Source organism: Crocodylus siamensis, chromosome 2 (genome assembly GCF_052110815.1).
Source record: "Crocodylus siamensis isolate JL-2025a chromosome 2, ASM5211081v1, whole genome shotgun sequence".
Taxonomy (NCBI): domain Eukaryota; kingdom Metazoa; phylum Chordata; order Crocodylia; family Crocodylidae; genus Crocodylus; species Crocodylus siamensis.
Genome location: NC_143396.1, coordinates 68,489,093 through 68,559,716, shown reverse-complemented (window position 1 = coordinate 68,559,716; position 70,624 = coordinate 68,489,093). Strand labels below are relative to the sequence as shown.

The 70,624-nt window shown below is 46.2% G+C and overlaps 3 protein-coding genes across 4 annotated transcripts; 1 reads left to right on the top strand and 2 right to left on the bottom strand.

Moving 5' to 3' along the window:
* The first annotated feature begins 10,442 nt into the window (after positions 1-10,442).
* On the top strand, positions 10,443-19,278 carry ING2 (inhibitor of growth family member 2). Of its 2 annotated transcripts, XM_090036130.1 has the most exons (3): positions 10,853-11,043; positions 13,562-13,568; positions 17,954-19,278. In XM_090036130.1, exons 1-3 carry the CDS (start codon positions 10,978-10,980, stop codon positions 18,619-18,621), a joined length of 741 nt encoding a protein of 246 aa, XP_089892256.1. In that variant the 5' UTR covers positions 10,853-10,977; the 3' UTR covers positions 18,622-19,278. The 2 variants fall into 2 exon arrangements, with proteins under 2 accessions (XP_089892255.1, XP_089892256.1); XM_090036129.1 differs by lacking the exon at positions 13,562-13,568 and having other exon boundaries at positions 10,443-11,051.
* An 8,352-nt stretch (positions 19,279-27,630) lies between these two features.
* LOC149870379 (uncharacterized) lies at positions 27,631-48,528 on the bottom strand. Its single transcript, XM_090036128.1, has 8 exons — positions 48,337-48,528; positions 47,768-47,898; positions 46,343-46,518; positions 44,675-44,829; positions 43,086-43,292; positions 41,732-41,826; positions 31,917-32,041; positions 27,631-30,022 (listed from the first exon to the last, which is right to left on the bottom strand). Exons 1-8 carry the CDS (start codon positions 48,403-48,405, stop codon positions 29,784-29,786), a joined length of 1,197 nt encoding a protein of 398 aa, XP_089892254.1. The 5' UTR covers positions 48,406-48,528; the 3' UTR covers positions 27,631-29,783.
* A 1,442-nt stretch (positions 48,529-49,970) lies between these two features.
* Positions 49,971-69,336, bottom strand: LOC149870378 (uncharacterized). The gene is made up of 5 exons (XM_090034508.1): positions 69,010-69,336; positions 66,185-66,321; positions 62,599-62,760; positions 62,165-62,412; positions 49,971-50,173 (listed from the first exon to the last, which is right to left on the bottom strand). The coding sequence occupies exons 1-5, from the start codon at positions 69,334-69,336 to the stop codon at positions 49,971-49,973; spliced, it is 1,077 nt and encodes a 358-aa protein (XP_089890634.1).
* Between the last annotated feature and the right edge of the window lie 1,288 nt (positions 69,337-70,624).

The window sequence follows — 70,624 nt, the reverse complement described above, 5'->3', positions numbered from 1 at the left end:
CTTCCAGTTCTTTCACCAGGGAGGGCTGACAGCTGCACTGTTTTAACAAGACTTATTGATAATGCATTTTTAATAATATTTCTAACAAGAAAGTGGCAAGGGGGAGGAAGCTGCAGTTGGCGCCAGGTCCCACTTCTTTCTCGTGTGCAGCAGCAGCTTCTGCCTGGCCCTAGGCAGAAGGGGGTCAAGGTCTCTGTAGCATTCACTCCAGACCTGGTTGCCCCAGATATGGTGAGCAGTAGCAGCAGCAGCTGGGCAGGAGCTGCTGCTGGGCACAGGAACTGGCAGTGGGCAGCTCCTGCAGCTCCTACCTGCTGCTGCTGCTGCACCACTGGAAGTGGGGCCTGGGGTGGCCAAGAGGCAGTATTGGTGGCAGGGAAGAGCCTCAGGGCAGCCCTGGCACAGGTTCCAGGCAGCAGGATTGAGAAAGGCTTGCCAGTGGCAAGGGGGAGGCAGCCATGTTTGCCACCAGGTCCCACTTTTTTCCTGTGTCCAGCAGCAGCTTATGCCTGGTCTCCACCACTCATCGTGGCTGATGCGGGTGGGTCCAAAGTAGGCATAGGAGGGGTATTGACCCCCTGCGTGGGGTGGGCTGGGTCTGTGCACTCAGCCCTAAGCTCGGGCTCTGCCTGCACAGATCCTGGCCAGTACAGTAGGGCTGTGCAAAGCTTCAGTCCCTGATTCAATTTGGTGGAGATTCGGCTCAATTTGGTGGCTGAATCTCTGAATCTGAATGGAATCAGAGAACCCTTTAATCTCTCTGAATCAAACTGGAACCCTCCAAATTGATTCAGACAGATTTGGAAAGATTCGGCAATTTAGACATGGACACAGCTTTAAATGTTTTTTCTACATACCTCAAGGTAGCAGGCAGCTTGTGAATGCTGCAATGCTGTGGTACATGTAGCGTCCCGCAGGAGCACAGGGGGCTCCCCAGCACACTTGGCAGCAGACCCAGAAGTGGTCCAGAAGCACTTCTGGTCCACTGGGGAGTGCGCTGGGCACCTCCCTGCTCACCCCTGGCTCAGTGGCTGGTGCCACCTGGATCTGGGGGGGCACCTGGGGTCCCTCTGCAGAAGTGCTTCTGGTCCACTTCCAGGTTCGCCACTGAGCATGTGGAAGTCCCTCTATACTCCTGTGGGATGCTGCATGTGCCCCAGCATCACAGCATTCATGAGCCGTGCTGGTACCTTGAGTTATGTAGAAAAAACATTCAAAGATGTGTCTATGTCTGAATCGCTGATTCTCTAAATCAATATTGAATCTTCAGATTTGGATTCAGCTGAATCAAATCAGGGACAGTGATCCAAATCTATGAATCGCATCACTGTCCCTGATTCAGGCCAAATCCAAATCAGAACTGAACAGGGGCTGCTTCGCACACACCTACTGGCCAGTCTCTGTGGGGCCGGGGTCAGCAGCAGTGGCAGCCAGAAGAAGCCACCCTAGTCCTGCTGCGTACCTGGAGGCAGCAGGATGCACCATGGACCAGATGGTGCCTGGGTCAGGCAGAACTCAGGGACGTGCTATAGACTGGACAAAGTCCCTTGATATTTAGCCCACCCCTGAGCTACATATAAGACAATGTGGGGCTGACTTTCAGTATGTCCAACTGAGCATTTTTTCCCTGAAGCAGTCTTCCCCCTCCAGAAAATGAACTGTTTAGTTTTGACATCTGAAACTAGAACCCATTAATTAAAGAATTGCCAATAAACATTAATGGTTTGGCTCCAGTAGACTGCAAAGCTACTTCTTTTTAATGCTATTGTCTGGGATGAATGTATTTGGAGAAAAAATAATTTTACCTAACCAGAAAAACAGATTTAACCACTCCTTGGCATTCCACCGCCTAAAACTTCCTGTATTTTTTTTACCTCTATAATGTTTTAAGAAACTTAATAGAGGTAGAGTTATTCACTGAAGTGCTGCCAATATTTTAACAATAGTCTTCCACAAGAAGGCTGTCCTTGGATTGTGATAAATGCCAGGACTTACCTATATATGTTTGCACAGAGAAGGAGTGAGGGGGCTGAGTAAACTATTTATATGTTGTTTAAACAAAAACATTTTCCCACAGTCAGAATCAAAGTGGTCATCAAAAATACTAATGTTGATCCATAAACGCAGGCAAATACTGAGCAGAGTACCTCAGGTGCCTGTACATGAATGCGCAGAGCTTGGGAAACAAGCATGAAGAACTGGAGGTCCTCACATAGCCACAAAACTACGATGTGATGGGAATAACAGAGACTTGGTGGGATAGCTCGCATGTCTGGAGCTCTGTCATGGATGGGTACAAACTGTTTAGGATGGACAGGCAGGGGAGAAGAGGAGGAGGAGTAGGATTTTTATGTAAAAGAGCTATATGACTGCTCAGAGCTCCAGTATGAAACTGGAGATAGGCCTTTTGAAAGTCTCTGGGTTAGGGTCAGAGAGGAAAGCAACAAGGGTGATGCTGTGGTGGGTGTGTGCTATAGACCACCAGACCAGGAGGATGAGGTGGATGAGGATTTCTTCAAACAGCTAGCAGAAGCTTCATGATCACAGGCCCTGGTTTTTATGGGGGACTTCAATCACCCTGACGTGCTGGGAGGTAGAGTCGGCCAATGTGATTGCAGAGCTGCCAGCCATTATTTTTGAAAACCTGTGGCACTTGGGAGAGGACTTGCATGATTGCATTGATTGATTGGAAAAGGGCAAATATAGTGCCCATGTTTAAGAAAGGGAAGAAGGAGGATCTGGGAAACTAACAACTGGTCAGCCTCACCTTAGCCCCTGGAAAATTCATGGACCAGGGCCTCTAGGAATCCATTTCTAAGCACTCGGAGGAGAACAAGGTGATTAGGAACAGTCAGCATGGATTCACCAATGGTAAGTCATGCCTGACCAACCTGATTACTAATGACCTACTCAAATCACAATTTCACAGATTTTGCAGAAATCGTGAAATCAGGCAACCTCCACAAAATCTATGGGAAAAAAAAACTTACTAAAAATAAAATACTGGCTTCCCAGTGGCACAGAGGACTGCCAGCATGAAACTGAGCAGGTAAGATGGCTGCCACCTCTACCCCTTGCTCTTGATTGGCTGAGGCTGCCTGTCACATAGTCCCCTCGGCAGCAAGGGGGCAAGGCTGTATAATGTACAGCCCTCTCAGCCAATCAGCAGCCCACGAAATCAGCTGGCTGCCACATTGAGTTGTGTAGGCCCCTACTGATTGTCTTTTGTGATGAGATGATTGGCTCTGTGGGTGCAGGGAGAGCAGTGGATGCAATATACCTTGACTTCAGCAAGGCTTTTGATTAGGGCTGTCAGTGAATTGCAATTAACTTATGCAATTAATGCAAAGACAAATTAATGCGCTATTTTTTTTAATTGCATTAATTGCGCAGATTGTTTTGACCAGTGAAGTGGACCAGCTAGAACCATATGCACAGCCCTGCCCCCAGCCCGCCTCATGCCTGCTCCAGACTCACCCACCCATCCTGAGCAGTGGCAGCGGTCAGGCAGAAGCTGGTACTTGGCACTGGGGAAAAGCAGTCCCTCTCCCTCACCACTGCTGGGCCCTTCTTGCTGCAGCCGCCCAGAGCCTATGCCTGCGCTGCCCCATGGCTCCTCTCCATTGCTGTCACCACCGCCTCTGGTCTGCTCAGCTGCAGTGGCAGTGTAGAGGAGCTGCAGGGCATCCTGGGCATGGGCTACAGGTGGCTGCAGCAAGAAGGGCCCAGCAGCAGTGAGGGGTGGGGGGTACTTTTTCTCTGTACTGAGCAGCAGCTTCTGCCTGGCCGCTGCTCAGTGTGGGGAGATGAGTCTGGAGCTGGCATGTGGTGGACCAGGGTCAGAGCTTTTTGCACAGGTTTCAGCTTGTCTGCTCTGGCCAGGGCGAGTTTGGAATGGGACGGGACAAGGCTATGCGCTCTTGGTGGTGGTGATGGGGAGTTGCAGGGCACCTGGGCTCTGTGCTGTTGCATGGGGGGGACTGACTGTTGTTTAACTGCAATTAAAATTGTGATTAATTGTGACTTTTTTTAAATCTCACAATTGATTGCTATTCTTTTTAAAAATCATTTGTCAACACTATTTTTGATATGGTCTCCTACAACATTCTTGCAAGCAAGATAAGGGAGTATGGGTTGGATGAATGGACTATAAGGTGGCTGGATCGCTGGGCTCAAAGAGTAGTAAGCATCAAAGGCTCAAGGTATAGCTGGCAGGCACTATGAAGCAGAGTGCCTCAGGGGTCAGCCCTGGGGCCGGTTTTGTTCAATGCCTTCATCAACGACCTGGAAGATGGGATGGAGTATACCATCAACAAGTTTGCAGATGATACCAAGCTGCGGGGAGTAGTAGATACACTGCAAGGTAGGGCTAGGATTCAGAGAGACCTCAACAAATCAGAGGATTGGATTAAAAGAAATCTCATGAGGTTCAATAAGGACAAGTGCAAAGTCCTGCATTTAGGAAGGCATGATCCCATGCACCAATAAAGGCTGAGGACTGACTGGCTATGCAGCAGCTGTGCAGAAATGGACCTGGAGACAATAAGCCATGGACAATGAATTGAATATGAGCCAACAGTGTGCCCTTGTTGCAAAGAAGTCTAATTGGTATACTGGGCTGCATTAGCAGGAATCTTGCCAGCAGATCAAAGGAAATTACTTTTCACCTCTTTTCAGCACTCGTGAGCCACATCTGGAGTGCTATCTTCAATTTTGCCTCCCCCCACCTCCCACAGAAAGGATATTGACAAATTGGTCCAGCAGAGGGCAATGAAAATGGTTAGGGGGCTGGGGCACATGATTTATGAGAAAAGGCTGAGGGAACTTGGTTTATTTAGTCTGGAGAAGAGAAGACTGAGAGGGATTTACTAGCCACTTTCAGCTACCTGAAGGGGGGTTCCAAAGAGGATGGAGCTGGGCTTTTCCCAGTGGTGGCAGATGAGATGTCACAATAAGGAACAATGGTCTCAAGTTGCAGCAAGGGAAGTTTAGGTTATAAAGTAGGAAAAACTTCTCACAAGAAGTGTAGTAAAGCACTGGAACAGGTTACCCAGAGAGGCTGTGCACTCTCCATCCTTGAAGGTTTTTAAGACCCCAGCAATCAAAGCCTTGGCTGAGAAGATGTAGTTGGTGATGGTGCTGCTTTGAGCAGGGGGTTGGACTAGATGACCTCCTGAAATCTCTTTCAACTCTATGATTCTAAGAAATAGGGAAACAGAACTACATCTGTAAGTGGCATGGGTGAGATCATTACTGGAAAACTAGCTCCTGTCCATATCACAAATATCATTACCATAACTAATCAGGACTCATGGTAGAGGTGATATCTTTTATTAGACCAACTAGATTTTTGCAAAATGATTTATTTAATTGCAAGCTTTCGGACACTTGCAATTAAAGATTTTTTTTGTGCAAAAATCTAGTTGGTCTAATAAAAATATATCACCTCTTCCACAAGTCCTGATTGCTTTTGCTCATAGACCAATACAGCTACAACCTGAATACCCATTGGCAGTGGGTATCCAGGTTGGTAGTGTCAGTTAAAAAGCCAAGAACAGAAATGTCATGGACATTGAGATGATAGTCACCCACAGAGGCATCCCTGCCAGACTAGGACTGAGGCCCTTGGGAAGAAGAGGAAATTTTAAGATGGTGCTCTGCATGCTATAGATAAAAATTGGACTTCAATCTCCTAGGTTGTGATGGCTGCTGAATATCTTTTTTTAAAGGTCATTAAAAATTATTATTTTAAGATAAGCAAATTGGATGCTTATCTTGCTGGGATCCTATGACCCTAGCTGACTTCCTGCCCTTTGGGTGGGGGGCTGGACTCGATGATCTTCCGAGGTTCCTTCCAGCCCTAATGTCTATGAAATCTATGACTGTCAGGGAGAATGATTCCATTATTTTCTTTCAGTTGTAATTTTGTGTGAGATTATAAGATTACTTCCAGTTTGGCTATGAGCAGACTCCAGGTCTGTATGAAGCAATTGTGGTTTCCAGCACCCAGGAATTAAATCCTGCTTCTGTATCACAGGCGAGGACAACTCCCAGTAGCTGGATCCTCAGCTGTCCAGCCCTAGCTAGCAGCAGCTAGATTAGGAGACCACTTTAATTTCTGCCATTGTTTTAAGATCCATATATACTGCTCCATTATACTCCTTCCCATGCCCAGAGTACCACCGGCATCCACCATTACAGAAGGGATGAAGCTGGATAGCACAGATGGTGGCAAAGGTGCTTTTCTCACCTTGCTGCCAAGTGACAATTTTCCTACACAAGGGAATTCTCCATTACCAATTTCTAGTAATTTAAAGCCAGCAGCAGCTAACAGTATCCAGGATTTCTTTGCTGCCTCTCTTCCCTTCCCCATTCAATGAAGCAGCCAACTGAGAAAAAATTTTTTCAAGCTATCCAAAAATATCAGTTTGATGTTAATGATATGTTCTTAAATGACACATTTTACATGTTTAGGTTACCGTTCAGCAAAAGAACGTGTAAAATCAAGATGGGAGAGTTTGTCACAGCTGTGTCCTAAATAGTGCTTGCCTTGCAATGCCACATAATTAGCAAATGTTTATCCTGATTAGTAAAATTACACAGAAGATACAACCTTCTATACATCATTTTCATGCTCCTTATGAATTATCTGGAACTGACTTTCCTGCATGTTACTGGTACTTTTCCAATAGTTCATTCTCAGCTTTATTGGTTTTCATAGTTTATGTACATTAATTCAATATATAAAATGCAACATAGAACAAACAGCATAGGTCTTCTTGCCTTTGTTGCAGGAATCAATGAGATTTCCTTCTGACACTTGAAAATATTACTAGTGTAGCAGAGATCACAAGTAAGTGGCTGTAAAGGGATTTATGGATGAAATCCAAGCCTTTTGGAAATTGAAATAGCTTAATATAATTCTCCCAAGTCTTTCACTACTAAGATGTACAAGCCTATGTTTCTTATTATCAGTGTCAGGTACAAGTTCTGCATCAGACCTTGGGGAGACAGGATGCTCTATCAAAACTAGAGGTTGTTGGCTTGCAAGTGGACTTTAAAAGACTACATTTCTTTGATGCTTTATGTAAAATTCACTGAAATTACTCTTGGGGGATAAAATGTCACTGAGCTTCCTTAAATAACAGTTTTCCATGAATCATTACATTGCTCTTCTTGAGGGATGAGTAGGATAACTCTTTTTGTGGGCTACAAAGGCCTAAGACAGAGCTACTCACAATTCAAAAGATATAAATTACTGAGGCATCTCACCATTTCAATTGCCACTGCAAGAAAAGTGTGCCTTCAGAGCATATTTTAGCATAATGGAGACTTATTGTGTCCTGAGTATAACCTGTAACTATTCTACTGATACAAACTTCTCCCAAACCTGAATATTGCTCATCATTTATATATATAGATATATATAGATAATAGATAGATAGATAGATAGATAACCAGCATAATGGATGGCAGTGTTTGGTGGTCAATGTATAAACCACTTGCAGATACCATTTATTACCGAAGATCCTGGTTTTCTCAGTTTAAAAATAGCAAATTCTCTGATAAACCCTCCCAAATCGACAATTAAAATATATAAAGAGAGATCAACTGAACACAATGCTTTATTGCTATATATAAACGTTTTTAAAAGGGCTTGCAGCGGCAAGGAGCTTCCCAGCCCGGCCCCACTCTGCCCTGCTGCACTGGGCCCTGCCTGCTGGGCCACGGAGGCCCTGGCGGGGAGGGCAACAGAGCAGGGAGCCCCGAGCTCGCAGCAGGCAGCCCACCCCATCCCGCACACAGATCTACATGGCAGAAGTCTGCCTGCCCCCACTGGAAGTGCACTCAGTACTGGGGAGCCAGGCCCCTACCCCCAGATGAGCCCTCCATGACCCCATTCTGTCCCCCTCCAGGGCCTTGCGGCCACACATTCTGGCCCTGGGCCCCAAGCCCCAAGCACTGCCTGGCTGAGCAACAGCCCCAGCCCTGCCCAACTCCCTCCCTCAATACCTGCCCCCGCCCTTCCAGACTTGACTTACCTGCAGGAGATGTTCCCCAGGCTGCCTCAAGGCAATGTGCATATACATGCACTTGGCACCCCCTTCCTGACTGCCCTCTTCCCACTCCCCCCAGCCCCTTGCAGGCTGGAACTCTGCCAACCTGCAGAGAGCTCTTTGCAAAAGTGGAAAATCCACGTTTCTCCATTAAAATGAGAAATCTGCATTATTCTCAGTTCAAAGGGAAAATCCACATTTGGTCACATTTTCTGTGGGAAATAGAAAACCCAGATCCCTGTTTATTATCTATATATGCATTAAAATAAAACTAAAACTTAATTGCTAGGATACAATGCATTTGGAAAGTAGCACTTCCAGAAATTAGGTTTCAGCCTTAGAGAATTATATCCTCAGCAGTACCAGGAAGGTGGGACCTTCGGCATGGCAGAGCAAAGGGACAGGACTGGTTGTCTTCAAGTGTAAAAGGGAAGTTGACATGAATATTTTTTACATCAAACCTTCTGGGTCCTTGATGGGCCTCTTTCTGTAGGTGTATGCAAGAGAAGAGAATGGTAGTGTAAGAGTGATATTGTAGCTCTGATAGTGCAGAAATGAATACAGAATTGCCATTTGTCAGGTCAAACCATAGATCCATTTTGCCCAGTCTTCTGTGTCACATGGTGGTACAGAGTGAATGCTGAAAAGGAGAGAACTGGGTATTACCAGGGTTTTTGTTTTCCACTGTTCCCAACTCACTTGCAGCCTCCTGCATTTAAGGACTAGGAAGTTCTAATTCAGAGGCTGTGTCCTAAGGTGATCTCACCCATCCCTAACTGGGTGAGACAGTCCTGAAATGCAAACATCAAGTCCTGCCCCAGGCTGAATGACTTTGTTTCTGGGACAGCATTTGTCCTGGATTCCCCTTGACACAGTCAAACCATCGGGCCAGTATCATGTGCAGGGATCCAAGTTTTCTGTTCGCTGCGGAAAAACAGATTTTCTTCTTAAACAGACAAAACAGTGGGAAACTGCTGGATTCCCCTTTCAGGCTGGCAGAGTTCCAACCTGCAAGGTGCTGCTTGGGGCTAGTGGAAGCAGGATGCAGGGCATGGGCGACTGGTGTCTCCTGAGTCAGGGGAGGCGCCAGTGAGCAACCCGGTGTGGGGGGCCCACGGCCAATCGCACCAACTGGGGTTGGGCGGGGGGGGAAGAGGTAACTGGCATTTCCATGTTGGCGTGATCAGCTGCGGGGGAAGGTCAGCGTGATCGGCCACAGGGAGACCACAGGGATTGCTTCTCCTGGCACCCCCACTTCCCAGTGCTCTTGCGTGCACTCCTACCGGTCACCTAAGCGGGGAATGCTGGCTGTCAGGGAGTGCACCAGTGCTCTCAGGGGGTGCATGTGCACCCGTGCACCTCCTACACATCGCCACTGATGCAGGGGTGTCTCAGTACCACCAGGCAGAGTGGAGAGCAGCTCCTCCACATGCCTATAGGTAAGTCTATACTGGGAAAGGGAGCATAGGGAACCTGGGAGGAGACAGATTGATGCCCCCATGATGAGGGAGGGAGTGGGGTGGGGTTGGCAGCTAGGGTCGGGAGGTAGTGTAAAGGGCGCAGGACTGAGGCAGGAATGTGATTATAAGATAATTACTGCTGAGGCAGTGTAAGGGGCTCAGGGTTGAGGCAGCTCCTGGCCAGGGACTAGGACAGAGCCATGGGCAGGTCGTCCAGGGGGCAGCAAAAAGGCACGCGTCCTGCTTTTGCATTTGGAAAAGATGCGTCACCCTATTGTGTCCCTAACTCCCATGCTCAACAGCTACAGATGCCCCTTTCCTCCAAGAACCTGTCCTATCCCTTTTCGAACCTGGCTAACCCGACAGCTTTCCACAACAAATCCAGCAACTGAATGAGACATCATGGGACAAAGACCTTCCTTGTGTTGCTTCTGAACTTCCTGCCTACAAGTTCAGTGTAGCGACCCCTAGTTCTTGTCTTGTGAGAGTCCATAATCAGTCCCCATTGACTGCCTTTGCCATCTAGCTTTTTGTAATCCCCTTATCGTGCCCTCCTCCTTCCACAAGGTAAGGCTTTCTTAGGCCCCCTCTACACCTTACATGTCCTACCCAACCACCTGGTTAACTGTGCAATTCATCTGCAGCAGGTACACGGAGAAATTCACTATCCTGCCTCAAAACCAACTCTCAACTGATGGCTGGCAAATGTGCAGTAACTTTGTAGCTGGTTTCTGTCCAGGTCTCCCCTGTGCGTGTGTGGGGGGGGGCGTAGTTTTTATGGGACCCACTGCACATGGCTGGGAGAGTCAGACAAAGCTGCAAGATGCTACCTCAGCTGTGCAGGCGTCACCCTTCCTCAGGGAAGGCAACACGACGTGCGTCACGTTTAGAGCAACTACGTCACGGGCTGGCAGCCTACAGCGGCCCATGAAGAGATGGAAGCCCCGGGCGCCCAGGAGCTCAGAGCTGCGCGTCCCCCACCCCGCTATCAGGCTCGTGCCCTTCGCTCCACAGCCCTGGGCACCTCGTGGCATCAGCATGACATCACTCCACCCCTCCCTCTACGGAAAGGCAAGCCCCAGGGGGCCGATCACGCTCCGGCTCCTTTAAGAGCGCTCCGCCTCTTTGCCACTTCCGGCCTCGTGCCCGGCCCGCCAGCCAATGCGAGAGGCCTGGGGGCGAAGGCGGGAGAATGCGAACCCCTCGCCGCGCCGCTTAGCCGCGCCTTATAAGGGCAGGCCCCCGCGCATGCGCAAAGCTTCACCGGCCAGGGGCGGGGGCTCGGAGGGGGTTTGCTTCGGCAGCGGCGGCGGCGGAGGCCGCGCGGGGGGAGGGGCGGGCCGGGGCTGGCCGGGGCGCGCGGCCATGATGCTGGGTGGGCCACAGCTGGCAGCGGGCCCGGCGGCGGGTGGCGGCGAGCGGAGCCGGCTGCTGGCGCTTTATGTGCAGGACTACCTGGAATGCGTGGAGTCGCTGCCGCTCGACATCCAACGCAACGTGTCTCTGCTGCGCGAGATGGACACGCAGTGCCGAGGTGAGCCTGGCGCGGCCCGGCCCGCGGGGCGCCCTTCCCCCACGCGCGACCCCGGGAGCCGGGGGGGGGAAAACCGAGCCAACGCGCATGCGCCCACGGGCGGGGCGGCCCCCACGCCGCGCGCACGTTCGAGGCAGCGCGTGGGGGGGCGGTGCCAGACCGACTCCCCCCCCCCGTGCTAGTGCCACCCCTCTTTGCCACTCCCGCCCCCCTCCCGCCAGTGCCTCAGTCCCGAGGCACCTGCCTGAAGCCCCTTGCTGATGTGCTGTCCCGGCCCCCCCAGTCCTGTCTCTCCTGAAACACCTCGGGGGCGGGGCGGCTGCCCAGGGTCACCCCCGTCCCCGGCTGGGCAGGGATGCGATGGCCCCCTGAACCACCCATCCCTGCTAGGTGAGCGAGCTGGCCCCAGGTCAGGAACTTCATATTAACCAAAGGCAGTGTTTTTCCCATAGCGGCTGGCTTGGGCATGGGCCCAGGAGCACTGGAGCTGATGTCCCACTAGGTCAGAGCAAGGCTGAGGCAAATCCTAGGAGGAAAGGGGCGCGGGTGTCTGAAGACCACAAGCGAGGGGCTCGGTCTCTGCATTGGAGCCTCCTTGCTCAACCTAGGAGGCTGCAAGTAGGAGAGGAGCAAGGGGGAAACCCCGGTCGGACCCAGCTTGCTCTCCCTTTCAGCCTCCCCTCCCTGCCACTATATGGCACGGGGCTAGACAAACTTGTGGTCTGACCCAGCCAACGGTAGCTCCTGTGCACGTACGTGCTCTTAAGTTGGTAGCAGAGGGGAATGGGATCAGAGGAAAGTCAGGCTGGGAGGAACCTTGGAAGGGCTAATCCAGTCCCTTGCTCCAGGCAGGAACATCCCTGGCCCAACCATCCTAATAGCTGTGGCCCATTTCTCATCTTGCTTTTAAGTTCACTCCTAAATCTGAATGGAGGAGAAGGAAGAAAACCATTTTCAGTGGTTCTCCACTCCCTAAAGGATGCTGGTAGTGCTTTCTCCTTTTACCCCTCTTCGCCTGAGCCTCCTAGGCTGTGCTGTCTCCCCGTAGCCTGGTTGATATGCCGCTAAATGGCCAGATGCATCCAGGCTGGGCTCTCCGAATGAAAAACTCACTTGGACAGTTTTCCATTAACAAAAGCTGTTTCTTTCCTTTGTATGAAGTAGGAATAATGTCAGTGTCAGCATGCCTGAAGATGCAGGTGGGATTCATCATTATACTGACAGCTGTGATCATGCTGCACTGTATATTTGATGACGTGTTGACTTAACATAGTACTTGTTCAGATGTCCAGAATGCCCTTTGTAATCAGCTAAATAACTGCTGTTATGTTCAGGCCATTTTTTCTACAAAATATGAGCTCCCTCTAAACCAGGGGTGTCAGACTCTCACCTGGGCTGGATTTGACCCACAGGGCTCTTTGCAGGCACATGGCACGCAGTGGTGGCAACAGCTCTGGCTCCTGTCGATATACCCCATGCTGGAGCCACTGCTGTGTGCACTGTGCTGTACTGGGAGCTCTGGTTCTGGCACAGGGTATATAGGAGCAACTCCAGCATGGCATGGGGGTAGGGCAGCAGTAGTGGTGATGGGCAAAGCAGCCAGAGGGGTACCAGGGCTGTATAAACTCTTGCTCACTTGCTCTCCTGCTGCCAATTGCCCAGTGTTCGCTGTGGTCCAAGGGCCCAGATTCTCTGGCAGGCCACTACCCTGGCCACTCCCCCAACTTCCAGTGGCCTCTCAGTCCAGATGGAGCAGTTCCCCAGGCCTTCCAAGTGAAATCCCTGCTTTAACTGATTGATTTGCTGTAACGAGTTGGATTCCCTCTGTACTTAAACCAGAGAAACCATTGTGTTTCTGCTAAACCAGCCTGTAGTACAACACTGCACTTAAATTTTTTCACTTGTTCTGGATTGCAATTTAGACCTGGATTTAAAAAAAAAATCTTTTAAGCTATTTAGCTCTAAAGCCTATCCTTTCTAGTTAAGCCTAGAAGTGACAGCTGTTAACTTCTTTCTCTCTTCCATCTTTCAGTCAATAATAGTGGTACACCGATGTATCAATCCAATATCGGATCGGTACAAATATAAAAAAAAAAATTGGATATCGGCCTTAAGTGGCTGATAATTGGGCTAATAAATGCCTGTGTTGCATGCAGCCTGTATGCAGTGAAGAGACAGCCTGCAGTGTGGAGAGCTGCCTCCAGCTGATAAGTCTGGGGGGAGAGGGAGGCAGGGGCAGGGGCAGGCGCTCCCCAGTTTGGGCAGGTGGGCAGAGAATGAAGCCTCAGCTTGTCTGGGGGGCGTGGGATAGAGCAGGGCTCGTCCATGGGGTGCAGAGCAGGCAGAGGCAACTCCTGCTGCTGCATGCAGCTCATACTCTGACTCCCGCTGCTGCTGCTGCTGTCACTTGTCCAGGAGGGCACAGCGGGCGGGAGGGGGGCAGGTGTCCCCAGATCTGCATGGGGCGGAGCAGGCTGGAGCTGTTCCCAGCAAAGCCTGGGCTGGATGAGGTGCGGGGTGGGTGGCAGTGCTGCTGGGAGTGGGGGCTGTGAGGGGGCTATGGTGAATTTTGGGGTTGTTGCAGCTCCCTCTGTAGCCCCCTCCCAGTGGTGCTGCCCCACACCCCGTGTAGCCCAGGCTCTGCTGGGAACAGGCCCCAGATCTGTGCAGGGCGAACTGGGGCTGGGGCAATTCCCAGTGGAGCCTGGGCTGGGTGGGGCAGGGGGTGGTGCTCCTGGAAGGGCGCTACAGGGGGGGCTGTAGCCACCCTGACATTTGCCATAACCCCCTTATAGCCCCTTGCTCCTAGCAGCATCACTACCCACCCCGCCCAGGCCCCATGGGGAACAGCCCTGGCCCCAGCCTGCCCCTACCCAGTGCAGATCTGGGGGTACATGCTCTTCCTCTTGCACCCCCCCTGCATGCCCTCCTGGATGAGTGACAGCAGCAGTGGCAGGAGCCACCTCCCCCTCCCCCTGCACCCCCTGGATGAATTCTGCTCCATCCCACACACCCCCAGATGAGCTGCGGCTTGGTCTCATTGCTGGCCTGCCCTCCCTGACTGTGCAGGGCATGCCCCTGCCTCCCTCCCTCGTGGTGGGGCCTTGATCTGACCTCCCTCCTCCTTCTCCTACCACACCAGACTTACCTGCTGCAGGTAGTGTATTGGATATCGGATCGGTATCAGCCAATATGCCTCCTTAAATACCGGCTATCGGTATCGGCTTCAAAAATCTCTATTGGTGCACCCCTAGTTGATAATATACCAGGCTATCACTAAGAGGGGAAGTATCAATCCTTATTCACAAGAAGCTACTCTACAGGATATTATATAGCTTTAGTTAACATAAGAATGGTTTAAATGGTCTTTAATTTTGGGATATTATTAAGGAATCAGACCTCAGCGGTAATGCCTTTTATTAGGCCAATTAGATATTTGCAAAAAATATATATATTTGCAAGCTTTCAGACAAACTAACCCTTCCTCAGGCATCAGAGAATGCAAGGATTGTAAAATTTCTCCTAGGTAGAACTGAAAATTCATATTTTACAGGAGAGCTGAAGGTGTTCTAAAGTCTTGTGGTTGAAATAGTTCAGTTTGTGCAAATTAGGTTCAGATAAAAGTTAGAACAGTCTTTTTACCTCTCTGTTGTCTGATGTCAAGCAGGATGTTGAATTACATTTCCTTCTTGTTATGATGTTTCATATTTCACAGGAGGATGATGTGATGGATGCTCTCCTGGGCAGGAAATTCTCTCCTGTTGGGGCGCTTTGAGCTGTGTGAACATGCAGATTGAGCTGGAACAATAGGCAGGAGCCAGGGTGTCAGCTTTCAGGTTGTTCCAAGGTGGTGAATTTGTTTCCTTGTAAAATTATCAAGTTTTATACTATTAAGGTATTAAGCAGGCATTCCCTTGAGATGCCCATTGTTGCTATTGCAAAAGTAAGTCTGTACATTATCTTTCTAACTGATAAGGAAGAGAGCATGAGAACAGGCTTTTATGTAAACTTTTTAAAGTTCTAGCAGTTTATAAAATGCTTACCTTTTTTGAGGGTAAGCACTTAGAAGAGGCCTAGCTACTTAAAAGAGGCTTACTAGGTCTTTACTGAACCTCTGTACAACTAAACAAACTAGTTCTACAAGCAACCAGTTTTTTTTGGACTCTTACCTTTTAATTTCTGATCTTGTTGCCAGGCATTAATATGCTGTTCTAGGCTGAAGGGTGGGTGGAGCATTAACTTAACTTATTTTAGTCTTAACTTATTTTAGATTACTTGTAAACAAAAGGGGTTTTTTAAAGCAATCTAACTAGATGGGGAAGCTGTTTCTTTAGGCTTTATCTGAGGTTAGTTTTCTAAACTTGGACCCCTGTTTATCCAAAGGTCTTATCTCTTCCCCACCCTTCAGGCATGTTTAGGAGGATGGGTGGAGAGGGTTACCTGTTTTGCTCATTCATGATGCGCTTGGTGGTGTGTATCTTCAGGCAAACGTGCAGCACCTTGTGTATGTACCTAGGGTACAAACCAAAATTCTGATCTTCAGTTTCCCCTTTTCATTTAGATTTTAATATTGGAGCAAGGAGTTGTTAGGCCTCTTTAGTTATACTGATACTTAGTGGAGAGACTAGAAGAAATACATTCCATCCCTTTAAATTGTAGAAATGAAGGTTTGTGTTTTCTGTAGCGTTGCACCCAGTATATTTCAAATCATAGGGCAGAAGCATCCAGACTTTTTTTTTTTTTAAGGCCCTAAGTTTCCAGCCTTTTCAGTCCAAGGCCTGCACTATTACTTTAACCAACCCCTCCCCACTTCCCCCTCCCCCCCGCTCCCAAAGGAAAAGGAGTCGTGGGATCCCTGTCAGTACTGTTGGGGACAATAGCTTGTTTGAATTGTGGTCTTTGTTCTTCTTGCTTCACCTGAATTAAAACAGAGGTTGCTTCTAGGTTTTGCTGTGCAGGGACTCCTGTGAAATTGAGGTAGCCAGTTGCAGGTAGTTCCTATACTTTTTAGTCCCATAAAGCAGAAAGACAAATTCTAAATCGGAGAGAGTATAGATAAAGCTCTGCTTATCAACTGTTAATATGATCCCCCTGAAATCTGCAGGCTATTTTAACCTGTGCCAGGCAAGGTGGAAAATCTAATAAGTGTATGCAACTGGTTTGTACCAGTGAGTTGATGGTTTAGCAATTGTTTTGGGATGTCAGAAATTTTGGGAGGACAATGGTGCTGCAGGTTTCTGCTTCGTATTAAGCTTGTCAATCACGGGCTAGATGCAGATCTCTTAAAATGGAAACTAGGTTGTGGCGCATAATTCTAGAGCAGATTCTATAAATGTTGAAGTAGTGCGCAATTCTGAAGCTCTGGGTTTAATTCAGTTGATTTAAACTGTTTGTATCAAGAAATCCTCTGTAGTTTGTCACTTCCCCCCTGCACTCAAACTTCAATAACGTGTGGTCTGGCAGTATAGCTATGTTGGCAGAACTCCTGGTGTGGGCTTACTTATGCTGTTGGAAATATTGTACTGGTCTAGCTTGTGATGTTTTGGGAGGTGGCAAGGCAGCAGAAAGACCCCTTCTGGCTTGCACTGCATCTCAACTAAGAGACAAGGCCAGCATGATGGGTAGCAGGGGTTCCCACTCGTGAACTGTGTCTAACAGTGCTGAGCTGTCATCAGATTCAGTAAACTCCTTGTCAGCATTTGATCCATTTAATGCTCTAGCAGGCCTTTGCCTTTTGTTTTGAGTGCAAAGGTTTTGGGCTCACCATTGGTCTGGGGAAGGACACTTGACACAGAAGAAGAGAATGGAGGCTCAGTGCAAGTTAAGCTCATATTTGAGTACAAAGTAAGAGCAGCTGGCTTCTAAACCTGGCATCCTTTCACCTTTTTACTTGAATAAAGTTGAACTTGTTTTCATAGGAAAAATCTTGCACTCAGGATTCTGTGCAGCTCATCTGAGAGAACAGGAGAGATGATAGTGCATGACTTGCAAAAAAAAAAAAATGCAAATGCTTCTAGAAACTCAACAGTGAACTGTATTAGTGAAGTTATTTTTGTATTGTGATTAAAAGTATCCTGTGATGATACACCAGAGACATGGCTCCTACCCTGAAAAGTTCAGTCTATAGCCTTTTCTAAATGAGGTGGTGGTGATAGAACTTGTGTTAAAATTTTAATGATAATTTTTAAAAAGGCCAACTGTAAACCAGTTCAAGTGGATCCCCAGAGGTATTTATATTTATCATACCATGTAGAACTAAGCCTGATTTCTTTTTAATAAAGGAAAGAAAAAAGATTATCTTTAGTACTAAGATTTTTTATGGAACAGGGGGGTGGTTGAATATTCTTAATATTCCTGTTATTCCTAGATGTTTAAGTGGCCACTTGTGTTGTGTCAACAAAAATATATAATGCAGCCATGTCAATGGTATAGAGCAGCACAGTACATTATTACTGTTCATTGCCAGAAATGAGCCATGTGCTACTTATAACTGGCTGGACCAAAATTCCTGGCTTGTCAGTTGAATCTTGGAGACTCAGATTATTGAAGCCTTCTAAGTACCAAGATTAATTTTTGTTAGCTGTGTACAGGGTTATACAGTGTTCTGAAAAGCCTTATTTTCTTCCTTAGAACTTGGAAGAATTATTTTGCAAGAGATTGTGATATATATTGGTCACTTGAAATTGGCATTCCATTTTTGAGTAACTTGTTTATCATTAGCACTAAGAATTGGTACTCTTCCTCTGGCACGTGCTTCTAACAGAAGATATTGTATCAAGCAAACTGGATTGCTGTTCAAAACATTTTGAGAAGTTCTGGGTTTTTTTTTTTTGTTTGGGGTTTTTTTTGATGCATAAGCCATTCCCAACTGAGAACTATTCTGTTTATTTCTTCTCTTGTAGAGGCATTAAAAGAAATAGATGATGTCTATGAGAAATACAAAGCTGAAAATGATCCTGTTCAGAAGAAACGTTTGCAACAGCATCTTCAGCGAGCGCTAATCAACAGCCAAGAGCTTGGAGATGAGAAGATTCAGATAGTTACTCAGATGCTTGAACAGGTAGAGAATAGGGCCCGGCAAATGGAGACCCATTCTCATTGTTTCCAAGATATGTCTGAAAATGAAAAACCTTTAGAAAAGGCAAAGGTGGAAACTTGCCAACCGGAGAGATCTTCACGTAGGCCTCGTCGCCAGCGAACCAGTGAAAGCCGTGACCTGTGCCATATAACAAATGGGATAGAAGACTGTGATGATCCACCTAAAGAGAAGAGATCCAAATCTTCCAAGAAGAAGAAGCGCTCCAAAGCCAAACAAGAAAGGGAAGTTTCACCTGTAGAATTTGCAATAGATCCCAATGAACCAACCTATTGCTTATGTAACCAAGTGTCTTATGGAGAAATGATAGGCTGTGACAATGAACAGTGCCCTATTGAGTGGTTTCATTTTTCATGTGTTGGACTTACCTATAAACCAAAGGGGAAATGGTATTGCCCCAAGTGCAGAGGAGATAATGAGAAAACCATGGACAAATGTACTGACAAATCAAAAAAGGATAGGAGATCGAGGTAGTGAATGCAATTCATGTTTTAAAGAGTTGCGTATTTTATATATAAAAAAAGTTTAATTTACAGAAAAATGTTTTAAGAAATGCATAAGACTATGCAATAATTTTTAATCTATAGTATTAATGGGGTATTCAAGGCTGTTGTACTTTGTTCTCTAACATTCTGCACTGAATAATTGAACAGGGTGGCTTCAGAACTGCACAAAGAGAATTACCAACTTTGGTGTTCTGGTTTCAGTTTAACTCCAGTAGCATTTTTAAGTCCCGCAGCCCCACCCCAACCCACCCCTAAAACAAAACAAAAACAACCCATAAAAGCCTGAAAGAGCAATTGAGGAAAATACTGAAGAATTAGCTGTGTTTTATTGGAAGTGGCATTTGACCTTTCTTACTTTTTGTTTAACATCCTCTGTTACTAAAATCTTGTCTGTTAATCGAGTTGTTCCATCTCCCATACCTTTAAAGTTTTCAGATGCCACCAGTTGTGTGATGTTACATAAACGAGGTTTTGAGAACTTTGCTGTAATTGTAAGATAGTCTTCCAAGCCAAAAGCAGCCTGTTTCCTCAGTGGCTTTATATGACCAGTGTTTGTTTCAAGGAAGAAAATTCCACTAATTTATGCCTTTTATGTCAATATTAAACTCTTGCCTTGGTGACTTTATATTTGGGAGTCAGTTTCTGGGTAGGGTAGTAATTTGTAATGGTTGCTGATTTGATTTATCTTCATATACTTACTGGGCTTGTTTCTGGCACAGAGGTTCTAATCGAGGATTATAATACAGGCTCTTCTGTGACTTGGTAAGTGTGTCATGTGGGTGGTTGCTTGTGTAAAGTTCTAATTTTACTTCAATCTAGAACTGTTTCAGAGATTTCACTCGATTATCACTATTCTTATCTTGCTGTTACCTATATAATTCTAGAATTGATACCAGGAAGCTAATATTGATAGTCTCTTGAGTTTCTTCATCTTGGATCTGACTCTCAGTAGACAGTATAGATATTCTAAATGTCATTGTATGTGGAATGGGCCTATATTTTAGCCTTTCTTTTAGTGGTGTTCGGAGAGATCAGTGGCCATTTCAACACTGGCTTGTTAATAAGTCCATGATTTCCAGGAGGTATAAGGAGACCAGAAGCAGACTGTTCCTTTTTAAGTGTAAAGGAGAAGGGTTCATGGAAGAAAATGGCAGAGGCACTCGGAGGGGTTTAAAGTCAGGGTCCATGAGGTGGGTAATGCTCAATGAAGCAGTTTCTCCAGGAGCCTCTTTCATGGTGATTTGTTCCCTGTCTTCCATGTAATGTCACCAAATTTGATAGTCAAGCAGCTGCATATGGCTGTTTTCTCTTTCAACTGGTAAGTACTTTTGTTAATAAGATCCTATATTAGGCAAAATCTACATTAAAAAGTTTTGCTGCTAGCTAGAAGTCGGCTATAGGTGCTATTTCACACACGACTGTGTTGGCAAAATCTTTAGTTTAAATGCAGCTGTGGTGAGAGAGAGCTTTTTGTTAGCTAAATTTTCCTCATTCAGGGAGATAGTGTAGCTATCCCAGCAGAAAAACTCTGGTCAGCATATTCTGTGTTTCTACTGGGGGCTTTGATGATAAGCTGTATTGGCATAGCTATAGTGCCAGAAGCTTCATAGTGTGGATGGAGCCCAAGTGTTTCAGGTGAGAGGCTTCAACATGACTCACTTGAAAAGAGATGGCAGAATAAATTAAATAACTGGGATGGTCCTGCTACTTATCCAGATGATTCTGGGTTAATCTGTGGTTTGGGGAAGCATGGGTGGATATGTGCATGCCTGTGTGCTCTTTTTTTGGAGGTTTGGGGTGTTTTTTCTTTTTAAATGTTGTTAGCTATATAAAATGGACATAGTTTAGAGAACCTGCTTGATTTCCTTTGAATGCTAAGAGTCCTGCCATTTGGATACTTCAGTTCAACTGCAAACAATTCAGATTTTCAAAGCTTTTTAACTCGGCATCAGGCACATAGGCCAAATCTGTCAAGGTAACTAAAACAATTGTTATACATGAAATTACTGCCTTATGGCATCCTTATGCTAACTTGTTTAATCCCACAGACTGTTATTTACCAGGTGAATTGATGCTGTGCCACAACGTAGAGTCCCCCAGTTCGTTCAAACCAAAATTCTGGAGACCTGGAAGCAAGTCTCAAAAGGCATTTTTAATATGCATCTCAAGTAGGTCCCAGTTCCTTGCCTGTTCAGAGCATGTGTAAATTGCTCAGTGATTAGTGCACAGGAAATGGAGAGGTTGATTCAAGGTCCTACTTCAATAAATACATTAATTATATAAATGGAGGAGTTTCAGCAGGAGTTTCTTCTGGGGTATATCTCAAATCAGCTGTCAGGTGGCTGGTTTACTCTCCTAGGAATTGAACCCAGTTTTCTCATAACCTATTCTGCTGATTTCCAAACAGACTTGAATCTGCATCCACTCTGTGCTTTAACAACCAGGCATTTGGCTATTTGGGAGATGGCTTTGTTTTTATGGCCAAGGATTAAGCCACTCCCTGCAGGAGGAGGCTTACAGAGCAGGACTGTGGGGAGTTTGCTGGCTGGTCTGGTCATAAACAAATGCCTGAGTCCCCTTTTGTGTTTCATGCCTGCATAGTTTAGCTTCCTGCTTAGCTGGTTTCTGAGGACTCTTTCCTTGAGTGCTTCAACTCTCCTTACACATTGTATATGGAGCTTGGTCATTACGCTTAAGTTGAGGATTCCACCTGGCATCAAGGTACCTCTTATGCAATGGGTAAATAGTAGCTAACTCTCAAGTGAGAAGGTGTTCAGTGTTCCTTCAGTTTTCTGAAGGCAAGGAAATTATTAGGGAAACTGCATGGAGCTCTGAAAAAGTGTAGTAGTTGTTCATGCTTTTGGTAATGGCATTTCAAAAAGGCAGTATAGGTGGAAGCATATATGGCTCATCTGATGGAAATCTCATGTTAAGGCTTTTGAGGAAGTAAGCTACACCTCTGTGCAGTCTTTCAGGTTAGTCTCCAATTTAGCATAGACAACAAAGAAAAAACATGAATCTTCCAAAGATGACTATGATCAGATTCTTAAAGGCAAGGACACCAAATTGGTTGGGTTACCTGACCTCTTGGCCACTCTTCTCTTTCTATCTCCTTCCTGGTGTGATTTATCACTGAACAAAGATCTTGTGATGCATCTCAAACATTTGTCTGCACAGTACACATCTTTAATTGGGTGCAGCATTTCCCACAGCCACGTCATCTAGGCTTGACAAATCCTGTGCAGTATTGTTTCCACTGGGATTAGGCAAATCTTTCCAGTAAACTTTGTTTTGAGTGTATTGCCTAGATGTAGCTTTCAGGTTCTGACTTCTACAATGCAGCTGCTATTGGCAACGCTACCAATTGCTTACATTGTGTTTGTATATTATTTTATGGGCACAAAACTGTGTTTTTTTGGGGGGGTTTCTTGTGGAAGTTGTTGGCTAGTGCTTTTTATAAATGGATTCCTTTTCAGCAGTGTGGATTCAGGTTCCCTAATCTGGTACTGGTGGGGCTTTAGAACATCACCCTACTGCTTTCCCAGCCACTGTTGCTGAAAGAGCCCTAAAACTGTGCTGTAGAAAGAGCAAGAACTAAGGTGAAGGTACAGAGTTCTGACTGATGCCCTGGTCATCTGTAAGGAGCCAAAGATTCCTCATGGCAAACAGCACTTGAAGGAATTCACTTTGTATGCATTGCAGCAAAGGGAGGCTGGCAAAAAGAGAATACCACAGGCTAGAACATAAGATTTTTCTTGCACTTTTGGGATTTTTTTCTCTTTAAAATGGGCTTCTAACACCATTTCTAAAGTGGTATCTTGCTTCCTGGTATCCTAAGGATGGTGTACACTTGGTAGTTCAGTAGGAAAGTACTTGTGAACATGGCTGCTTACAAGTGGAGACCTGTCCCTATTCTATTCTGGATGTAAAGACTTTCTGAGGTTTTCATGGGAGACTTGCTAACCCAGCATCACCAATAACTCACTGTTGGGGCACTCTCCTGGGACATGGCAGTGCCACATTTAAGGCATGGATTGCCCTAAACATGTTTGTCTTAATCAACTGGCATATGTAACTTGAAAAATTTCTGACCAGCTTAAATTAAAATTTATGGCTCTTCATTTCAGAAGCTAGTCACTTGGTCATAAAATACTCTGTGCTGGAATCTCAAACTTTAATATGAGTTTATAAGAGTGAGAGGTGATTTGTGCAATTCCCTCTCTACAACTGAGCAGGCTTTGAAGCTATGCACCTATCTCCATGTCGGAGTGAGCGTGACTGGGCATGTGCAGGGGTGTTCCCACTCACGGGGACATGTGCTCTGGCCCATGGCAAGTTGCCCTAGGTGGGATGGGGGGGCTGGGGTCATCACCTGGGTTGGCCCCAGTAGGCTTACTGGGCGGGGAGCGGGAAGGGCCTCCTTGGGTTCCAGCAGTGGCGATTCAGGTGCACGCAGCCTGGCCAGCAGCCAGAGCATAACTCTGGCCAGCTATGCTTTGGTTTTGGGTGGTGCATGTCCTGCTTTTCTTTAGTGCAGGTTTTTTTTGACACCAGGATCTCCCAGTGTCAAAAAACCCAGCTGTGCTGCAAATTAGCAACACAGCAAACGCCTGCATGTGTGGCACTGCAAACTGCACATGCAGGCTTGTCTGGATGCGCACACTAAGTGCACTGTGTCCTGCAGCTGAAGTTTATAATGTCAAACAGGGAAGCTGTGGACATACAGCTGGTCTAGACCCCACTCTTTTTGTATACAACTACCTTCATTTATCAAAAGGGAATCTTCTTTCTTGCACAGATATTCAAGTATTGGATGTTACAGATAAAAAACGCAAAGAAGAAAACTAAGATTGAGACTACCTCCCCACGCAACTTAAATTTCAGTATGCTGTTCCCAGCTCTATTCTTACATGGCATTTTTTATTCAGTGTATAAACCTGTATATAGGAAAATCATAGATTAGCTGAAATGGGATAATGATCCAACTGACAAAAAGTTAAGTTGTCTTTCAGTAGAAACAAAAAACAACATCCTTGGCCATAAGAACTTTTTACTAGGGGTGCACCAATAAAGATTTTTTGGGCCAATACTGATGGCTGATTACTGACCAGCCATATCAGCCAATACCAATCTGACTGCTGATGTGCAGCCTGGCAGCTTGGAAAGCAGTGTCTGGCCGGTAAGTTGGGGGGGGGGGGGGGGAGGGGAGGGAGAAGGGCAAGGGCAGGCACTGCTCAGTTGGGGCGGGAGGGGGGCACGGGATAGAGCTGCACGGGGGGGAGAGGAATGGGCATCTCCCACTGCTGTGCACACCCCTGGCCCTGTGCATGCAGCCTGACCTTGCCCCACGCACAAATCTGGGGGACACATGCTCTCCATGCCTCCCCCAGATGGAGCAGCTGATGCCCCCACACCCCTTGGATAAGCTGCCTGCAGCTCTGTCCCGTGCCTTGTCCTGCCCTGGCTGGGTAGCACCTGCCCCAGCCCTACTCCCTCTGTCACCATGGGGGCCTCGATCTGCCCCCCCCATGACCTTCTTCCACCCCCCACAGACTTACTGGCTGGATACTACTCTCCAAGCTGCCAAGCTACACTCTTGGCCATGTGAATGCTGCTGCTGAATGTATACACGCAGCATTTATCAGTGACAGTATTGGCCACATCAGCCAAAAAAACCTGATTCCCATTATGACAATCTTCCTTTTATCAGTACCAATACAATATGGACCGATACATTGGTGCACCTTTACTTCTTACTCATTCAAGCTATGCCTTTAGTCAAGTCACTTTACATGCTGTACAGTGCCTCAAAAGTAGATTAGAAAATCATGTTACTTCCACAGAGCAATTAACAGAATTGTAAGTGGGGATGTTCTGAAGTAAGAGTTGTAAATTATGCTTTTTAAAGGTACTTTACTACTTTTTCTAGCAGAATGTCAGAAGATGGATGACGGTTTACAACATTACTTTTATAACATTAATGCTTATACAGTTTCTAAACTGACTTAATTTTACTCATTGCTTTAAAAGGAAAATTATTTCTTGTACTAATTCTGTATCTCTAGTACATTACAGGGCTTGAAAAACAACTGCTGCTGTTCCTGGGGAGATGTCCATCTGATGCTACTTTTTTGTTTGCTGAAATACAGGAGCTAATTACATCTTTACTACAACTTCTTATGTGAACAGATGCTTTAAGATGGGACGGTAGCAATTTTGTAAACAGACAGACTTTGTTTGTAGTACTAGGTGTAAAGGTAGACACTGAAATCCTGGTTTGTTTGAAATAGAAGGGAATTTTTGCCACTGACTTCAATAGGGCCAGGATTTCAGGCAGTGCGGCTGCTGACAGACATGGAGGAAAAAACCCCCAAACAACACTTTACCTGAAGAGGAAACGGATCAGTTTGGCTCGGCTCCCTAGCATCTTTAACATTGTGCACTTCAGCAGGGATTTTTGGCACTTTTTTTTTAATCTAAAACTCGTTCAATCAGCTGTTTAGATAAGTACCAAAAAGCACTGCTGAAGTGTGCAATCAATACAGACATTGGGCAAGCTGGGTCAAACTAACATGATGCCTTTTCCAGGCATGCACTGTGCTTGGTGCAGGGGTGAGCTGAGCTGAAAGTAAAGCGCTAGGGGGGTTTCTTTTTTTTTCTTCTCAAGTTTGTAAGCGGCCTATATGTCTGTAGATAATTTAGCAACTAGAACTGGATGGATAAAAGGACGTGGGTACAAAAGGCTCTCTCTGAACATGCCTCAAAGAACCTCAGTCTTGAGGAGCCTAAGCAATGGGACAACTGAGGTCACACCTATGCATATAATCTATAGGTCTGCCTGCAAAGTACAGTCCAGTTAGCATGCAGCACAGCATCCCTCTTACCCAATCATATTTAGTTTCCCATAATTCCCTCCCCTTGCCTGAGTGGATTTGAATGCACATGTGCTAGTCACTAGGCTATAGGCTACTTTATGATGGGGCTCTTGGTAGCTGTTCCACTCAGTAGAGAGTTAATTATAGCCAGTGGTTGTATCACTAACTTGGAGAGGAGAGACCCTGGTTCTAGCTCCTACCCATTGAATGTTCAAGTATTTTAATTAGTCATCAATGTAGAACATCCATCTTCCCTGCTCCCAGCCCGTGTCAACTGATTACAGCCCAGTGGTTGCATCTACACCTGCAATTACTGTGCAGTAAAATACTGTGTAGTATGCTTTCCCTAACAGGGCCTCTGCAGGTGCTCTCATTAGGAGCAAATTTGTTCCCAAAGGGAGTAGTCCAGTGCAGGGCTACTCCAGCCTTGCTGTGCTCCCCCACAGCAGCCAGGGGAAGCTCCAGGCTCCCCCAGGTGCCAACCCTGGGCTGACAGTGGCACCAGAGTCAGGGCCTGGCCTCTGGGAGGTAAGGGAAGCTGTCTCCTAGCTCTGTGCCCAGTCTGCAGACAGGGACATGAGGCTGGGAAAATGTGCCCACCTGCAGCAGCTCTTTCCCAGCCTCGTGTCCCAATCAGCCAGTGGGACAGCTAGCAGTGAGCCCCCTGCTGGGCAGGGAATCCCCACTTAGCCAGGGGCTTGCTGCTAGCTGCCCTGCTGGTGGGACAGCTCCCATCCAGCCCCTGGCTGAGCAGGGAAAGAAGAGCTCCCCAGTCCTGGCACTGCTCATCCCCCTGGTCCTGTGGGCTCCCAGCCCTAGAGCACCGGGAGGAGGAGGTGGGGGGGGGCAGAGAGGGACCCAGTCCCCACACCGATCAGCTCCCAGCTCCTGGGAGGAGCTGCCTTGCTGGGAACGAGTCTCCTGCTGGTGTGGCTGGCCAGGAGCAACTTTGCTTCTGGTTATTGTCACAAGCCTTACTGTGCAGTATCTACTGTGCAGTTAGTTTTAGTACCTGTATTTACAGGTACTAGCTAACTGCGTAGTAGACTAATTTACTACACGGTAGTTTGAGCACAGTTACTTGGTGATACTTTATGGCACAGTAGATTAATCTGCTGCACAGTAAAGTGTCTTGTGTAGACCACTAAATCTCAGTCACTGCACATAAAGAGGAACACCATATTTACTCAGTTCTAAGATTCATAGATGTAGGGTTGGAAGGGACCTTGCAGATCTTCTAGTCTGACCCCCTGCTTTGAGAAGGAAACAAAATGGCTCAAATGACCCCAGCTAGGTAAATGTCAAGCCTCCTCTTAAAGACCCCCAAGGTAGGAGCCAGCACTACTTCCCTTGGAAGTTGGTTCCAGATCCTAGCCGCCCTGACTGTGAAGTAGTGCCTTCTAATGTCTAGTCTGAACCTACTCAAACAATTTACGGCTGTTATTCCTTGTTACTTTGGGAGGTGCTTGGGGGAACAAGGTCTCTCTCATTCTCCGCTGGTCCCCCCTAGTAAGTTTATAGATGGCCACCAGATCCCCTCTTGGGCTTCTCTTGTGAAGGCTGAACAGGTTCAGATTCTGTAGCCTCTCCTTGTAGGGTCTGCCATGATGAGGCTCCCTCCTCATTTAAAATGGGGAAGGAAGTCCCTTGTCTTAACGTAGAGTATGAGAGCAGTGGGAGGGACAAGCAGCTATTGTGGCTTGGGATGCTGAGGATGCTGCTTGCCCCCCCCATCCCGTCCTCTGGCACCCTGCAGCTTCTTCTCCCCTCTTTCCCTGCCCTCTTGGTCTGTGCTGGCAGGTTCTGAGTATGATGCAGCTTGTGGCACTGAGCATTAGGGCTTTGTGAAACGGCACTATTCTGCTCTGACTTCAGGTTCGAGGTCTGAATGGAACAGTGTTTTGTATCAAATATAGTTTTGAGTTGAAACAGCCTCACTGTTTCGCTTTGTCAAAACAGTAAGGCTGTTTTGACGCTGTTTCAACTCTCTTTTGCTGGACCACGGGGCTGGGAAACGGAACTCAACCCAGGTGGGCTGAGTTCCCAACCCCAGCTGGGGGCTAGATCATGGCGGGGGGGGGGGGGGGGTGAAGCAGCCCAGCTGGACTGACTTCCCATCCCTAGTGCTATGGTCGAAACATTTCGACTTTTGAAATGTTTTGACTAGCCTTGTTTTGTTTCAAGGCTATTTCGATGGCCTTTGTTTCATTTAGATTTTGCTGTTTCAACCACAAAATGAGTCAAAACGGTGTTGAAACTAAACGGCCATCGAAATTTTGCACAACCCTACTGAGCATGGCCCAGCTTTGCTCCATAGCAGCAGCGCGCAGCCTGCATGGCTGCTAGTGGGGCTGGCGTGGGGCTGTGCGCACTGCTCCAGGCTAGAATGGTAGAAATGAGATGGCAGAGCGGAGGCTGGGTGGGATTGGCAGGCAGGGGGCGGGCACAAGTTGCTTGACCTCCCCACACCACCTGCTTCCCCACCTGCAGCATTGAGAGGGATGAATTAAAGATGACCCTCTGATATTTAGAATCTATGCATGGAGAACTCTAAGGATGAGAGGACAGACTGAAGGAGCTAGGCATGTTCAGCTTGTGGAAAAGTTGTTTAAGAGGGGTCATGATGGCAGTCTTCAAGTACGTGAACGGCTGCCATAAAGAAGAGGAAAAGCACTTTCTCTCTTGCTGCAGAGAAGAGGATGTGGATGAATGGCTTGAAGTTGCAGCAAAATAAGCTCAGATTGGGTATCCAGAAAACTTCTGCACTGTTAGAATAGTGGGGCAGTGGAACAGACCGCCTAAGGAAGCTGTGGACTCTCCATCACAAGGTGTTCAAGAAGAGGTTGACAGCCACTGGTTGGGGATGATTTAGGCATGGCTATGCCTGTGTTCTATGGGTGGTTATTTCCCATGATATGGGTGAGTATTTCCCAAGCTTCTGGGCTTTGCTGGTTCCCCCCACTGCCCCTTTCTGTTACATGGGTCAGGGTATTTTTAAGCCCCCTTCAGAAGCATTGAGTGTTGGTTACAGCCAAGGCTGGGAACTTTGACTGGGGTGTGCCTATGTTCCTGCTGGGACCAAAGCCAGAGATTCCTGGCTAGAGGGTCTTCCCCTCTGCTCAAGGGCAGACTGATCACCATATCTGGGGTCAGGAGGGAATTTTACCTCATGGTCAGATTGGTATGGACTGTGGGGTTTTTGCCTTCCTCTGTAGCAGGGGGTGTGGCCCTCTGCCTGAGCTCTCTTGAGCATATATTGGCAACATTTCATAGAAGCAGGGCATTGGCTACTGTGGTTCTGCTTTATCTATGGCAGGTTAGGGTATTAGGTCTATATTGTGTCAGGGTTGATGGCGGTGTTATATAGAGTTTAGATTATGGTTTGTATGGGATGGTTGGGGTAGGGATGATCCTGCTTCAGGATCTAGGGACCTTTGGAGGTCCCTTCCAGCCCTACTTCTCTGATTCTATGATAAATTTTCCTTGCATAGTATCTCATTATTGGGTGTCATCTTAGATTTGAATAAATACAGTAGCTTTGAATATGACTGAGAATCCCAGCTCAGGATGGGCTAGCCTGGTGCTTTTGGCTGCCTTCCAAGACTTGAGATGTAGTTGAGGTTTTTTTTGTGGGATTTTTTTTTTTTTTTTGTTTCCAGGCAGACAATATAATCCAGGTCTGCCACATTCTGGCTGAATGAACTAACCCAGTAGTGCTCAATCTCTGGCCTACTGGGCTCCCCATGGATCTGGAAATTTGGCAGTGAGAGAACAGTGGCTGTAGAAGCTGTGGCCATCGCTCCTCCGACAGGTTCCCAGATCCAGGGGGAGCCCTATGAGTTGGATGATATGGCCCCATGCCACATCACCCCTGCGGACCAGCCACACTAGATTTAGCCCGTGGACTGACAGTGTGCCACTCATTCAACCTTGATTCTGGAAGCCTGAGCATCATCTATGTGGTAAACTACTAGACTAACTCCTGTGCACGAGGCACCTCCTGGATGCGGGATCTCACTCCAGGAGAAGGTTCAGTTGTGAATTCCAGTTGAAGATGAATGCCATGCTCTAAACTGCAGGGGTGTGCTTAAGTCCTTGTGAAATGCAGGACTTCAGGTTCATGCTCTCCTCAGCATTTCCTAGCAGCTCCCCACTTATCTTTTAGGGAACCTAAATCCTGCAACACTCCAACTTAAGTCCCTGTTGTGGATCCAGTCCTTAAGAGTGCATGCTTCAAAGTTTTCTGTTTGAACTTCTAGTTTTCTTCAGGTTCTTCTTCACTGCTAGTAGATTCTTCTCCAAATAAGTCTCTTTCAGTAGAACTAACAGGTGCTTTAGAACTGGATGTCTTCAAAGTGATAAGAGCAGGGCTGTTGCTCACCCCCAGAAGAATAGTTTTTCTGTCCAATGCTACTGTTAGGCAGGAGATTTTGCTGTCAGGTGTAAAGACTGACATTACTGTGCAACTGTGCAAGTCCCATAGGCTTACCTCACCTAAAAAATAAATAACACAATTACTCTGAAAGAACCATTTGTTTTTTGGAAAAAAATGGAAAATACTGTTCCTTTCATGACCAGCAGCTTTTAGTATTGTGACAGGACTCTTGAAAGACTCAAGTTTTCCCTAGAACTATTCTATTAAAACAATTCCACTAGCTCTGGCCAGAAACCAGGTTGGCTTTGTAAGGGGTTGCATTTTTCATTAACTGCAGTGATCAAAACATCCTATTTTCAGATTAAAATTAACAAAAGTCTTTGACCTTTTTTGTCAAAGTGCACTACTGGAATAGACCCTCCCCAAAACTTCTGGTTTGACAGAATTATTTATATATCCCATCTCTCCCTTCATAGGAATGGTAATTTAATTTTTAAATAGTGTTATAAAGGTTTGTTGGTTGGGTTTGGTTTTTCTTGGGGGGGGGATGGGGCTTAGAGGCTTTTTTGAGGCACACATTGCTGCAAATGGATAAACTATTTATTCTGTTTTATTCCTAATGCATCAGTAGTAGCTGAAGCATTACTACCCAAATAAGCCAGATCCTACAAAGAATAAATTTAAATTACTTGTATTTCTTCTCTTCAACATTATATCCCCTGAAATAAGGGATTAACACTTACTGGCTAAATTGAAATTGCAAGAGAATTAAAGGGTCTTTTAATGGTATATTTAGTTATTTATGCAATTTATATATTGTCCTTCCCGAAGAAATGTCCAAGGCAATTTACAGGAAGAGGACAGGACAACTTCAAAGAGCAACTAGAATTCAAAATAAAACAGAGACCCACTAAAAGATATTTCAGCTGAGTTTTTCAAATAAAATCTGGATTCTAAGTAATTACCCCTTCCATTTTTATTGGAAGAACATCATTTAGATAAGGTAAGTTAACCTCCTTGTGTGTTTAAGCCTGACCCTGCAGCACAGACTGGCACTACTTGAGCTATCGGACTAGCTGGCAACAGAATGCAGCTGTTTTTCCGAGAAGGAGAGCCCAGCCCAGCTTTCTCTAGTGTCATATATTGCATCACAGAAGGATGAGTGCCTGATAAGAGCCCATCTCATTTCTTGCCCCTTGTAGTATAAGCTTTTAAAATGGGCAATTGAAACTGTATGCTAGCTTCAGAGTCTGGCTCTCCTCTTTAATGATCAATCAGATGGAGATGAACAGAGAAACTTTTCTTTCTTTCTTTCTTTCTTGAAAGTAAAAGTGTAGAATAAATTAGACCAGCACTAAGCAAAGAACACCCAGATCTCTAACTCCTTGTTGAATATGTGGATATTCTGGTGCTGTTAGTTTCCTTGCCCTTCTTGTCATAGTCCCTTTTCTGATTTTTGATATGCCTTTTCTTTCTGCCTGAATGCAGATGATAAAAACAGGGTCTTGGAGCATGCTTTCTTTTTTGTGGTGAGACACTAGCATAATTTTCTGTGTTTTCCCTATTGAATTGTACATCCTCCATTGAATAAAAGTGAACCCTTAGAGTGGTCAGTAGGTGAAGCAAATTTAGATTACATCGACATGTACGTGAGACAGCATTGCCAACTACTGCTTAAAAAACATTTTACCATATAAAAATTACCAATAAACTGTCAGGAGTAAGCTAAGGCATTGCATGGAATTCATGCCAAGTTCTTTTTAAAATTAGTATTTCATTTGTACCAAAGCTCAAGGACAATAATTGCATATTTAAATTGCTGCACTCCCCTTTTGCTGTACAAGTTCTCAGCTTTATTACCTCCAATTTAGTACAAAGAGTGCAGTTAAAAGTAGGTAGAGTGTGTATCTGGTTTTCATATTTATCACTCAGTCCCAGTTGTAGTTTTTTGGGGAAGGATGGGGAGGGTAGTATTGGGCAGTGTAACAGGAGGCTAATGCAAGTTTCACATACCTGCAAGCAGGACTGCTTTTGCACCTCCTTCCAACACTTGCAGTTTGCTGTTCACAGTGAGATGAAGGCTTTCATAACCTGAAATAGCCTTGTGCCCATGTTCAAATGGATCCCAAACTTTAATCCTAGAAGGAGTCAACAAAAACATGCTCAGTCACTTCTATAAAAACAAGACACTTAAAGGTAAGTAGCACCTTACTAGTAACAATAGTAAGGGATGGCAATACTTCTAGCTCCTGGTAAAGTCAGTGATTTACCAGAGTTAGCTATCATCACAGTTCAGCTATAGATACAAATTAATCCTCTTACTAATGGCTTGTGGGGCATCTCTGAAAATCTGAAAAACTGAAATGTTGATTTAGTTGCATTTCAAACAATTTAGGATATTTATCTGTAGAAAAGTCTTTGTGATCAGTAAAGAGCGATAAATAGTAAATAATACTTTAAAAAATGTGTAAGAGTGACTCACAATCTATTGAGGACATGCTGGAGCAGAGGCGTTCAGTTCCACTTATTAGATGCTTAAGTACACTCCACTCCTATACCAATTTACTCAAGTCATGATCTTTATTGTAATCATCTTTATTTTAGGACTAAGTTGGATGAAGCAGTGAGGAGGAGAAAGACCTACTCAACTTGTAATCAGGGGTGACGTGTAGGGGGTGAACGCCTTGAGTGTGGCGGTGCACCTTGTACAAACAGGTGTTGCTGGCGGCAGTGGTGCCTACAGGCAGCCACCACTCGCCACCCTGCCGCTGACACCGCCAGTGGCGTCTGTGGGTGGTCCACAATCCCTGCTGGATGCCACTGATGTTGCTGGCAACAGCGCTTGCCACCACTACCCCCGCTGCTGCCAACAGTGCCAGTGGCATCTGCAGGAGCTCTCCTGCTTGCTGCTGCCACACTCCTGCTGCCACAGCCACTGGGGGTGCGCATCGTTCATGCTTGTAATAATAGTTCTCAAACTTGAGAGAGGGTGCAATAGAATTATACTGATAGGCCCAACTCCATTATGTTACCTAGTGGGAACATCTACACGTGCATTAATGTGCCTTTTCTAGTGTGCATTAGGCTGTGCTAATGAGCAGTGGTGCATTTGCATGCTTTTTTTTTTACTGATGCTTAATGCGCAGTAGACTTTTACTGTGCATTAGTGTAATGTTACATTTTTTTTACATGACACTTTAATGTGCAGTAAAATAGTCTACTTCACATTAAAGAGCATATGTAGATGCACCCAGTATGTTTAATCTATCCCTTAGTATTTAGTGTAATTTGTTACCTCAGTTCCACTTGTTAGAGACAGAAGTGGTAGCTCGATCTAGATGCTGAATTCTGTAAAACTTGATTCATTAATAATATTTAAGGATTGGTTTGGGGGTGTTCTGCTTAGCACCCTTACACTTTAATGTGGTGAATGTAAGGATGTTTTGGGGCCATTCTTCATAATCCATAGTGATGTAGTGACTTCTGATTATCATGCTGCAGAGTACCAGTCATTCTGAACTCTGGGACAAAACTAACATCACTCTGTTCCAAGTACACAGGCCCTGACCAGTTAAACTAAAAGCGAATCTCTGTGTTGTCATGTCTCTACCCACTAAAGTCTATGATGCACCTAACAATGCTGCTTTTGTCCTTTAGATAGCAAAGTATTCACAGACAAGCCACTTTCTCTTAAAATCAAGGCATTTTAAATATTTTTCTTAGTGTGCCGCTTCCTGTCTCAATGTACGTGCTCAGACTTTTGCAAACTCTTAGATGATAACATGATAGTACAGAGAGTGTGTGAAAAGTGATATTAAGTGTTACTGTATTTATCTAAATCCAAGATAACCCCCCAGTACATGGATTCTATACATGGAAAATGTATACATTTATTTTTCCTAGTGTAATTATTGGAGAGTAATCTTAAATTTGTTCCACCCACCACTGCAGCATGGGAGTCAGCAGGGCAAGCAGTGTGGAAGTCAAGTGTCTGCAGTGGGGGTAAGAATGGCAAATCCAGCAGCTGCAAGTCCAACTCTGAGCCTGCATCTGGGGTGGGGCTGGATTTGGAACTGCAGCAGTTACCTTCACTCTCTTCTGTACTCAGATTCGACACAAAGGGCTAAACATGCATGCACGCAACCCTTGTTTTGGATATGAGTAAATATGGTAATTTCTCTAGAGAAATTCAGGAGTGTCCTGACTACCACACCTTGGTGGCAGCAGTGCCATTTGAGGGGAAGCAGTAGGGGTGCACCAATAAAGATATTTCTGGGCTGATATATATGGCCAATTATTAACCAGCCATATTGGCCGATACCAATCCGATTGTCAATATTCAGCCTGGCAGCTTGGAAAGCAGCATCTGGCTGGTAAGTCTGTTGGGGGAAGGGGTGTGGGGGGCTGGAAGGGATGTGGGAGGAGGTGGATTGAGGCCCCCCCTTGGTGAGGGAGGGATTGGGGCTGGGGCAGGGGCAGGTGCTGTACAGATGGTGTAGGATGGAGCTGCAGCTTGTCTGGGGGGAGGGTGGGGAGTGAGAATGGCTTCTACTGCTGTATGCACTCCCAGGGCAGGCTGTGGTCAGGCCAGGTGGGACAGGGTGGGCGGCAGTGGCGCTGGGAGGTGGAGGTGGAACTATGGGTGGGGAGCTATAGCCACCTCAAAATTTGCTGTAGGCCCCCTCTCCTACCACTGTCCACCCCTGCCCACTCCGAGCACAGCCCAGGCCCAGCTCCCCCACTGGGAAAAGGCTGATGCAGCCTTTAGCCCTGAGCATGTAGTGGCAGCTTGCCCTCCCCCTGTGCACAGATTTGGGGCATGTAAGGGATGTGCAGAGTGGCAGGAACCTCCCCCTGCACCCTCCAGACGAGAGACAGCCCTGTCCTGCACCCCATCCTGCCCCAGCTGTGCAGTCCCTGCCCTAGCCTCAATCCCTCCTTCACTGCAGGGCCCTTAATCTGCCCCCCGCCCTTTTCCTCCCCATGTCCCTCTCCCCCACACAGACTTAGCAGCTAGATGCTGCTCTCCAAGCTGCTGGGCTGCACTCCTGGCTACATGCATGGTGCAGTTATGCACGTGCATGTGACATTTATCAGTGACATAATTGGCCACATCAGCCAAAAAAGGCCGATTGCTAATTTTCCTTTTATTGGTGTGAATACTATATGGACTGATGTATCAGTCCACCTCTGGACCCAAGTCTAGTTTTTAGCAAAAAAATCACTAATAACCAAATGTATCTTGCTTTTACTGATATGTCCCCTATGCTACTTGGAATAATTTGAAGTGGTACACTAGTGAGTACACAGGTAGATTTCAAAGATACAGTGAGGGTGGGGTCCCCAGAGTCCAGTCCCAACTAGCAGGGGCACTGTAGGGTCCCTGGGGCTCAATCCTTTTTGGGCAGGGGAGGTGCAGGATCCCACACTACATCCACCTGGCCAGGATCAGATTTTATAATCCTCTGCTGCCTCACCCTGGCCCCATGGGGCTGGGTCCAATGGGGGCTAGGGTGACCACCCATCCTTAGTTGGGCAGAACAGTATTGAAATGGGAACATCTAGTCCCAGACTGTACGACTCCAGAACAGCATTTGTCCTGAATTTGCAGCACTGTGCAGGGATCCAGGTTTCCCCTTGCAGGTGGGCAACAATCCAGCCTGCAAGAGGTTGCTGGGAGTGGGACATAGGGCGCCAGTCATGTGCATAAATAACTTTATTTATGCACATGACTGGGAAAGAGCTGGGTGGCCTGGAAAGCACTTCCCTGCAGGTAAGTTTATTGCGGGGGGGGGGGGGAGAGGAGTGTGGAGGAGGCATGGGGAGGCAGATCAAGGTCCCCACGGTGAGGGAGGGATTGGGGCAGGGGCTGGGGATGTTGCCATGCCAGGGCAGTGGATGGGGGGCCAGGGCAGAGTGGGACTGCTACAGGTGGCTCATGAGGGGGCGCAGGGCACGTGGAGGGGGGTGGCTCCCCACTCCTGCATGCATCTCAGAATTGTGTGTGGGGTGGATGTGGGTTGCCTGCTGCAGTCTTGGGGTTTCCCAACCCTGACCCCAGTGGTGTGGAGTTTTGCTGCCAGGTGGTGCACGGCTGGCGCAGGGCTCCCAGAGGAAGGGCAGTAATACTGTCAGCAAGGTGGGGGGGGCATGCGTCCTGTCTTCCAATTTGGAAAAGGTGGTCATTCTAATGGGGGCCCACCTTTATCCAGCCAGGACTAGGCTCTGCTTGGGTGAAGGCAACATGGGGCCCATCCCAGCTTGTGAGGATGGCATGGGGCCTGATTAGGGCCTGCAGACTGGCCCTGCATCATTTATCTGGCCCACAGGGCCCAGACTATGATCACCACTTCCCCATTGATATCCCCTCCATATAGCCAATTCTTAAGATTAGTGGAAAAGCTATTATAAGCAGAGATCCGGGTTTTCCATTTCCCACAGAAAAATGGAGAAAACCACAGATTTCCCATTTTTTATCTGAAAAAAACACAGGTTTTCCCTTTTAGCAGAGAAACCTGTGGATTTCCCCTTTTTGCAAAGAGCTCTGCAGGCTGACTGAGTTCAAGCCTGCAAGAGCTGATTGCAAAAGGGGTGGGAAACCCCCAGCCCTGCCTGGAGAGGGAGGAAGTTGGGGAAGGGCAGGGCCTGAGTCTGTCAGCCAAGGCTGGGCTCAAGCTCATTCTTTGCTCCTGGAGCCTAAGGTAAATGGGATGCAGGGCAGTGCTGGGGGAGGGGAAGCTGGCAGGGGGCTGAGGGGAATAGGTGTTGGGGGAAGACATGGGTGCCTGCCTGTGGGCTGGGTAAACACTCCATGTGGGGCTTCCTCCAACACCTCCCTCTGCCTCAGTCCGATCCGGCAGGAAAGGCGGGCAGAGACTGAGCACATCCTGGAACACGGCAGTGGTTTCTCCCCTAGCGCATGCCCATATTTTCCTTCTTACGGGGGGGGAAGAGGAGGGGTGTACCAGGTGCCTCTGGTCCCACACAGCACACTGCAGTGCCTCCTTGCCCTCGCCTCGGCTTGCTCTCTGTGCCTGCTCTGGGACCAGGGCCAGGAGGGTGAGGGTAGTGGTGCCCCTCTGTGGACTGCACATGAGCTGGCCAGCTGGCTGGTGGGGGTTTGCACACAGAAGTTGCTGCTGTGCCCTGCACTGCCTTTCCATGGTCAGCTGCACAGCTTTGCAGGCACGGCTCTGCAAGCAAGGGGCACAGCAGCAGCAAAGTGTTGGTGGCCACCGTGTGCAGGCTGTACACACAGCCACTCTTACACAGCCACTGTAAGAGCCTCTTCCCCCACAGCTGGCCAGCCAGGTGGTATGCAGCTGCCACCACCCCATGCCGCTGCTGCTGCGCCTCTTGCCTGCAGAGCCATGACCATGAAGCTTGCCCGTTGAGCTGTGCAGCTGGCTGTGGGATGGCAGCTTAGGGTGTGGCAGTGGTGGCCACCATGTGCAGCCTGTTCGTATGCAGCTGCAGAGGGGCACCGCTGTCCTCACCCCCCTGGCCCTGTTTCTTGGAGTAGACACAGGACATCCCTCCCTTCTTGATCTCCCCCACCCTTCCCCCCCACACATACTTACCTGCTGGGGTGTGTGCCTGCATGTGTGGGTCTGTGTCTGCCTGCATCTGGGAGGCTGTTGTGGGGGGAGTGAGGGGCACCAGCAGAGCCAGGGAGGCTGTGGGAGGCCTTTAATTTTAATAATGGATTTTGGATTTCTTATCAGAGAATTTGCGGTTTTATTTATTTATTTATTTATTTATTTTTATCAGGAAAAACCAGGATCCCTGATTGTTTGTTTAATTGGACCCCTAGGCACTCTTCAAATAGGTAGGTGAGGTTGTCTTTGTCTCTCAAGTCTTAGTGCCTAAATAAATGCAGACAAAGACAGGCACAACTACATCTGAATCTTTTAAGTTGGGAACTATTACTCATTTTAGCCATATTGCAAGTCCCACAATGTGTTAATGTGGCATATCTTACTGGAAGATGTCTGTATTTTTAGCAATGCTCGAGTCTTCAATGGAACCACAAGTGAGGAAGGGCCCACAGGCCCAAGCCCTTGGACTCTGACACAGCTATAACCTTCTTCCAGGGAATGAGGGTCTATGCATTGAACACAAGATTTATTGTCAATGTCTCAAGCAGTTTACAGAAAGCAACTGAAACATGGGCGGATCCAGAGATTGTGTAGTCGGGGTGTGTGACTGCACCACTATGATTCCTTGGCATGGTATTAATACCAATAAGACTGTGTAGTGCACATTCAGCGTGCTTTCCACTGCCTACCATCTGGACCCCCCTCCCTTTTTCAAAATCCTAGATCCACTACTGTTGAAACTCTGTTGTTGTTTTCACAATATTTTGCAACCGTATAAAAGATGATTTTAGCAGTAAGGTGAACTGTGAAGTAGCACATCACAAATCTGCTCATCTAGTCAACCTGATTTGAAGAGAAACCAGAGTTAAGCCAAGTACTTGAGTAACACTCAGTAAGGAACAGATCTAGTAAGACTGTTGTGCTGCTGTTTCTCCTGGTGATATATTTCACTGCCTACTCAACAAATAAATGGCACGTGTAGCTGTTCACTGCCTTTTCCTCCATTATAGCCCAGCCTGAAGAATCATTAAAAGGGGTTTGCTCCCTCATTGTGTTTTGTGTCTGTAGTTGTGAATGCCTGCAGGACAGGATCACAATACAGCATGCTCAGAAGGACAAGACAAATTGGGGAACAGGGTAGAGGATCTAAAATTTAAGTAAATAACTCTACTTGTCACTTATGCAGTTAGCTTTTGCTATGTAAATGCTATTTGCTCATTTAAAAGGGAACTGGGTTTGTAGCCATGTACTAGTGTTTCCAAAACACAATTTTGGGGAAGTTTTGAAATACGTAGTTTCTTGTGAACTGGAGATTTGATATTCAAACAATTAAATGTGGTATAACTATGATTCCTCTGGGAGCCAGATGTCACCCTCATGAATTTAATCTATGCCCTTGTCACTTCCAGTGGGGCTGTAGAAAACCACTTAAAGTTCAAGCTGTATAAAATGTAGCTGTCTAATTGGATGATTTTGTGTTATGTAGATATTAGAGGAGTTTCTATTTAACTAACTTCCAGGTACAATTCATTGGACATGGCTGGTAAATCTTTCATACTTTAGGTCCCTTTATCTCTTAGAGATTGCCTTTCTCTTTGTGTTGAACCCACAATTGTTAAGAGCAACAGGGATACCTGACTCAAAAATAATACCTTTATTCAACAGGGAGTGGGGCAGAGGCACATCTAAGCGCTTGTGTGCCCTGGGCAGCAGTGGCTATTTTTGTGCCACCATTAAGTTAGTGCCTGAGGCTGATGCCCTATTCTCCCCCAGTAGTTATGCTACTAGGGAAGGATACCTCCAGTAGAGGGGCCGTAATTTTGTTCATGTACACTGTGTGGCCTATGTAGTGAGCTATATCTGGAAAAGAATGAGGAGGTTGGGGAAAAAAGCATGAGTTCTGTAGACTTAAGAGTTCTTTGAATGCCATTCTTTACACTTTCATTATTATTGGTTACCTTTCAAAAATATATAGAAAGGTATAGACAACCTGTATAAATCAAAAATATTTTTGAAAGGAAAATCTACGCACACTAGAAGGGATGGGGGCATAACAGCCATAAATATGTAGGAAAAGATCACTGCAAGCAGTTGAGCAGTGGTCTGATACAGCTGTCCCTGCAGAATCATTTGTCCATTGGGTTTTCAGAGCTGACAGAAATTAGATCTGTCTTCCGAATCTAAGATAAGTGGTGGCGAAGGCATTATCTTCCTTCTGTAGAACTAAACTTCCCTTAATGCCATAGTCCTAATTACTGTGTAGAGGTACAAGTTTCAACTTCCCAGGGCATCTACACAAGACATTTGCTGCATAGTTAGCATGGCACATGTATATGTGAGACATTAGGCTGCAGAAAATGAATAAATTCTGCAGCAGGGTAGTACTCAAATACAAGTACTATCCTACTGCAGAGTTATTAACTAACTATGCAGCAACACATGTGTAGACACTGATGTGGATATAAATTGCACCTAGTCAGCCCAGCCAGCAGGGGGCCACACTCCTGCCTGCTGCCTAGCCACTTGGCTTGGCAGCTGAAGGAGCACTGTGGCCCAGCCAGCTCCTCCATTGCCCAATGCAGCCACCTGCTACCTAGTCCTGACCCCCTGTGCTCCTTGCCAGCCTGGGGCTGCCCCCAGATGCTGAGCCACACTGCTACCACCAGTTGGAGCCCATGGCAGACCCCCATGCTGGCGTCTGGAGCTCCCCCTGGCTGCTGCAGGGGGGCAGAGTAGGGTAGGAGTGGCCTTTGCCTAAACTGCTCCTTCCCAGCTCAATTTTCTGTTGTCCTAGATGCACATTGCTCAGCAGTTTATCCAGTGCCATTAATTGCATGTATAGACATGCACTCTGTGGCTAGACAGTGAAAGTACATTAGGGCACTGACAGACATGCAGGCCTGCACTCTAACTCATGGTGCTTCACATAAAGTCCCATGAGTTAGTTCCCCTCACTGCCCCCGCCTCCCCTCCAGTGGATGGTAACCTGTTGGGTTGGGGGAAGGGATCAATCAAGCTCCACTTTAGAGCTGATGGGACCTGCCTGCAGCCTGTCTCCCTTAGTGCTGCTGCTCCCCCTGCCCCAGTGCTGTCTACAGGTAGGGAGTGGGGGGAAAAAAGAAGGGGGAGTGAGCTGCTGGCTGGGGTTTACCTGGCTTGAGTTGGAGGAGGCAGGCTGGGGGCATACAAGGTGTGGAGGGTCTAATCCACACCCCCAAGCTCAGGCTGGGCAAACTCCAGCCCACAAATCACTCCCCCTCCCTTCTCCCTTCCTGCAGACAGCACTGGGGGCAGAGCATGGCCAGGCTGAGGCAGCCCAGCCCTGATTACATAACAGATTGACCCTAGGGAACAGAAGTTCCCTATGGCACTCCAAATTTAGAGCATCTTTATCTAATGCCTCACTTGAGAGTTAATTTATCATGCCATCAGCCACTTCTAAAGTGCTCTGCAGCCACGCACATGTGTTACAGTACAACTCTAGAGCACTTTCAGGGAGCTGATCATGTGACAAATGTAACTTCTGTCTGTGCCCTTAGTTTCACCATGCTGAATTTGTCACTGAAGACTTTCAGGTTTTTCTAAAGCAGAATGATTACTATCTACTCTACCTGGGGATATCCGTAAAGCTTTTAGGTTGGTAGATATTCACTTTAGATGCACTGTAAAGAAAGCACAGATGTGATGAAAACATCTGCCTCAAGAACTGAAATATTGTTCAGCTTAAAATTTCACCCTTTAATGATGTAATACATGATTCCCAACAAAACACCCAACTCATTCTTGACAAGTGGCAAACCCCTTGCTAATCTCCTGTTTAGGACACTGGCTTATTCTGATGATCTGAAAATCTGAGCAGAATTTCCAGAAATTCTCTTTTTCATCTTGAAAATATATTCTAGTATCTGCCATATGTTCACCATAATTTCTTACCATAGAAAGTATTTTAGTTCTTATTAATTTGGTTTAAGTGGTGTGGGAAAGGAAGAATTTTGCAAATACAATTTAAAGCAGTTATTCCAGACATGCAAGATCCAGGCCTAAAATCTACTTATTCCCCATTTGTGTTCTGCTGGATTCTTTGACTAGCATCAGTCCAGGTAGACTGGGAAATAGAAGCAGGGCTGTCTCAGTCCCTTTCTCCTGAACATCATGGTGTAGGAGAGAACCAGGCCTATAACTGTACTGCAGGTATAAAGAAACCATGATATGTTCAGGAACATCTTTTACCTGTTTTCCACCATGACACCAAAAACAATCCGACTGGCATCATCTGTAATGGCCATACAGCACACATTTGGCTCGTTTTTTAATCTCTTCTTAACCTACAAATTTAGGGGGAAGAAATTATTTTTAGTAGCTGTTCCTTAAATAGAGCTACTTGTTTTACTGTATGTTTCTAATGAGTCCTCACAAGAATACAATATGAAAAAAGTTGTCCAATAAGGAATATTTCATTTTACATGGCTTAGTAAATGCATCTTTCTCTCAGGTGTACACTGAAGTATTTTAAGCAGGTTTTCAGAATGGATCAAAATACTATACATCAGATTTTAACTGTTCTAACATTCTCAGAAAATAATTTGTTTCATGCAAAAAGTTTCAACTCTTCTTGTTTGCAAATTGTTCATAAAGAAGCTGGCAAAGTGGAATCTGTTCATGTTTAGCAATATTTTGGGTGAATCTCAAACTAATCCTTGCTCTGAAGACCATTGAAGAGTCCCATGATTCAAACATTCACAGATACCATGTTTACCAAAATTCAAGGTGGCACCCCAGTTATTAGATTCTATAAATGGAAAATTTATAACTGTTACAATTTTTCATGTACAGAATCTGCTTAATGGAAGGTTGTCTTAAATTTGTACCCCTCACTGCTGTGGTAGGAAAACCAGAGGTGGATGGCAAGAGGCCAGACCCCTGCTTCTTGCTCGCCTGCCTCCCGTCACCTGCCCCTGTGCCTGTACCTGCCCTTGCCCCCATGCTTCTTGCCTCCAAAACCTGCTTTCCCCACCCCTTGTCTCCCCATGCCCCTCTGTCTGTCCAATTCCCCTGTGCTTGCCCCCAACTCCCTGCCTACCCCTTCACCCTTACTGTTTCTGCAGCTCTGCTTCAGTTCTGGGGCAGTCAGCAGCAGCATCCCAGTCCCAGTCTCAGCCTTACCCCTGCCCAACCAGAAGTAGCATCAGCTCTGCCAGGCCAGGTTGGGGCTGGAGAGACCAGAGCCAGAGCAGAAGGTAAGCAGAAAAGGGGCAGGCAGTGGGGAAGAGCAGGGGGTAGGTGGCAGGCATAGGCACAGGGGTAAGGAGTGGGAAGGCAAGCTGCAAGTTTCCCCCATCCCCACTGTCCCCTCCAGGGGCTGCATGCCCCTTTCCCTGCCAAATAAGCCATTCTGGCCCTGGCCAGTATTTGAATCCAAGATGGAGCTCCCCCTGACACCCCCCCCCATTCTGATTAGGGGAAAAAATCCTCATCTTGGTTTTAAGTAAACACAGAAGTTCTGCTTTGTATTTGATAAAGTTGTGTGTTGCTTTTACAGTCTTTTATGGAATAAACTATTGAAAGCTGTCAGAAACCATGTTACCTTTCCAGTTTGTAAATTCCACAATGTGATATAGCTGATTTTCTCCTCATCACTGTAGTTGGAAAGCACCAGGTAGTTGCCAGTATAGGTCAAAGCGGCATTGTGCAAGAAGAGCATGGATGTCCTACTTTCAAGTGTATGGAGGTGGGACAGGGTTTTCAAACTGAACACAGAAAGGTGGTGTGCATAATACGAACACACTATTACCTGGGAGAAGAAACATCTCTGATATTTCAGTCACGTGTTTAAATACCCATCTGTATTCAGACTTGTTACAATCCTTGTTTCTTTTTTAAACTTCACTTGATTTTCACCAAAGTAGACTATGAAATGGATACTTTTGGAAAAATGTTGTTTCTTTAGAAATATTCTTAGCACATTTTCCCCCTTTTGAGTGGGTGGTGGTAAGAGTAGTAGTTACAATAAAAAAATGAACTCTATAACATTGTTTAAATGACTCTCAGTAGTTTTCTGCAACTAGTTTCCCATAGAGCTCCACATATAGACTTATTATAGTGACCAGCTTCTCTAAAGAGGATGCTAATTGGTTTCGCTATTTGCTCAATCCTGAAATGACAGAAATCAAACCAAATCCTTTCACAATGACGCATTAGGCAGGCCTGGGAACAGTAAACCAGTGTGATCCTGTTCATTATAAACCACTAACAGCACAGCGGCAAAACAGCAGGGCTTACTAATTAATATCCTGGATACTTTACAGACTTAAAAAAAAAGAATTTTAACTATAATTCTCTACGTTTAGCTACAATTATAATATACTCTGCTTACAATTAAAAACCTTGCTCTGACAAAGAATATGGCTGTCACTTACAATAATGATTTTTTTTTTTATTTAAATGTTAAAAACCAAGGGACATCCCACAGCCCTACGCGAAATGGATATTTTGCTTAGTTATTAACATTATTAGGCTCTTTTCTGAAACACTTGTTTATGTCAAGCTATTCCTGTGGAGCTAATCATGACAGAACCAATGGAACAATGACAAGGTAAAAGGGGAGTCCAAGAAAAAATAAAGGGAGACAAAGATAGTAAGTTCAAATGGTTGTGAAATTGTCATGGGCCTTACCAAATGCATATATTAGTAACCAGAATAGAATCCGGGGGTTTAAGAATAATAGTTATATTTATTAATTTTCTATTGTGTTGCTAAACAATTTTATCATATCAAATAATGAAAAACTTTTTGCTACATCAAGTAATACTATTTGTATTAATTAGCATGATAGCAAAATACATTATCTGCATTCTAGTGTCTGCAGTGTACTTACTAGATGCATTAAAGGTTCAGTGCCAGTTCAAGGACTTTACAGTCCTACATTTCAATCCTACAACCACTTTTACAGATGTAAGAGCTACTCAAGTAAAGAAAGCTACTTGCAAAAATGCAGAAAAGCTTCAGCATGTTTAGGCCTGAAGTGTAATTACCAAACAGGCTTAATTAGTGCACCCTTAAATTAAAACACTTTGAGAGTTTCAGATGAAAGGTACCACATAAAAATGCAAAGTTTTATCATTACGTATGTACATGTCATTGCATGTATACTAATGTCATTGTTCCAATCCTCACCTTTTCATCTCCACTGAGCAGGTACTCATCAATAGCATTATATTTCTCATTTGCAAGCTGCTGTAGCTTTCCAGGGTCCTCTCTTACATTTTTGTCTGACCTCCTTTTCTTTCCTTTCTTACTTTTATCATGCCTTCCCTGGGGGGCCTGAAGTACTAAAACAAAGTTGATGTGAAGAACAGGGGTAGAGCTACTGTAGAAAGATCTTTATAGGAAAGATTGTCAGGCAGCAGTCTGAATCTATCTGCTGGCCACATCACTGAACAAAATTCCATGTGGGGAAGCAGCCTAACGTAGTAATAGGGAATCACTATGGACAAAAGCCTTAAGGTTATTCTGGCCCATTCTCCTTCATCTCTGCTGTATTTCAAATGGATGTTACTCCTTTGGTCATAAGTAACTACTATACATCAGCTGTGGTGAATTCGAGATTATTCTGCATTTACTCAGAAGTCAAAACAGTGAAGTTGAGGATGTTATGGTGCCACTTCTGTTCTCATGATAAAAGATGGTTTGATTGAGAGAGCAAGTTGGAGATATGTAGGTACTTCAAAATATATTCCCCAATAGAATGACAAATAATTAGCCAAGAAAACAACACTGTATTCTGTAAACAGAAATAAAACCAAGATATCTAAATGACCTAAATGATGAAAAGAGCCCCATTAGGATCCAGAGAGTGCCTGTATGGGGAGTCCACCTTGTTTAGTTTAATCCATGTCAACTCTAGAGCTTCCTAGAGGAGCTAATAGAGACACTGTCTGAAAAGGAAAAATTCTCAAGGCTCATCATCCTGAGACTCATAAAAGTCCTTTAGATAACATCTCTGGCTTCTCTATCTTGGGTTTCTCATAGGAAGTCTGCAGGCACATGTAGATATATCAGGGACATTAAGAGAGTCCATGTATGAAGATCCAGACAAATTAATTTTGAACAGGTTGTCAAGTTTCAAACTCATTATCACAATGAATAACAAGCAGTGGTTCCTATTTACTGATGCTAAGCTTAACAAGATTTTCATTTGGGCATATCATACATACACAAACTATTATAGTATTGATGAGACATTCTTGTGAATCATATCTATAGCTATGTAACAAAATGTATTTTTCATACCTAGCTGAAGTCTGGACTTGCTCCAGTATTAAACCACATGACACAAATTGCATTCAAATAATGTAAGAGCCAAATGGTACCCTTAAGTGACACTGAGGGCACGGCTAAGCCCCACACCATGCTAAGAGGAGTTTTGACTGGAGTTGCATTGGGAGTTATTGAGAACAGCCAATGCTGGACCACTGTGGAGCATGGTGCAACATGAATCTGTGACTGTCTACTATAAAATAGCCATAGCTGCGGCTTCATGCCTCCCTTGGGGCAATTAGTGCTGGTAGTTCTTGGAGGAAGCCATTTCTTTTGCACAGAAAGTTCTGGAGGCTTTTTGCTTCCTCTCCAGTTTTCCCTTCCAAGGCATGGGATAGGCAGTTTAGCCTTACAGGTATGAGCCAAAACACAACATTGTCACCTGAAGCTTATGTGGCATTGTGTCTTTATTTCATTTGAATTGCCTACATTTCATTCTCAAACATATGACTCCACTCCTCTGGACAACACCATTTCATTTGTGGCACTAGAGCCTTAATTAAGTGAAAATGAGGCATTGCTTACCTGTGGCTCCCTTTCCTCTTTCCCTTTTGAGCAGCATATCCTTGTATAGGTCCACAGTGTCCTTTGACACAAGCTGGCCAGGCAGAATGGTTTGCAAGGGAGGCTTGTCTTGATACTCTGGCCTTATCCGCTCCTTTATAAATCCACTTTCCAAGTTCCAAATGATCATATGGTCTCTGAACAGATAGGAATATACTCTGACCTCACATGAACCATACTGCATTGGGATTAGTAACAACAGAGCTTTTCCAAACCATCCTCTCAAGCCACACAAAGTTTAGAACAGTGATTCTCAACTAGGATGCCTTGAGAGCCTTTCAAGGGTGTTGCAGTTTGCCCTGCAATGTTAGCACTGTCACATGCACAAACACGATTCACAAGATTAACTCAAGTGATTTCAAATGAGAATCCATAGTATTAAAAACCTTCTGACCTGTTGTGGTCTTTTTGAGCTCTCCGCAACAGAAGAATTGCTCTATTATTTCTCTGTAGTCAAAAGATTAGTGAAAGCTAAGAGCTGACATTTTCTCAGGGGGGTCTTGAACTTATCAAGGGATGCCTTGGATCTAAAAAGGTTGAGAACCGCTGGTCTAGAGACACCATGCTCAGCCAGGTGAGTGCACAGAAGCTGACGTTATACCTCTCTGCCCTGTTCACGTTCAGTCTTTAGTTTTATTTAGAAACATGTAACCTAAACAAACAGGTGGCGTTTTAAAGTAATATCAAATTAGGGATGTCATGTTCTGCTTGTGTTACCAGGACAGCCTGGAGATCACCCTGAATCTCTTTATAGTTCCCACAACCTCTATTTTGATTGATTTGCTGGTTTTGTTCCACTACACTTATTTTTCTGGTAAGGCTCAACATTAGCTCTTTTTCTTCTGGGAAGCCATTTTATCCAGTTTTGTTGTGCAAATGAGAGATTTAGCTTAAGGGACCATAAACCTCCAATCTTTGTTGCTTCTCTCAAGCCAGTAAGGTGGGGGAGTAGTTAACCATAACACACTGTTAGCCTTAAATTTCTAAGAGCAGGACGTTTCCCATTTAAAAAAAAAAAGTTTTTAAAATCAGTGGAAAAAGCCAAATAAGAGGGCCAAGTACTGCTGCCAGATAAACCCAAGCTATCTCACTGATGGCAATGAGATATTGTGGATTTAATTAAGGACAGAAATTGGTCTATCTTATTTACTTCTACAACTCTTAAGCATTTGATGGCTTTTAGGAGAAAATGAATTGGGGCCAAACACTAATGAAAATATTTAATCATTATCACTTACAAAAAGAGAGAGTTGGCTGAATTATGATACCAACAAGCCTTCTACTCGCATTTAGTTAACTGAACATATCATGACTGTACAATCTGGGTTAACTGAGACATGTGAAGCTTTTTGTACCACCTTTCTAGGAACCAAAATAACCTCTTACCTATTCTCAGAGAGGCCAAGTAACAGTTCTCCCTCAAGAATCTTGTACTCATGATTTTGGCAAGGAATGATGTAAAGGCCTGTCTGTTTCTTTACGTATTTCTTTTTCAGAAGGTCATAAATAAGAAGGGTCTGGAGAATCATAAAGGAAACCAAGTTGTTTGCTTTGTATAATGAATAATATCAGTAAGCATCTCTTACTTGTTAGCTTCAAGTTCAGCGCAGGGGGTGTTCAACCCCTGGGCCCTGAGGCAAAGCCAGCCCACAGAGCCAGACCATCTGACCTGCAGGACTCCCCACAGGTTGGGAAATTTGGCCACTCTTCCCCTGCAGCCAGACTTTCAAGCCCTGCATAGCTGAATCAGGCCTGGGTCAAGCTGCTACCATGTGGTGGAATCGGACCCTGGGCATCCTGGCCCTGCATGCCAGATCCTGCCTGTGGATGGGCTTGGCACTACCCATCTGGCCTGTGGGACTAAAAGGTTGGGCACTGAGTTAGTAAGTAACTTAAAACACATGTGAATGCACATGCACATGCTCACAAAATTTGAATAAAGCTGTGTTTAGTACCTGAAAAATGGATAGTGGAGGGTCTGTAAAGGGAGCCATCCCCTTGTCTGTCAGGACAAAGAGTTTCATATCTCTAACCAGCACAATGTCTGTGTTCTCCACCAGCCCTCTCTCCACTCTTACTGCATTGCCTTTGCACTTTGATTTCACTATGTTCCACACTGTAATGGCTCCAGGACTCAGATTTCTGCATACAACGTACCTTCAAAACCAAAAGAACACCATTCACCATCACCTTACCAACATTTCAGTCTTTTCAAGCAAAAACACATAGCAGATAGTTCCCAGAGATGAAATCCTGGCTCTGTTTGGTTAATTAGAATACAGATCTCACTTCAGATATTTTGTTAGTAAGTTTCTAAATCTTAATTTTTCTTCTTTTTGGTGCATTATGAAGTACAATTTAATTTTTCAAAAGTTGTGGCTCAACATGTTGCTACATGCAGTCTAACGTGATGGGCTTCTCTGTAAATCATAATCATTCTTAACAGCTGGCAGTCTGTATAGAAAAAGCTGACAATAGGGACCAAATGAGAACTCATGTGGAAAATCTGGGCAGTCACCTCAGATCACAGTTAAAATCATGTTTGGTGCAGCTGAGTCTTAATAACACCTATATATAACATTCAAGATAAGATTCAGGTTCTTTTGTCAGGCTCATCAGGAGAGCATCAGAAAATGAGATTGATCAGCAGCTCCATTTTTGGAAGGCCTTTGAAATAGGTTACTCCCTTGGTACATAACATCGATCTTTCCATGTCCTTCTAGAACTTTGGTTAGGAGTTGATCCTGCACTCTTTGGGAAGAAAGTAAATAGTGTATTTACTTGAATACAAAATGACCCTGAATATAAGATGACCCTCCCCACCACCAATAATTAGACTTTATATATGGATAACTTATACATGTTATAATTATCCAGGTATAGAATCTAATTACTGGGGATTTGCTTTGAATTTGTCCCCCTCCTACTGCTACAGCAGGGAAAATAAATCTGGGGAGGTCAGGAGCCCCCTGCCCTCTGCCCCTCCCCCAACTTCTCCCTCCTGCAGCCCCTTCCCCTATTATTATGGTGCATTAATGCACATGTAGACATGCCTGGTTCATACTATATATAAGTAAGTACAAAAGTGCTGCTTAAAAGTGTCTTTATGGAATGCCTGTGGTAAAACTTGCAACATTTTCAAAAAAAGGTATGGTGCACCATGTCTGTATGAATTAAGTTTATAGGTAGTATATGCAAATTACTACAGGTCTGTTTTTTTTGAGATTAGTGTTTTCAAATTTGCTCTTCATTTCCATGTGCTCAGTGAGAGCAGGGTCTGACAATGAAGGTATTGTGTTATGCCTATTTGTAAAAATTCAGAGTGGAAAGCACTTTTGGATTGACCATTTTAAAACAAACACTGGCAGTGTATTCAATAGGGTAATACATGTAGAAAAGGCCTCTGCCTCAAGCAGTGTGCAATTTAAATCAGTTTGTTTAACATAAATGATTTATAGAATCACTCCCAAAGTAGCACACAGTTTACAAGGAAAAGCAGTGGAGAAACATCTCCTTTGAAAGACTTTACCAGTGGTTTCCCAAATCTAACATCTTGCCTGAAATGCTGCCTGAAACAGGGAAGAGTTCTCTAAATGAAAGAACAGTCTTTTTTCTGCACTTGCCTGGGATAGTTCTGTACAGTTACAATATCCTGTATTCCACTGATTTTCTTTGGCTTGTTTGCAGTAACAGTCAAAGACTTGTCGTTGATCTTGGAAGCCAGGTTCCACGATCGAAGGCAATTCTCTCCATCACAAAAAGCTAAACAGTAATGAAGATCAGAGCACACACCTACACATTTAAGATTAGGTGGAAAAAAAATAAATGAAATGCCTGTACCACTGGGAACAGAATATACTGCAGTTATAAGAACATATTTGTCCTACCTGGAGCCAACCTTAAAGACTGTTTGGAAATCCTAGCTTCATTTAATTGCTAATGTTTTTGGAAAAGCAGGCCAAGTATAGCATGTTATCTGATGCTCTGTACTTTGCATTGGCTGTCAATTCACCTCTTAGGTGAACTTCAAAGCATTGTTTATAAAGCACATATACTTTGGAACCAACTATCTCCCTATACCTGCCTTATCATGACACAAGGAATGCTTTGTATCCAAGTTATGGTCAATGGGAACTAGAGACTGGGCATTCTTGGTAGCACTGTTCTTGACTTTGATCCTGAATGTATGCCTGAATCTGGCCTTATTTGTGGCAAGATGCAATATCTATACCCTTTGTATAAACAGCACAGTTACTAATAGAAAGCTCCTGAGCATGGCGCGAGAGTTAGCGCAGGAGTTCATGTACGAGGGTGAGCGGGAGGGCCCGAGGCCCTGCCCGTGAGTCCCCCAGAGCAGACAGTCCCAGACGTAGCCAGCCCACCAGTGGCATGACCTGGATGGGCATGCGCTGCACCCTCGGGGTCTACAGCACCCCCTTCTGGCACCTCAGAGACAGCCACCCAGACAGAGCCCATGGTTCCAGGCTTCACACAGACAGAGCCCCTGGCTCTTGGCTGCGGGGGCTGCCTATCCTTTTTTCAGGCTCTGGGGCCTGGAAGCATGGCCACCTCCCCTTGTGGGGTCTGGTCCCTACTGGGGTCTCTGGAGCACCAGATGGAGGAGTTTCAGGCTGCAGTCCAGATACTGCATGCCATCAGGAACTGTGAGCAGGAGATAAGACCTACTGCCAGGCCCTTCTCCCCTGGGAGGTGGAGGGTAGACCGCGGTCTCCCTCCAGGACAAGGAGGGACCAGGGGACCTCACTTTCTGTCCATCCATGGGTTTGAACCAAGGTGGTCAAGGGCCCCAAGGCCTGCCACACCAAGGCCCCTGCCCTGCTGGAGCCTTGCAACAGGTATGAGCCTCTTGCAGCCCCAGCAGAGCCTGCTGAGTTGCCAGCTCCCGCAGGCAACACAGAAGACACTGTAGCTACCACCCCTACTCTCCCCAAGACCAAACGCGAAGTGTTTGTTGTGGGAGACTCCATCCTGAGGGGGACTGAGGGACCAATCTGCCGCCCCGACCCCTTAGCCTGGGAAGTTTGCTGCTTCCTGGGGGCCCGCATCCATGACATTGCGGAGAAGATCCCTAAACTCCTCCAGCCCACAGACTGCTATCCCATGCTCCTCATCCATGTGGGCACCAATGACACGGAGTGCTCCTAGCCAGGTCATGAGGCACTTCAGGGGTTTGGGTGTGGGCCTAAAGGGTCTGGGGGCACAGGTGGTGTTTTCTTCGATCCTCCCAGTCTCGGTCTATGAGCTGAGGAGGGAGAGGAGGATCCACATAGTCAACCAAAGACTGCGGTGCTGGTGTCATTGGGAAGGCTTTGGCTTCCATGACCACAGTCTGCTCTTTGGAGAGGCAGTGAGCTGTTGGGAAGGGATGGCCTCCACCTCTCTCTGTTGGGGAGAAGGCTCTTCTCAGCTAGAATGGTTGACCTGCTCCACCAGGCTTTAAACTAAGCCCACTGGGGGATGGGGGGACTGCTGCCTCTGCTGGCCCACTGAGTGGTTCACGCCAGCAGGCCAAGGCACATAAGGGATCCCACCCCAACCCCAGCCCTGGTACCAAATGTAGGAAAGGCAAGAGCCCCTAAGGGGACACTTGCGTGTCTATACACAAATTTCATAGATTTCATAGACATCAGGGCTGGAAGGGACCTCGGGAGATCATCGAGTCCAGCCCCCTGCCCAAAGGGCAGGAAGTCAGCTGGGGTCATAGGATCCCAGCAAGATAAGCATCCAATTTACTCCTGAAGGTGTTCAATGTAGGTGCTTGAACCACCTCCTCTGGCAGACTGTTCCAGACCTTGGGGGCTCGGACAGTAAAGAAATTCTTCCTTCTGTCCAGCCTGAAACGGTCTTGCAGGAGTTTGTGACCGTACGACCTAATCATCCCTTGGGGCGCTCTGGTGAACAAACGTTCCCCCCAGATCCTGGTGGTCACCCCGATAAACTTATAGGTGGCCATCAGATCACCCCTGAGCCTACGCTTTTCCAGGCTAAAGAGTCCCATGTCTCTCAGCCTATCATCGTAAGATCTGTTTTCCTGACCTCTGATCATGCGCGTGGCTCTCCTCTGGACTCTCTCAAGCTTCTCCACATCCTTTTTGAATTGTGGAGCCCAAAACTGGACGCAGTACTCCAGCTGCGGCCTCACCAAGGCCGAGTACAAGGGGAGAATGACATCCCGGGATTTGCTCGAGAAGCATCTATGGATACAAGCCAGCGTTTTGGTCACTTTATTAGCCGCAGCATCGCATTGCAGGCTCATGTTCATCTTGTGGTCAATGGTGACCCCCAAGTCTCTTTCTTCTGTAGTGCTAGCCAGCGTAGCACTGCCGAGCCTATAAGGATGCTGCAGGTTTTTCCTCCCAAGGTGGAGAACCTTGCATTTTTCGGTGTTAAACACCATCAGGTTCTCGTCTCCCCATTTGCTGAGCTTGTTCAGGTCAGCCTGGATCACTCGCCTATCTTCTGGCGTGGATGCTTTGCCCCAAAGTTTGGTGTCATCGGCGAACTTGGCCAGTCCAGTCCTGACTCCATTGTCCACATCATTAATGAAGATGTTGAACAGGATGGGTCCCAGGACAGAGCCTTGAGGGACCCCACTGGTCACAGGGCACTACAATGAGTGACTGCCATCAATTACAACCCTCTGGGTCTGACCACGGAGCCAATTTCCCAGCCAGCGGATCGTGGTGGAGCCAAGGCCACAACTGGGCAGTTTGGCCAAGAGGTGATCATGGGATACCAGATCAAAAGCTTTTTTGAAGTCAAGATATATGACATCAATCTCTTCTCCCTCATCCAGGTGATAGGTCACCTGGTCGTAGAAGGAAATGAGATTGGTCAAACAAGACCTACCCACAACAAACCCATGCTGGCTATCCCTCAGAATGTTAGCCTGGGCCAGTCCATCAAGGATGGCCTCCTTAATAAACTTTTCTAAGATCTTCCCCAGGATAGAAGTCAGGCTAATGGGCCTGTAGTTAGGCAGATCCACTCTCCTCCCTTTCTTGAAGATTGGCACCACATTGGCCTTCTTCCAGTCTTCGGGCACTACACCAGAGCACCAGGAGTTTTCAAAGATCCGTGCCAGGGGCTGGGCTGTGATGCTCGCCAGCTCCTTGAGTACCCTGGGGTGCAGATTGTCAGGGCCGGCTGACTTGAAGGTATCCAGCTTCTCAAGATGTTGCTTCACGAGGTTAGCATTTATGGAGGGTAGGGGATCCCCATCACCCGGTTCTCCCTGTCCCATAGCAGGCATGGGCATCCCATGGGACTGATGAAAGACTGACGCAAAGTACCTATTTAATAGATTGGCTTTTTCCTGGGCATCAGTTGTCAGTTGCCCCATCTGGTTTAGCAGGGGTCCAACGTTGCCCTTGCTTTTCCTCCGGCTCCCCACATATCTGAAAAAGGACTTTTTGTTGTCCTTGATGCTTGAAGCTAGTTGGAGTTCAGTTGCAGCCTTGGCTTTCCTGGTTTGCTCCCTGCAGGACCGGACCAGTGCAGAATAATTCTCCTTGAAGGTGAATCCCGTCCTCCATCCTTTGTAGGCTTTCCTTTTTAGCCACAGGAGGTCCGCTAGGTCCCTGGAGAGCCAGGAGGGCTGCTGTGCCTTCTTGCTGCCTTTCCTCCGTGTTGGAATAAATTTAGCTTGTGCATTGAGGATCGCTTCCTTGAGAAGCAACCACTCTTCTTGAACTCCCATCTCCCTGGGGTCATGGTCCCTAAGGGCCTGACCGACAAGCCTCTTGAGCTTGTCAAAGTCGGCTTTTCTGAAGTCAAGGACTTCTGTGTTGCTGACTGACTTGCCAGCTTTATGGCGGATGGTGAAGGTGATCAGCTTGTGGTCGCTGTCACCCAGCTTCCCATCGATCACTAGGTTGCCGATTAGGTCATCCCCCATAGCCAGTACCAGGTCGAGCAGCACTTTGCCTCTCGTTGGCCCATAGACTTCTTGAGTCAGGTAGAGGTCATCCACGCACGAGAGAAAGCTTTGCGACCGCTCGGATTTTGCTGAGTGATCTTCCCACGAGATGTCCGGGTAATTGAAGTCACCCATGACAACCAAGGTCCTGGAGCAAGCGGCCTCAGCCAGTTCCCGGGCGAACTCCTGGTCAAGCTCAGGACTTTGAGTGGGAGGTCTGTAGTAGACTCCCACCATTGTGTCCCCTGTGCCATATTCCCCACGAATTTTTACCCAGAGGGTCTCTAGCTGTCCATGCCGGTCGCCAACATCAGCTTGCAGGGACATGTAGCTTTTCTTCACACAGAGAGCTACACCCCCTCCCCTTTTGTCAACACGATCCCTCCTGTACAGGGTATAGCCCTCTATGTCCAGTCATGGGTGGAGTCCCACCAGGTCTCCATTATCCCAATGACATCATAATTCTTTGCACTGAGCAGGAGGATGAGCTCCTCCTGCTTGTTGCCCAGGCTCCTGGCATTAGTGTACAGGCAGGCAAGTGTCCCCTTGGGGGCTCTTGCCTTGCCCACAGATTGTGCCAGGGCTGGGGCAGGAGTGGGCTCCCTTAAGTGCCTTGGTCTGCTGGCTTTTCAAGGATTGCTCAGCGGGCCAGCAGTGGCAGTAGTCCCCCCATCCCCCAGCGGGCTTAGTTTAAAGCCTGGTGGAGCAGGTCAGCCAGCCTGGCTGAGAAGAGCCTCCTCCCCAGGGGGGAGAGGTGAAGGCCATCTCTTCCCAGCAGCTCGCTGCCTCTCTTGCCAAAGAGCGGGCTGTGGTCATAGAAGCGAAAGCCTTCCCAATGACACCAGCTCTGGAGTCTTTGGTTCACTGCGTGGATCCTCCTCTCCCTCCTCAGCCCATAGCCCGAGACTGGGCGGATCGACGAAAACACCACCTGAGCTCCTGGACCCCTAAGTCCTGCTCCCAAATCCCTGTAGCGCCTCATGACCTGGCTGGGGGTGCTCCAAGCCGTGTCATTGGTGCCCACGTGAATAAGGAGCATGGGGTAGTGGTCAAATGCCAGGAGCCTGGGGAATAAACAGGAGGAACTTGTTCTCCTCTTAAATGCAAATAACTACAATGTCATTGGGATAACAGAGACCTGGTGGGGCTCCACCCATGACTGGACCATGGGTATAAATGGCTATACCCTGTACAGGAGGGATTGAGTGGACAAAAGGGGCAGGGGCGTAGCTCTCTATGTCAAGGAAAGCTATGCGTCCCTGCAAGCTGACATTGGCACCCACGGTGGACGACTATACTGCGGTTGCTCGGGGATGCAGGGGGGCAGTCAGGAAGGCCAAAGCAGAGATGGAACTGGGACTAGCTACCTGGATCAAGGACAACAAGAAGTCCTTTTTTAAATACACAGGGGGCAAAAAGAAGGTACTGGCTAACGTGGGGCCCCTGCAAGACAGGCTAGGAAATTTGGTCATCACACCAGACGACAAAGCTAACCTATTTAACGACTTCTTTGCCTCCATTTTCCTGAGCAGGGACTGGATCAACCCCCTCACTGGGCCCCCCTCAGGCTCCAGGGGAGGCGCACCTAGGCCAAGCATCAGTGAGGATCTAGTCAGGGAACTTCTGGAGGGACTGGATGTATTTAAATCAGCTGGTCTGGATGATCTCCACACCAGAGTGCTGAGGGAATTAGCTGAGGTCATTGTAGGACCCCTGGCACGGCTTTACGAGCACTCGTGGTACTCTGGTGTGGTGCCAGAGGACTGGAAGAGGGCCAGTGTGGTTCCCATCTTCAAAAAAGGGAGGAAGGAGGACCCAGGAAACTATAGGCATCTCATGGTGGTCTTACCTTGATCCTGGGCAAGCTTTTTGACAGAATTATTCTGGCACATGTCCACGAGGGGCCAGCAGGGGAGATTATGCTTAGGGGCAACCAACACAGGTTCATTAGAGGTAGATCCTGTCAAAGCAACCTGGTGGCCTTCTACGACCAGGTCACCAAATCCTTAGATGCAGGGGTAGCAGTGGACATAGTCTTTCTGGACTTTAGGAAGGCCTGCGACACTGTCTCTCACCCCGTTCTCATTAAAAAACTGGGGGACTGTGGTGTCGACACCCACACAGTCAATTAGGTCACCAATTGGCTGGAGGGCCGCACCCAGAGAGTGGTGGTGGATGGATCATTCTCGACCTGGAGGGATGTGGGCAGTGGGGTTCCGCAGGGCTCGGTCCTTGGGCCCGCACTGTTCAACATCTTCATCAGTGACTTGGACAAGGGGGTAAAAAGCACCCTGTTCAAATTTGCTGAAGACACTAAGATGTAGGGGGATGTGGGCATGCTAGAAGGAAGGAATAGGCTACAACTGGACCTAGACAGGTTACAGGGGTGGGGAGATGAGAATAGGATGGGATTCAACACTGACAAGTGCAAGGTGCTGCACCTGGGGAGGAAGAACCAGCAGCATACCTACAGGCTGGGGAACTCCCTTCTCATCAGTGCAGAGGCAAAAAAAGATCTTGGAGTCATCATTGATGCCAAGATGAACATGGGCCGGCAGTGTGGGGATGCAGTCAGGAAGGCCAACCGCACCTTGTCATGCATCCATAGATGCATCTCAAGCAGGTCCAAGGAGGTGATCCTCCCCCTCTATGCGGCATTGGTCAGGCCGTATCTGGAGTACTGCATCCAGTTCTGGGCGCTGCACTTCAAGAGGGATGCGGACAACATGGAGACGGTCCAGAGGAGGGCCACTCGCATGATCAGGGGGCAGCAGGGCAGGCCCTGCAAGGAGAGGCTATGGGACCTGATCCTGTTCAGCCTCCACAAGAGAAGACTGAGGGGGGATCTAGTGGCCTGTTACAAACTAGTCAGAGGGGACCAGCAGGCACTGGGCGAGTCCCTGTTCCCCCAAGCACTACCAGGAGTGACTAGAAATAACAGTGACAAGCTGGTAGAGTGTAAATTCAGATTAGACATCAGGAGGCACTACTTCACTGTCAGGGCGGCTTGGACCTGGAACCAACTTCCAAGCCAAGTGGTGCTGGCTTCTACCCTGGGAGTCTTTAAGACTAGGCTAGACAGTCAACTTGCTGGGGTTGTTTGACCCCAGTACTCTTTCCTGCTATGGCAGGGGGTCAGACTTGATGATCTGCTCAGGTCCCTTCCAACCCTACTAACTATGAAACTATGACCTGAGACCCTCTGGGTTAAAATCCATAGGGAACACGGCACAGGGGATACTATGGTGAGGGTCTACTACAGACCCCCTACCCAGAGTCAAGACCTCGACCAGGAGTTTACCAGGGAATTGGCTGAGGCTACACAATCCCGATTTATGGTTGTCATGGGAGACTTTAACTACCCAGGCATCTCATGGGAGGTGCGCTTGGCCAAATCCGAGCGGCTGCAAAGCTTTCTCTCATGTGTGGACAACCTCTGTCTGATGCAGGAAGTCTACGGGCCGAGAAGAGGTAAAGCACTGCTTGACCTCATACTGGCAACTGGGGATGACCTAATTGGCAACCTAAGCATTGAAGGGAAGCCAGGTGACAGTGATCATGAACTGATCACCTTCACCATTTGTCACAAAGCTGGCAAGTTAGTCATTTGTACAGAAGTCCTCGACTTCAGGAAAGCTGACTTTGACAAGCTAATGAGACTTGTCAGAGAGGCCCTAAAAGGCCACAACCCAATGAAGAGGGGAGTTCAGGATGTGTGGTTGCTCCTCAAGGGAGCAATCCTAGATGCGCAACCAAAGTCCATCCCGTCTCAGAGGAAAGGCAGCAAAAGGGCACAGCAGCTCCCTTGGCTCTCCAGGGAAATGGCGGACCTCCTGCATCTTAAAAGAAAGACCTACAAAGGATGGAGGACTGGAACTGCCACCAAGGAAAAATACTCTGCTGTAGACCGAACTTGCAGAGCAAATCAGGAAAACCAAGGCTGTGATGGAACTCCAGCTAGCTACAAATATCAAGGACAATAAAAAGTCCTTTTTTAGATATGTGGGGAGCCAGAAGAAAAACAAGGGCAACATTGGACCCCTGCTAAACTAGATGGGGCAACTGACAACTGACACCCAGTAAAAAGCGAACTTGCTAAGTGGGTACTTTGCGTCAGTTTTTCATCAGCCCCATGGGATGGCCCTGCCCACTATGGGTCAGGGAGGCCCGGGTGAGGGAGATTCCTTGCCCTTCACCGAAGCTGACCTTGTGAAGGAACACCTCGCAGGCTGGACACCTTCAAGTCAGCCGGCCCTGATGGGTTACACCCAAGAGTACTCAGGGAGCTGGCGAGCATCATAGCTCAGCCCCTGGCATGGATCTTTGAGAGCTCTTGGTGCTCTGGTGAAGTGCCCAATGATTGGAAGAGGGCAATGTCGTGCTTATCTTCAGGAAAGGGAGGAAAGTAGTCTGGTAAACTACAGGCCCATCAGCCTGGCCTCTATCCTGGGGAAAGTCTTGGAAAAAATTATTAAGGAGGCCATCCTTAACAGACTAGCTGAAGGCAATATCTTGTGGGATACCCAGCATGGGTTTGTTGTGGGTAGGTCTTGCTTGACCAATCTCATTTCCTTTTATGACCAGGTGACTTATCACTTGGACAAGGGGGAAGAGATCGACGTCGTATACTTTGACTTTAAAAAAGCCTTCAATCTGGTATCCCACGATCACCTCTTGATTAAACTGGCTAACTGCGGCCTTGACGTCACCATGATCCACTGGCTGGGAAACTGGCTCCGCGGTAGGACCCAGAGGGTGGTGGTCGACAGGAGCCAATCATCTTGATACGCTGTGACCAGTGGGGTCCCACAAGGCTCTGTCCTAGGGCCTATACTGTTTAACATCTTCATCAATGATGTGGACATTGGTGTCAGAAGTGGACTGGCCAAGTTTGCCAATGACACCAAACTCTGGGGTAAAGCATCCACACCTGAGGACAGGAGGGTGATCCAGGCGGATCTGGACAGACTCATGAAATGGGCGGACGAGAACCTGATGGTGTTCAACACTGAAAAATGCAAGGTTCTCCACCTTGGGAAGAAAAACCTGCACCCTGCTTATAGGCTCGATAATACTACGCTGGTTAGCACTACAGATGAAAGGCACTTGGGGGTCATGGTTTACCACAAGATGAACATAAGTCTTCAGTGTGATGCTGCGGCTAGTAAAGCGAGCAAAATGCTGGCTTGCATCCATAGATGCTTTTCAAGGAGATCTCAGGACGTCATTCTTCTGCCCCACAATTCAAAAAGGATGTGGAGAAGCTTGAGAGGGTGCAGAGAGCCACACGCATGATCAGAGGGCAGGAAAACAGACCTTATGATGAGAGGCTGAAAGCAATGGGGCTATTCAGCCTGGAAAACCGCAGGCTCAGGTGTGATCTGGTAGCCACCTATAAGCTAATCAGCGGTGCTCATCAGGATCTGGGGGAACGACTGTTCACCAGAGCCCCTCAAGGTATGACAAGATCGAATGGTCACAAAATGCACTGTGACCTATTCAGGCTGGACATGAGAAAGAACTTCTTCACTGTCCGAGCCCCCAAGTTTTGGAGTAGACTGCTGCCGGAGGCGGTTCAAGCACCCACTTTGAACGCCTTCAAGACACATTTGGATGCTTATCTTGCTGGGATCCTATGATCCCTGCTGACTTCCTGCCCCTGGGGTCAGGGGCTGGACTCGATGATCCTCCGGGGTCCCTTCCAGCCCAAATCTATGAAATCTATGAAAAACCTTTGGCATGTAGCTTATTGGCAGCTGTCTGTTGATTTACTATGCAGAGAAGCTAAGGTGAACACAAGAGAGAAGCAGTTATTGTTTTAAGTTGTAGAAGTTCTAAAAAAGCTCAAACTTAGATCTTCAGTAATAACAACATTAATGTTATCGAAATGCTGAGACTACAAGATGCCTGAATTTAACGAAGTATGACATTCAGATCTGGATTTTCTCAGTCTGGAGTTGTTGAGATTTGGCACATGTTGGAGATAAGGGCTAGTCATGAAATTTGAATCCCAGTCCAAACATTTCAAAGCTTGGAAGTATTTAGCTCCAAAATTTTGATCCAGGCTTCTCCTCTACTTGTGACAAGGGTGGAGATGCACTTACAAAATGTCCCCTTTCATTACATGATTTAGTTTTGAGCAGTTAGATCCAAATCCTATTTTACCCTTAAGGTATATAACAAGTATTCAGGTTTTTAAAGGCAAACCTATTCCATCCTGCATAAGTGCCTACAAAAACAATCATGGATCAACTTTCTAACTCACCTTTATGTCATTCCTAAGAATAAATTACTCAAAGCAGCAAGAAAAAGGACAAACCACCCACCTTTTGCACTAACCTATTGCATTAATGGTATTTCAGAGACTTAGGAATAGGATTGTAGTTAGCTGCCTGAGTACCACTCAGAGTGTCCAAGATGTGAAATAGGATTTGGATCTTAGATTATTCTCTAATCATCTTGCCATAGAACATTTCATATTGCCATCTTTGTTGACATACTTTCTAACAGGTATAAAACCACCATGGATTCTAACAGAAAAAGCTTATAACAGTGGTCTCCAACCTTTTTAGGTCACAGATCACTTTTGGAATTTAAAAGGAACCAAAGATCTACCTCCCCCCGCTCAGCAGGTAAGACTGTGGGCAGGGGAGAGGAGAGGGGGGAAGGGAAAGGGCCATGGGGGATGAGACATATTGAGGCCCCAGCCCTAGCCTCACTCCCTTACTGCTGGAGCCTCAATCTGCCGCCCCCCACCCCCAACAGTGGTGAGGCAGGGGCAGGCCCTGCACAGCCAGGGCAGGGAGGGGTACAGAGCCATGAGCGGCTCATCCGGGGTGGGGGGGCATGCAGCCCAGGAGGACATGGGGTTGTGTGTGCCCCCAGATCTGCACATGGGGTGGGGTAGGGTGGGTTAGGGCTGGGGCAACACCAAGCTGTTCCCAGCTGGGCTGCACTCAGGCCGGGCAGCTGTGGTGGCAGCACTGGAAGTGGGGCCACAGAGGGGCTGTAGCTCCCCCCCAACCCCTCTCCCAGCGCTGCTGACGTGTACTGAGTGCAGGCCTGGTGAGAACAGCCTGGTGCAGCCTTCCAAGCTGCAGCTGCAGCCCGCCATCCCCCACGTCTGCCAGCCCCTGGGCCCCATGTCCTCAGGGGGCAGGGGAGGCTGTGCTGTTCCCACTGGACTTGGCCTGCATTATGCTTGGTGGCAGCGCTGGGAGTGGTTATTGAGGGGGCTACTGCCCCCTGTGGCCCTATTCCCAGTGCTGCTGCTGCAGCTTGAGCACAGCTCACCCAGCTTGAGCACAGCTCGGCCAGAAACAGCCCGGCACTGCCCTGGCCCCAGCCTCAGCCTGCCCCACCCCACCCTGTGGGCAGAACTGGAGGCATGTGCCCCCCTCAGTGCTTTCCTGGGCTGTGTGGCCCCCTCCCCCAGATGAACCGTGAGTGGCTCCATCCCCTGCCCCATCCCAGCTGCTGCTGGGGGCTGGGTTTTGTGTCCCGAGTCCCACTGCATGTCCCCCTGGGCCTCTGCCCCTTACCTCCCCAACTGACTGACCTGCTGGACTTGTCAGGGGGTGGTGCACATGTGTTCAGCCCTGGCAGCCAAGGATTGACTTCAAGAGGCTCTGGGACCCACCAGTCAATCCCGATCAACCGACTGGTGACCACTGGCACTGGCCTATAACAACATTGTGAAAATCTTATATGTATAATAATGCAATGCAGTAGTAGGGACTAAGGATAGAACTGAAAGTGTAAGGTTTCTGTTTTACATAATTCCTACATAATTCAGTCAAACCCATTTCACAATAACAAGGCTCAACAGAAGTGGAGTCACTCACCACCAACAGGGACTGAAGGTAATTTGGCCAGATGCTTATGCTCTTCAGATTCCAGATTCCATACTATTATCTCAGTGGTGCTGGTGTTTGGGATACAGCTGAATGCCACAAGATGGGACCCCAGGTGATTAATAAAGTAGGTGGAAATAAAGTCACTGCAGCAACCCTTCAGTGTGTGAGTGTAGACAAAGGTACCAACACTGAAGAGTTCTATATGAACAATATCCCGCTGTCCCATGAAGGGGCATCTACAGAAAATGAAGGAGATGTACAGAAACTAGTTTAAAATAAATACTAAACCAAGACTGGATACTAATCCCATCAGAAAGGTATTTTACAAAGGCAGCAAGCAAGATATAAATGAAAAGGTACCACATCCACTATGAAAAATATTGAAAAATATTGAAGAATGCTATTTTCTACACAACCTCTACCTGAATATGACAAGGAAGTATTCCTTAGTTATGGCTACTCCTTCAACTGCAACTCCTGGTTCTTGACTTGTCAGTTTAGCAGTCACCTGTCCCTTTTTGGCACTGAACACCATAGCTTCTTTTCCACTCCTGTCAAGAGAAGAACAAATGAAACTAGAGATTCTATGTCACCATTCTCACTTTGCCAAACCACTAAGCACAGTATGATGGCTAGAAAATGGTATTTAGAGGTTTACTTTTAGGAACTGACTTGTAGGTAAAGTAGATATTCATTAGAACGATGGTCAGGGGAACAGCAAGGGTGAATTGGTTTCAAAAAGCCTGTTTGGGACAGTTTCCTTCAAGGCCCACCGTGTCTGAAGCCAGAAGACACACTGGTTGGGAAACTGAAGACATGTACCACACTGTTCCATAATATGAACAGTGTACCCAAACAGAGATAAGGGTTTCTGCAGCATTGGTGCCAGGTCACAATGCCCAACTGCAGAGCCCTTGGGATTTCCAGCTTTGGTGGATGGACCAAATTAGGAGAAACCAGTAAATAAGCAAATTAAGATGTGTGCATGTGATGGGTTTGTGAAACAAGGAATAAGCTGACAGAACAAAATGTAGACTGTATTATGACCACAGGGAAACATATCAATGATGCTGAGGAATGAAGAGTCATCAAAGGGAGATAAAGAATACAAACAGAGGGATTTCAGAGCAGCATAAGGCCCCAAGAAGGGAATCCAAGGCGACCATGAACAAAGGACGCACCACCAAAACATCTTACCCACCCCACTATGGGAATGGGCCTTGGCCCTCGCTCTCCAGGCTGCTGACATCTGATATTCAAGAGAGAACCTCAAGGTGAAGCTTGATTACTGGCCAGACATATCTTCCCTCTGTGACAGCTCTGGGACTGGTATATATAGACTCTGCTTGCCTTGCCTGCATTATTCTTATTTGCTATCACTGTCAATGAAATTTGCCTGTTATCAAATGGAGAAGTCATGGTCAGTCTGAGGGTTTGGGTCTGCTCAGAACAAGGTATCTGGGTCATAAATTCAGTGCCAACAAGTCCACAGATAGAAGCCAAACCCACAAAAAGCAAACCCTGTAAATGCTGCCCTACACTTTGGACACAACAATTAAATACACAAATACAAATTGGGGAATAAGAACCTAGGGGTTAAAGTGGACAGAAAGCTGAATGTGAATCAATAATGTGCTCTTGCTGCAAAACACTCAATAGCATACTAGATTGTATTACTGGATTGTATTAACAGGAGTGCTGCCTGCAAGTCAAGGGAAATGACTCACAACTGGTGAAGTCTTACTTTGAGTACTGTGCTTAGTTTTGGGCACAATACTTCAAGACAGACATAAACAGATTGGAAAAGGTCCAGCAGAATGCAAGGAAAAAAGTGATCAGAGGTCTAGAAAACATGACGTATGAGAAGAGGCTGGAAGAACTGGGATAGTCTAGAAAAAGAAGGTTGAAAAGAAATTTGATAACATGCTTCAAATCCTCAAAAGGCATTTATAAAGAGGATAGAGATAGACTATTTTTTGTAGCCTCAAAGGATAAGTAACAGTTTTAAATTGCAACAAGGGAAATTTAGGTTGGCTATTAGGAACTACTTTTTCATTAGGTATCAGTTAATGCATTGCGACAGATCACTTAGAGAGGTTATAGAATTTCTATCCTTGGAAGTTTCTAAGAGCATGTTAGACAAACAATTGACTGGGATAGTTTTGACAGGGGTAATTTGGCCTTGAGAAGAGGGTTAGACTAGATGACCCTCTAAATTTTCTACGATTCATTAGATTTCATATACAACCCATAAGAGTAACCCTGTCAAAATGCCATAACTACAGCTTTACTGCCTTATTCTGTGCTGTGCTATTTGTGTTTCACTACAGTTATATTTTAGAGAAATATACTGAGAAATATTGGTATGGCTTTACCTTATTTCCTTAGAAAGCCTATCATTTTTCAATGAACAAAATATTTACATACAGTGAAATTAGCTATGAAACTTCTGATTGGCCAAAACACTGCTGTGCTGCGTAAGCACAAATTTACTTCTCAGAAGCATGAGCTCTTTTCCTAGTTTTCAGTTTGGTATTCAATCTGACCAAATATTTGTGAGTCTGTATTTTATATTTGTGTTACCACATGTGTTTGATGAACACACTGTGCTATTAAACACAGCAATGTAGATTATTATACAGTCCAGTGGGTAGAAAATCGGCTTGGGGGACGCACCCAGAGAGTGGTGGTGGATGGGTCATTTTCAACCTGGAGTAACGTGGGCAGCAGAGTCCCCCAAGGCTCTGTCCTGGGACCGGTACTATTCAATATCTTCATTAGTGACTTGGAAGGGGGAGTAGAAAGCACCCTGTCCAAGTCTGCTGACGACACCAAACTATGGGGGGAGGTACACAAACTAGACAGCAGGGAGTGAATCTAGGCTGATTTGGATAGGCTGGAGAAATGGGCCGAACAGAATAGGATGCAGTTTAATTAGGGTAAGTGTCCTGTGTTGCACCTGGGGAGGAAGAATCATCAACACTCCTACAGCCTGGGAGGTACCACTCTAAGTAGCACAACTGCGGAAAGGGATCTCGGAGTTGAAGTCAACTCCAAAATGAACATGAGTCACCAGTGTGATAAGGTAATAAGTAAAGCTAACCGCACCCTTTCTTGCATAAGTAGGGGCATTGCAGACAGGTCTAGGGAGGTGATACTTCCCTACTATGCAGCATTGGTCAGGCCGCTGCTGGAGTACTGCATCCAGTTTTGGGCGCCACACTTCGGGAGGGATGTGGATGGCCTGGAGAGGGTTCAGAGGAGGGCCACTCATCTGGTTAAAGGCCTACAGAAAAAACCCTATGTGGACTGATTGGGAGACCTGAACCTCTTCAGCCTCCACAAGAGGAGGCTGAGAGGGGATCTTGTGGCACCTACAAACTCACTGGGGGGAGGGGGGGGCAGCAAGAAATAGGGGACACAATGTTTACCAGGGCGCCTGTCGGGGTAACTAGAAATAATGGCCACAAACTGGAAGAGAGCAAATTCAGATTGGACATCAGGAAAAAATTCTTTACAGTGAGGGTTGCCAAAATATGGAATAAGCTTCCAAGGGAGGTGGTGCTGTCCCTTTCCAGAGAAGTGTTTAAAAGGAGATTGGACATAAATCTGGCTGAGGTCATCTGACCCCAGTACTCATTCCAGCCCAGGGCAGGGGGTCAGACTTGATGATCTAATAGGTCCCTTCCGACCCAAACATCTATGAAATTATGAAACTATAAACCAAAAGAACATATATTTTCTCACACAGACAATTTGCCAATTTCAAGTTATATTTGTGTTAGGGGAAGGGAAGGTACAATGAGAGAGGTCATAACTACAACAGATTCCTTTTAGCTTAATGCCCAATTACAGTGCAGACTGTTTAATGACAATACAAGTCTAAGGAAAACAGAAGCAGACAGGACTGAAGCAGAACTGCAGTGATAGAAAGGCTGGGCAGGACAGCTGAATTTGAAGAGGGACTTCATTTGTTTATGGACCTGTGGTAAAACAGTTTCTACTAACCTGTAAGCACAGAGGACATAGTCTTTCACTGAATTCTTTGATACCAGTATGGAGTGATCCTTGTGTACAGGGGCATCATCTTCTGCAAAAATGTGTGCTTCATGGAGCAGCTGGCATGAATCAGTCAAATCAAACACCTAGAACCAGATAGTAATTTAATGTACAGGTTCATGGACATAGCTGCCCTTGCTTATCACCCTCCTTCCTGTGCTTCCCTTTTTTGGGCCTTAGAACAATATCTGAAGCAAGTGACGTTATTTGAGGAGATAGGGAAGAAGTAAAGGAGAAAAATTAGATGCTTGCAACAGTCAAGAAGAAAGAGCTTCAAACAGTAAATAGGCAGAAACTGAAACAAAATGGGAAGAAACACAAAGTGAGAAACTGCCAGAAGTAATTGAGAGAGGAGGGGAAAGAAATACACAAAATCCAGAGAGAAAGAGGATCACAAATTAGTTTATTTAAAACTAATATGGCAGCTCAGAGAAGTTCATATATACCATATCAGTGGTTCTCAAACCTTTTTTTCATGGACCACTTGAAAATTGTCGAGGGCCCTGGTGGACCACTTAAACTTTTTTTTGTTCTACAAATCAAAGCACACAACTCATATTTTAATATCAGTAGTCTTACCTTTCTAATGCAATAGATGTGCCTGTTTTTTTGAGCAAAGTTCTGGGAAGTTGGGTGTAGTGTTTCTCAGCTTTCGCCTTAGGTCACCTTTCTGCGGACCACCTGAATGCAGCTTGCAGACCACAGTTTGAGCACCTCTGTACTCCAAATCAAGGTTTTCTTTTCCCCATTCAAGGTGGGAAAAAAGCCTCAACTTGGATTAGAGTATGGCTTGTGGCAGGGACAGGGGCCAGCTCCAGTTCCAACAGGGGCCCAGGGTCTGGGGTCCTGGCTGGAGCCAGAACTACCACTGTTGCCTGGGATCAACAGTTTTGGAGTTAGCAGTAGCTGTGGTGGGTCAGGAGCCACTGGTGTGGGTCAGGGAGCAGGTACCAGCACAGATCTGGGAGTGGGCAGGGGGGCAAGTGATGGGGGAGAGGCAGGGGACAGGTGCAGGGGCACAAATAGGGGGCTAGTGGTGATGGGGGCACAGTGTTGGGGGTCAGACTGCCTGCCCCCTCACACCACTTGCATCTTACTACCTATCCCCCCACTACTGTTCTCCCTGCCATTTGCCCCCACTGCTGATGCTTCCCATGTTGCAGAAGCTAAAGGAACACATTTAATATGATCCTGCAATAATTAGATGCTATACATGGAAAATTATCAACAATTTATAATTTTCCATGTATAGCACCTAATTATTGGGGGGCATCTTTAATTCAAAGTCATCTTGGATTTGGGTTAACCTTCCTCCCAAAAGGCTACGGTTTTCTCCTCTTCATTTTCCAGTCATTAAAAACCCTGCAGTACATTTCAGCAATTGTTCAGGACACTGAACATCATAATTATTAATTTAACATCAACTAGTTAGTCTCCTTTTCTGGTGGGTTATTTTCCACTGACACATTACCACTGAAAATCTTCTTTGGGTAGAAATAGTCTGAGAAGATCTACTCACTCTATCTTTAAACTGGGTGTTTTAATTGGATTAATTGTTAAACTAAATAAAGAAATGTCAGCCTCCCTGAAATATTGAAAAATGGAGCCCATCCAAAAGATTCTATTAGATGGGATTAAATATTAATGAGAGTTATTAAAGTCTCATTCTTCAGGACACAGGGTAACTATTAGCTGAAGATGTTTAAGAAGAATAGTATCCCATGAGCAAATCATTTTGAGTTGGGAGGGGCGAGGGAAGTCAGGGAGTGGAGGAGGGAATCTGGGGGGGTTTCTGCACTTTCCTCTAAGGTATCTGTCAGTGGCCACGGTTACATAGGTTATTGGCCTGGAAGAATAATTATTCTGAAGTGAGAATTGGCACATTATCATATGCAACAACATTGAGTTCTATGACAAATTTTGAAGGTCTGTTCAGCTAACTGTTTCCCTATGACCACAGTTGTGATAGGAAGTATATATAGCTGCTGTCTGGGTAAGTCACTTAACCTCTCTGTCTTAGTTTCTCCTACTTAATAGGGATAGGAGAGATTAATTGACTAATGAGTTTACAGTGCATCAAGGATGAAAAGTGCCATAATAATACTAAGTATTCTAATATTTACCTGAGCCTACAAGGTACTTGTTCAGAAAAACCTACCAGCACAGAACACTGCTCATCTCAAATGTATTTTTCTGAATTACTGTGTTTTACAGGTTTTCCCATTACATTAATATTATCTAGCTCTGTCTCCACCCATCTTTCCTTTCCACATCACTTTATGCTTATATTTGTAACTTGAAAAAGGTACATAGCCCAGTGCTTGCAGGGCAGCATAAGTTCTAATTATGTGTACACGTTTTCAGCACCACATTCATATTGTCTGCTGACATGTATGTCCTGAAAAAATAGTACAACTATTCAGAATGCCAACAAGTTTTTACAGGAGCTCCAGTGTGTCTTCTTAAAATGCTGTCATCCTCCCATTCCAGGATACATATTAGCACTCAGTCACACGTCTAAGTTTAATATATATTTGGATACTCTTTAAAAATTATAATTCACCCATTTTAATGTTCAGGTGATCTTTTTATTTTGAGCCAATTAAAAGAGCATAAAATGTATGCATGCACTCACCTCACTGATATGCTATTTTAAATGGTTAAGGCTATTTGTTATTATATGAATAAATACTTCTGTAAAATGCCTGTTCTGTTACTGAAAACCAAGTTGTCCTTATCATTTGTTCAGAGAACATTAAAAAAACAAATCTCACCTTGACTCGCAGGCTTCCATCAAAAAAGACCAAAAGGAATTGCCCATTCATTGCAGATGTCAGTATTGGAGTGTCTGGAAAACCATCAGCTTTATAGATCACTTTTCCCAGGGAAAGATCCCAGATTTTAAGGGAGTTTTTTTCAGTCACTGCAACCAGCCTATTTTCTTGGCACACAGTAATAGAGTCAATGTTCTTCCCAGCCCCACGCAAAGTGAAGGTGGCTTTACCAGTGTTCAAATCCCAGTATTTCAGAGTGCCATCCTGAGATGCTGTAACAACCATGAGATCCTTCTGGGTTTCTGCAACTGCTGTGATCTTGTCCATATGACCTAGGAGTTCATGGAAGTGCAAATTCTAAATGACTTACATAATAGTCCAAATTAAATTTGGTCACTTTTTGTAATTACATATTACTGTCTGCTTCCAGTACATTTAGTCTTGATGAGATTGATATTTCTGTCTTTTTTCAGGTTTCCTCAAGGGTTTCTACCATAATATATTCTAGACAGGAACACTATAATTAATTCAATACTTTATAATAGAGAAATCAATTGCTCAGAATTCAGGAAATGTAGAGGTAAACCTAAAATATGTATTAAATTTGGCCTTCTCTTCATATTATTATTAGTATTATGTATTTTTCACTTAATACAAAATATAAATATAATGTCAAGTGGATAAAAACCACCAAACTGAAACAACCTACAGATCCACATATACTAGCAGTTGCAAGCTCACAGTTTAGATAACCTTAGTCTTTCTCCAATCTGCATCAGATTTTCCTAAGCAACTTTTTTCCTTCTCTTTCTCTTTGTCTTCCAATTTTAAATGTAAACTGTCCTTACTTCAGAAATACTCAAGCAACTGTGTTCAAACCAGGCTTATTGCTTAGCACTCGGTATGATCTACAACATAATCATGTGGTTTTTAACTTGCTGTTGTCAGTCACTTTTGAGCTAGTAAGGTACAGCTTCTGATTGGAAAATAATGGGAAAAGGTTGTGGAGAAAGCGTACTTTCTCCAGGAGTGCATTTTGCAGACTGGAATAATGATTTTATTTTTTAAAAATTTTTTCACAAGAACTCCCGCTTTGGTCAGAGACCACGCATAGTCCCCAAAAAACTTCAACTCAAGAGGAACTTTGAGTGTAAGACAGTTGTGAACAATTAACAAAGGAGACTAGGTTAAAACTGGGACACCATAAATTCATTATTTTATATCAACAATGCAACAGTAAAGCTAGCCATGTTAGTCTGAAGTCAGACAGAAGGCAGGGCAAGGTGGCACCTTTGAGACTAATTTTTTCTGTACTTTAAACAGATAAAGCCGTCAGATGCTAATTTGGATCTTTTCTTTTAAGCACAAGATAAAACGAGTTGGAGGCATCTGTTATGGGACTTGGGCATTGTGAAGCTGAGTGCTGTTAGGCCCACTTGTTAGGCCACTGGAGTGGAATCAACAGCCCTGGGTGAGAACCGATAATTGGTTCTGTAGAGAAGCAATGCCACACAGATTCAGTTAGCCTTTGTTGTTAAAAATTATTTACCTCAAGAAATAAGGAATCATGAAACTTAGGTCATGGTCAGAACCAATTTCACAGCATTCTAAGTTT

Excerpts from the sequence above, each read along its gene's own strand:
- ING2 (XM_090036129.1), top strand. The coding sequence starts at position 10,679 with ATGCGAGAGGCCTGGGGGCGAAGGCGGGAGAATGCGAACCCCTCGCCG. Across the intron at positions 11,052-17,953 it reads GATGGACACGCAGTGCCGAG|AGGCATTAAAAGAAATAGAT; the intron begins GTGAGCCTGGCG and ends CTTCTCTTGTAG.
- LOC149870379 (XM_090036128.1), bottom strand. The coding sequence starts at position 48,405 with ATGAAACTCTTTGTCCTGACAGACAAGGGGATGGCTCCCTTTACAGAC. Across the intron at positions 44,830-46,342 it reads AAGAGGAAAGGGAGCCACAG|TACTTCAGGCCCCCCAGGGA; the intron begins GTAAGCAATGCC and ends ACTTTGTTTTAG. Across the intron at positions 32,042-41,731 it reads GGTGTCATGGTGGAAAACAG|GATTAAAGTTTGGGATCCAT; the intron begins GTAAAAGATGTT and ends GACTCCTTCTAG.
- LOC149870378 (XM_090034508.1), bottom strand. The coding sequence starts at position 69,336 with ATGGACAAGATCACAGCAGTTGCAGAAACCCAGAAGGATCTCATGGTT. Across the intron at positions 62,761-66,184 it reads TATGTCCTCTGTGCTTACAG|AATCTCTAGTTTCATTTGTT; the intron begins GTTAGTAGAAAC and ends ATGGTGACATAG. Across the intron at positions 50,174-62,164 it reads ACCTTCAGTCCCTGTTGGTG|GTGTGTGCTCTGATCTTCAT; the intron begins GTGAGTGACTCC and ends TTAAATGTGTAG.